This window comes from Notamacropus eugenii, chromosome 2 (genome assembly GCF_028372415.1).
Source record: "Notamacropus eugenii isolate mMacEug1 chromosome 2, mMacEug1.pri_v2, whole genome shotgun sequence".
Classification (NCBI taxonomy): Eukaryota; Metazoa; Chordata; class Mammalia; order Diprotodontia; family Macropodidae; genus Notamacropus; species Notamacropus eugenii.
The window spans coordinates 4,857,761-4,929,849 of NC_092873.1; the positions used below are offsets into that span (position 1 = coordinate 4,857,761).

The 72,089-nt window shown below is 38.6% G+C and overlaps 1 long non-coding RNA gene and 1 pseudogene across 1 annotated transcript; both read right to left on the bottom strand.

Annotated features, from left to right (window-relative positions):
- Positions 1–4,140: 4,140 nt before the first annotated feature.
- Positions 4,141–31,328, bottom strand: LOC140524283 (uncharacterized). The gene is made up of 4 exons (XR_011973636.1): positions 30,794–31,328; positions 9,784–9,869; positions 7,346–7,399; positions 4,141–4,275 (listed from the first exon to the last, which is right to left on the bottom strand). It is a non-coding gene; the product is annotated as an uncharacterized lncRNA (long non-coding RNA).
- Positions 31,329–47,319: 15,991 nt separating this feature from the next.
- On the bottom strand, positions 47,320–48,433 carry LOC140524281 (small ribosomal subunit protein mS40 pseudogene; annotated as a pseudogene).
- Positions 48,434–72,089: the final 23,656 nt, after the last annotated feature.

Sequence of the window (72,089 nt, forward strand, 5' to 3'; positions counted from 1 at the left end):
ACACATATTAATACTTAAGAGTCAAGTATTTGATAGCCATAAGGAGGAAGTCTGCTTGGTGTGAACTTTATTCAGATCATTAGCTAGGGCATATCAATTTAATATAATTTACTTCAGATCAAAAAATGTTTATTAAGCACTTGATATATGCTGCCTGGCAAAGCACAGGATACAAAGTTTATTATCGTTATCATTAGCCGCATCAATGAGCATTAAGTGCTTATCATGTGCTAGGAGTTGTACTAAATAGTGGGTAAACAGAGAAAGGTAAAATGTGTACTGGGCCTCAAGGTGCTAGTATTCTAATAAGACCCTGTGTTCCAGGTCTTTAGAATTGTCAGGAAAAAAATAATACTAATCCTATACTCTGCTTTTTTAGGCTTAGCTCTGCTGGAAACAATCTAATTTAATGAGAGAGACAGAGAGAGAGAGACAGAGAGACAGAGAGACAGAGACAGAGACAGAGACAGAGACAGAGAGAGGCAGAGACAGAGAGAGTTCAGGTAGCATAGTTCCACAAACTTCTGAGATGATTCTGCTCTGAGATTTTAGGTAATAGTTATAGGAATCCTAAGCATGGAAAAGCTACATTAAAACACAGTGTAGGTTGCTACTGAAGATGAATTGAGAGTTAGAATTCACTGTAGTCCTAGCTGGGTGATGAGTTGGGACTGCAGGGCAAAAAAAATCTTAATGGTTCTAACCTTTACTCAAATAAATTTTACTTCTGTGTCCACTCCTTAAGAACTTCTTTGAAAGAGAGGGCTTTTGAATCTATCAGCTGAAGTGAGGGAGACTTCTGGACAACTATACAGTGGCGCCAAGTCCCCTCCATTCTACTGGAGAGTTCAAAAGCTTTATCTCTGCTGAGGTGTCTCTTTTTCAGATCTATGAATTTTTCCAATTTGCCTTAGAGCCAAATAATATAACAAATTCTGACCTGTCTTAAACATCCAATTAAGAGTGACATATTTCACTTAAAATATGACCAAAATAACTACTTTTTGGTTATTTCCCATTATACAAAAACTTCTCTTTTAGGTGAGGCATGAGATAATTAAAATGCTAGTCAGCCTGCCTCTCTGATATGAGGGATAAAGCTTCCCTGATTTCTTCTTGTCTTTCTCTCCACCTTCCCAACCTGGCCAGAGTTAGAAGGTAGAAAGAGAGAGAATTTTACCAACAACTTTCCAAAACTTTTATGCTTTCCTTAAAATTGCATATACATTATTTCCTTGTATACCTTATCTGAAACTGCCTTTAGCAATATAAGATTAGTTTCTCTCTTTCTCCCATTATCCTCCCTGATGCTTCAGTCATCAGAGAGAAGGGACAAGGGGGAAGGAAAGAGAAAACATGGGAAAGAGATTAACACACAAACACACTCACACAGAACATAGAGACAGAATACATATACCGACAATAGGAAAGAATTCAAAAAACCGAGAAAAGATTGTCAGAAATCCTGTGCATAAATTAGACTTATGGCTTGATTTCTTTTACTTTGTTCCAAACATACTTTGTGAAATTCAAATTTCCACATTAAGTAATCTCCTTCAAGAGTGGTTTTATCTAGATTACACCAATCAGTGGGGCATAGGGCTGTCTGAGAAATGCTGTCTAGAAGAGACTGGATGTAAGGATTACTTGGTCCATAATTGATTGCCCCTTGTATTAATTCCTTTAAAAATTTAAAATCCAGAGGGGTGAATGCTCTTGCAACTCCTCCTGGGTTAATGGGATCTGGGGTTTCTGGAGGAGTATAGAATGGCAGCAGTTCTGTGGGAGCCAAGGGTTTCAGGGGTGCTGAGGCTTCCTCTGTCCAGGAATACATCTCTTCTCCCCCTTCCTCCTTCTCTGCATGCTCCTCTACCTGAGTGTTTCTGCCCTTAAAACATATCTGACCCATTGTTTACCTCTTATGAACAGAATCTTGCCTTTTGATTCTGTTAACGCAGTGAGCTCTCCCCTTAAGTCTGTAATTGCTGAGATTTTACTGTGCCTGCAAGAACCTTGGACAAAGTGAAATGCCCCTACAGGGGTTCTTCGAGGCTTCCCCTTATCTTAGTTGCCTTGTCACAACTCGGAGCTCCTTTCCAGGGGGCCACTATTGCTGAAAGACAAGTCCCTTTCCTGGATCATGTCTCTGCTTGGGCGCCAGATGTAGTGGACGGCCTGCGTCCCTACACAGCTTGGTGATGTGCTGAAGAAGAAAGACACGGGAGGCAGGAGAAGATAGACCAACTCCCTTTATTGATCTGATGGTCAGGGTATTTATAGACAGAAACTGCAAGCCTACGTGACATTCTGCTTGTCTCCTGCCCTAGTGACTTAATCAGTTTTATCTTAAAGACTGTGAGTCTAGAGGGCATCTATTTTACATATCCCTTGTTTTCTGTAATTCTCTTGTTTGTCTCGCGGAGACAGACAGCAACAACCGCGGGGCATGGAGAGCCATTCCAGATGATAATGAGCACAGTCTCAAAGAATAGTTTCCTGGAAGGTCTATTCTGGTCTTGTCAACTGCACTCCACCCTAGCCCTAAACAATTGAAGATGAATTGAGTAGCCAATTACTCTGGGCTCCTATCCCTACTCCTAGGGTAATCAAAGGGCCCTCTTTTCTTTTAAAGATACCTTCATTCTCAGTGCTTAGGGTGGGTCCCATTGCCAGTCAGCTTAGATGGGCAGATAAACCCGAGGTGCTCCAGACTAGAGTCAAGCTTGACTAATTTGATTAATTCATTTTCCTAAGAAAAGCTTTTTGGTATACAATTAATTACCCACCTTTCTTGTGGTCTCTTCCAAGGATTTTGAAAAGGGCTTTTTAGAACAGCACAATATTATTTAATATCTCTAGAAACATTCAAAAGAGGTTTTAAGTGCAATAATAGCTCATATTTTTAAGCACTCTTTCATCCTTCCAGGTTGCAACGATAAAGCTAGGAATCCTTTGGGAAAGAATACCATCTCCATCTTACATTTATGTGTTTTGGATGTAATGAAAACCAATGATGAAAGACAAGCCAAGAAACTACAAGAATTAATGGAAAATTCCCAATATGTTTTATAGGGATCTCATTTTATTTTCACAACAGTTATATATTTTATAAGTGAGGAAAGTGGGGCAGAGGGAAAGTTACTTTCACACAATTGCACAGTTAGAATTATTATCCCAACAATTATTTTTATATCTGAGCCACAATTTGAACTCAGGCCTTCCTGATTCCAAGTCTGGCTCTGTAGCTACTATATCTCCTAGATACCTCATAATACAACAGAACAGGGGCAGCTAAGTGGTGTAGTGGATGGAGTTTGAGGCCTGGAGCCAGGAAGACTCATCTGAGTGAATTCAAATCTTTCCTTAGATACTTCCTAGCTGTGCGAGCCCCAGCAAGTGACTTAGCCCTGTTTACCTCAATTTTCCCATCTGTCAGATAAATTGGAGAAGGAAATGACAAACCACTACTGTATCACTACCAAGAAAATCCCAAAATAGATTCAGGGAGAGTAGGACATGACTGACCAACAACAACAAAGTAACAGGAGACATGATCCACATATAGAAATAACTAATAAAATTGGAATATGGTAAGCACAGAGAAGAAATGAACATAGGCTATTTTGAGAAAGTCAAGGAAAAGAGATATTTAATTTTAAGAACTCCAATGCCCCAGGTCCTATCTTGGTCTTTGAAGACAGAGACAGATCCTTCTTCTCTGTAGAATGGGAGTGTCTATAGTTGCAGAATGATATTAATGTGGTCTGTATATAGCCCACAACACTTCTGAATGTGGCTTGAACCAAATTAAAATATAGTTTCTTTCTGATTTTAATTCATTCATATGTTAGTAAAACTGAATAAATAAAATATATATGTAAACAGAGGTGGTTTTCCGAGTCAATATGCAGCCTGCTGAGATCCTTATGTATATTTTAGTGGGCTCTATTACTGTTTGAATTTGACTCAACTGCTGTACACACTGCCAGCTTTGTTGATTTATTGGTAAGTTTGGCCTGTTTATTTTTCTTTGTTAAGAGGAAGGGTTTAATAGAGTTAGGGTACATAAGAAAATAGTTGTGATATAAGAGAAAAATCAAAAGAAGCATCAACAAAACTTTTAAAATTTAATTTGACTTTTCCATTTTAATTCTCTATTTTAATGCAAGAAAAAAATACTTCCAGGTTCATGATATCCTGATCCTGAGTGTTCCTTCTCCCAGTGCAAATTAATTATGTTCCTTCCAAGCTTCAGTAGATCCTCTTGATGAGTTGCTGCAGCCAAAAAGAAGAAGAAAAAAAAGAAAATCATTACCTATTGACCAACATCCTAGTACCATCTTCTTGCCAAGACTCAAGCTGCCTTGGGTCACCACTACTGCCATTGTACCCTCCCATTCCAGCATAAACTCCCATCTTGGAGCTGTGCGGATGGGTTAGAGGTCACTACATGTAGTCTGCCCCTGCCATGGGACCACAGCATCTTATTGAGGTGTGCATGGGTATTGTCCCACCCCCATCCTCCCTGGTCATCTTGCTTTCAGACAGGGAATGAGATCAATGCTATCATCACTTCTGGAATGGGCCTGTCATTCAATTAACCTCTCATTCCCACTCATCATCACACTGACCTTTCCCTTCCCTGACCACCATTATCGTATGTGTTATTCCTCTCTATTAGAAAGTAAAATCTTTGAGCATCAGGGCTCTTGTTGTATTTGTATCCCCAGGTTTTAGCACAATGTCTGGTGCATAGTACAATATGAACTTAAATATTGTTGTCATTCATTCATTCTCTCTTTCATTCATTCATTCTAATGATGAGACTCAGTGCAACAAAATTGGAATCACCAGAAAACTAAAGGGCCTGATGCTGCAGAGACAAAAAATTCAATACCTGAATCCTTTCCAGCTTTGCTCTAAGTATATTAGAAGATACAAAGGATATACTAAGTATCTAATTGTATTAGGTTGTGAAATCTATTTATGAGAAGGGAATGTACCTAGGATAACTGGTACTCACTACAACCCTCAACAAGTTAAGTATATCATGTAAAAATATGTGAAATGAGCCTGTATGGTTGAAGGACTACTTTTCCAATGGGTCCCTGAGCCTCTAGGGTGCACTTTTTGGAGTTCCCAGAGTGGAAATCCAGTAAGATAAATACCTGAATGTAGAAGATTTTGCCATGGGATCTAGAGAAAGAGAAATAAGAAATTGGGCTTTATGCAGCATCAGTTGGACACTTGGTCACAGGAATCATGATTTCGTCCTGAGCTGGAAATAGTACCTTTTTTTGTGGTGTAAATGGTGATTGTAAATCATCCTGCTGACCTTGCAGCTGAAAATCCTATATTCCACATGGAGGACAGTGTGATATAGTAGAAAGAACCCAGGAGTGCTAGAAAGGAGCTTGGTGGAAAGATCTTACTGGGCCTTTAGGGAAGAAAATGTGGCCAAGAAATTGCCATAATTCTTTTAAAAGGGAGTTTTACTGATATTTTTTAACTGCGCTATCACTTCCCAAGCACCAGAAAGACAAAACCACCACTGGTTCTAGTAGCACAGGCCATAATCTGCACCCATTGTCTGCCATCTCCCCACGGAATGGAGAGAAGTATGTCCCATACTAGAAGTCATAATCTGAATTCTAAAGCCTTTTAAAAAATTATTATTTACATTATATTGGCCATCCTGTAAATTGAGAATACCAATAATTAGTTACATCTCTGGAAAAGAAAGCTAGTCCCATTCAAATTCAAACTGTTTCTTCTGTGTTTGTAAGGGAATATGGCCAGGTGGAATGCTAGTAGAGGATGGTAAGAGGAGAATAAAATCTTGTTAGGGGCAGCTAGGTGGCACAGAGGAGAGAACTGAGCCTGGAGTCAGGAAGACTCATATTCTTGAATTCAAATCTGGCCTCAGACACTTAGTAGCTGTGTGATCCTGGGCAAGCCACTTAACCCTGTTAGCCTCAGTTTCCTCATCTGTAAAATGACCTGAAGAAGGAAATGTGAAACCACTCTATTATCTTTGCCAAGAAAACTCAAATAGGATTCACAAAGAATTGTGTTTTTCCTTCATTCTCAAAGAGGACCATGACATTAAGATGATGACATGACTTTCAGTTGACTTTGATTTGTGTGAGGGAGGTCTGTGCAAGGTCACCAACCTCACTTTCTTCTCCTGAGTCATCTGGGTCCAGCTGCATGATATTCTTCAGGATGACTGGAAATGGCCCAGGAGAATTAGGCACAATGGAAACAAGTGAGCAACAAAAATGCTTGATAGGATGTGTTCCTTGAAAATAATAATACCTGATACTTATAAAGTGGAGATTTTCAAAGTATGTTGTATCTATTTTCTCATTTAAGTCACACAACAGTCCTGTGAGATTGACACTAGTCATATCATTATCCCATCTTACAGATGAAAAAACTGAGGTGGAAGAGGTTAAGTGGCTTGCCCAGAGTCATACAGTTAATAAATTTGAGACAGAATATATATATATATATATATATATATATATATATATATATATATATATATATATATATATATATACATACATACGTACATATATATAGACACACACACACCTGCATATACATGTATATATAATTTTTAGTGAACTTAAACACTAAAAAGAAAACATTTCCATAGTCAGAACAAAGCAGAAAAAGAGGGTGCCACATGATGCCATGAATCTCCAATTCAAAAAGCTTGTTGTGAAGTCTATCATAAATTCTACATGTTACTTTTAAAATTATCTTGTCTACGCTTCTTTTTGAACTTCATTTGTTCTCTTCTCTGCACTTAAAAAGAATGTTTCAGTGGTTCTCTTTCTAAAAATGTCATTATTGCTGCCTCTCTGATGCTTCCCTCACCCACTGAAAACCTAGAGAAAGAAAGAAAAAACCAACCACTCAAGGCTGTAAGAAACAAGCAGTCAAACAAAAATAAACCCATACCATGGCCATGGTCAATATTGTTTGTCTCTTTTTATACCTTGTGTCCATCACTTTTTTGAGAGGAGGTGGGTAACATTTGACACCACATTTGAAACTTTTATTGCTATCTTGATTTTATATCACTTTCAAACATACCCATTCCTCCTCCCCACTCAGAGAGTCATTCCAAAAAGAGTAATGAAACATTTTTTAAAAAGAAGATTTTGCTTAAAGCAACAAAGCAAAACTAATCAACACTTTACCAAGCTTGGCAGAACAGCTAGGTCAAATTAGTGCAAATGAATGAGTCTCCTTAGGTTGGGGCATATATTCTCATTCTTATAATTGTTTCCATCCCAAAGAAAATATGCAGAAGGAATGTGAATAATTTTACCATTTCAGAGAGCTTCATTGTTCACACTGCTTTTCTACACCCAGTCTCTGAACTCTGTGAAGAAGGGAGGGAAGGAGGTCAGAAGAGAGTCACACTGAACACTCAAAAAAAAAATACTGATGTCTTTTGCTTTTACATCAAAGTCAATAAAATAATGATACAAAAATAATGATTACAATGGCCAAATGTGAAAGGGTGTATACCATCCTGTCCTATGATTTAGCACCTCTTTCACAGATTAATAATAATAAAAAATAAGACAAGGGAGAGAGAGAGAGAAGGGGAGAAGGAAGGAAGGAAAGAGGGAAGGAAGAAAGAACAATATCTAATATAGCTATTATATCACCTTAAAGTTGCAATGCACTTAGTCTCAAAATTTTTGATGTAATTTTAAGCTGCACTAGAAAAGAAAAGGAACCTTCTTAAATCCTTGAAGTGTTGTTGAGGAAGGCAGAGTGCTGTCCTTTGGCACAACCTCATTTGGAGCTTCTTGTTGCTTCAAATAAACACAATTGTTGTGTTTATTTAAACCTTAGCTTTAAAAGGTTTAATGTACTAGCTCATTTGATCCTTACAATAACTCTTTGGGATAGATGCTATCATTATCCTTATTTTACATATGAAGAAACTGAGGCCAGGACAAGTTAAATAATGTTCCCAGATGCCCACAGCCAGTGAGTGTGTGGGATCGAATTTTAGCTTCTTGACTTCAAGCCCAGCCCTTCATCCACTATTGCCTAGCTGGTCTCAAAATACCCATAAAGATGAAGATCAATAAAGATAAAGTCCCAAGTAGTTTGGGAGAGATGCCAGGAGACAGGAAGAAATCATAAATAAACAGCAAATGTTTCAGAGGTTATAAAATCACAGAGCATCATAACTGCGAGGGCACTTAGACCCTAGACTATTGGAACATGAAGAGACATTCAGAACACTGAGTCAAATATTAAAACCAAAAAGAAACTAAGAATGTCAAAGTTGGAGGAGAATTTTGATTGTGGGAAACAGAATGTCAGATTTATATGAGCTGTTGGAATATAGAATATAGAAAGGTAGAGGTTCAAGGAACCAAAAGCTTTAGAGGGTCTTAGAACACAGAACATAGACTTTCAATTGGAAAATCACAGAAATCAGAGGTGGAAGAGAACTTAAAACCAAGAACATTCGAATTTATAGGTACCTTGGAATACCTTCAACTTTCAAACTAGGAGGAAACTTAGAAAATGGAACAGAGAATTGCAGAGCTAGAAGCTGTCAGCATTGAACATAGACCATAGACAGTCATATCTAGAAAGTGCTCTTGAATATACAATATGGAACATAGAATACCATAAGTGGAAAGGTACTTAGGACCTAGAATGTTACAACTTTAAGGAATCTTAGAAGATAGGATATCAATTAGAATGGACCCCAGAACCTTGAATTCAGAATGTAAGATCTGGAAAGGCCATTAGAACATAGGACACAGAATATAGGAATAGAATCCCAAGAAAACCAGGCAGATAGTAAACTAAAATTACTTCTGATGAATTCAAGATGCTAGGATCAGATGAACTAAATCCTAAAGAATTGTAATGAAAGAGCTGGCTGATGGTATTGCTGAGTCACTGTGATTGATACTTGGAAGATTATGGAGAACAGGAAAGACTATGAAAAGCATAAAGGCAAATTTTGCTCTTATTTAAAAAGAAGTGTTGAAGAGAGGAAGACTATGGAATGTGAAACCTCTTGGCCCAGTGAGCTTACCTTCAGTGATTGACTATGTCCTGAAAAAAGTGTCATAAAAGGGATAACTAGCAAACATTTAGAAACAGAAGTAGTGATTCGTAACTATCAAATCCCTCCATCAAATCCCTCCATCAGCAACAAGTCATACCACACTAACTTCACTGCTTTTTTGGACAGGGTTACTAGACTGGTGGATCAGGGGATTGTTGATAATTATAACTCAACCCAGATTATAGAGAAGCATTTGACAAAGGTTCTCATACTACTCTGCTATACATCAATTAATTGGATGCAAAAGTGGTTAAATTATCATATCTTAAAAGTAGTCATTAAAGTTTCTCCTCCTCTTCCTCACCATCATCATCACTATCTTCTTCCTCCTTCTCCCTCTCTTCCTTCTGCTCCTGCTGCTATTGTATTACCCTGGAGCAGACCATCCTGGTGCCTTTTTTGTGAAGGAGCAGCTGAGGAGATCCCCCACTCCACCGACTCACCATGGCAGACATAAAGTCAAAGGAAGGAGTCAAGATCAAAAACAATGACCACATTAATTTGAAGGTGGCAGGGCAAGATGGTTCAGTAGTGCATTTTAAGATTAAGAGGCACACACCACAGTAGACTAATCAAAACCTATTGTGAACGACAGGATTCATCAATGAGGCAGACTAGATTCCGGTTTGATGGGCAACCAATCAATGAAACAGACATACCTGCATAGTTGGAAATGGAGGATAGAGATACAATTGATGTATTCCAGCAGCAGACAGGAGGCATTTACTAAAAAGAGAATCTACAGCTGTACTCCAGAACCATGTTCCCAAGGAAAAAAAATACATTCTCAATTAGAAAAACAAGATTTGGTTTATCCACATCCTGACTACTGCAGTACAGTTTTGTGCATAGATATAATGCATATTTTTTTTAAAAAAACTGAATGGCCAATGGCATGTTTTGATTAATATCAAATGGAAATGGGGAGGGGAAAAACAAACTGGTTCTGTGAAAAAAAATACTTTTTTCCATTAGTGACATGCTCATTCAACTTTCATCTTTTTATTCCAATAAGTTATTTTGCTCTCATTGCTTAATAACCACAACAACAAAAATGGATAATTTCAATGCTTTTCTTTTATCGTTGTAAAACCAAGGATGATTTTATAACTTTTTTTGTACATAGTTGTTACATGTAGGGCAATCTCTATCTCTCAATAGGGGTAAACTACTATAAAGAAATTGATCCTAGATAGTTTTCCCTTCAAGTCGAACATCTTGTTGTTTAAATAAACTTCTTGCTTAAAAAAAAGTTGTGATTAAAGTTTCAATGTCACTGGGAAAGAGGTTTCTAGTGGAATATTCCAGGGAACTTACTTTGGTCCTATGTTGTTTAACATTTTCTCAAAGGCTTGCATTAAAGAATAGATAGCATGCTTATCAAATTGACTGATAACACCAAATTAGAAGCAGCAACCAATATTGGTGACAATCAGGATAAGTTCTTGACAGATTAGAGGACTGGGTTGAATTTATTGCCTTCAAATCCAATTGGGATAGATGCAAAGCCTTAGATTTGTGTTCAAAAAAATCAGCTTTACAGTACAAAATGGAAAAGACAAGGCTAGACAACATATCAGCTGAAAAAAGTTATTGGGATTTAGTGGATTACAGGCACAATATAAATCAACAGTCTAATATGATTGTAAAAAATACTAATAAGAATTTAGATTGTATTAAAAGAGTGACAGTGTTCAAAAAGAGAGATGTGATACACAGGAATACTATGTCAAACTCTGGGCACCATAATGTAGTGTAGTATATTTTACTGTTCTCCCTGCATGATCTTGTCTCTTGAATTTTTCTTTTCCCTTTGCACAGTGGTTTCTAATGATCCTTAAACAAGAGAGGGTTGTTGCTCTCATCTCTTCAGTGGGTGTCTTTGGTGAGCTCTTGTTGTAATGGGACAGCAATCTTGTGATAGGATGAAAAGAGATGTGACCTTTATGATGCAGTGTCTATGGCTGATTTCTTGAGGGATAGAGAAATTAAATGACTAGCGTACAGTTGTTTGGTAGCTTTTCAGTCTTGTCTGACTGTTCCTGATCCCATTTGGGGTTTTCTTGGTAAAGATACTGGAATGATTTGCTGTTTACTCAGATGAGTGATGAATAAGGAGCTATTTACAACTCATTTTGCAGATGAGGAAACTGAGCCAAACAAGATTAAGTGACTTGTCCAGGGTCACAAAGCTAGTAAATACCTAAGGCTGGATTTGAACATAGGTCTTCCTGATTCCAGGTGCTGTGCTCTATCCACTGTATCACCCAGCTGATAACTACCAACAATCCTTCACTGAGTTTGATATAAAGTTACAAGGACAAGTGATACTGTTGCCATGTATCACTCCTTTTGAGGACTTTGTGCCAACAGAGGATTTAGAGACAAGGAAATGAAAGCCTTGGGTTTTCCCCAGAGCTTCCCATAATTTCTTCATGAAAAAAGAGGTTGACTTTTGTATTGATGATCTGATGTCACATGCAATTAACCCATATTCACAGTGGCCATTGATTGGTCATCTGAGAAGACAGGCCCCACAGAATCATAGAATTGGGCAGAACCTGGTGGCCATTTTCACTCAATTCTGGGTACTTTTTCTGTCTTAATTATGTCTGTCAGTGGTCTATGCACCTGGATGTACCCCATATTCAAAACATCAGAGTGAGCTTACACTTTGTCCTCTCTCTCTCCCTCTCAGACTCAACTGGCTACCAAGTCCTGTGGATTCCACTGGCCTCAGGCCCACAACATTTCTGGCTTCTGCCCCCCTCCTCTTTCTTGTTGTGACCATTAGACTAGTACAGTGCCTCATTATAACCTAGCTGGACTCAGTGTCCTAGTATAGTATGCTGCTACTCCCCATTTCCTCCCCCATCCACCCCCATTCATTCTTGATGCCGGAGTGATTTTCCCTCTGAAATACTAGCCATAATGCTTCTCTGCTCAGAAATCTTTGGTCATTTCTACTAAGGAGGTAGAATTCAACCTCCTTAGTCTGGTTTCTAGGTGCTCCAAAAGATGACTCTGCCCTCCCTTTACAGCTTTTGCTCAAATGACTGTCTTCCAAGCACTTGATACTCTGACCAAGGTGGTCTTTTCTCTCTCTACCTTTTAACATACCTTGCTCTCTCCTTCTTCCCTGACTTTGATCACTTTGACACTGTGCTGAATTCCTGAAATAACCTCCACCATTTTCTTTCTGGAGAGCTTACTCCATGCAAAGCACAGTTCTAGGCAATGGAGATACAAAGAAAACATTTAAAAAAGAACTATCCCTGACTTTATACAACACTCATTTTATTCTATGAGTGTGTGTGAGTGTGTGTATGAATGTGTGTGTTATATGATTGTATGTGAGTGTGTATATGTGCGTGAGTGTGTGTATGAGTGTGTATGTGTGTGAGGGTGTATAAGCGAGAGTGTGTCTATGTGACTATGTGTGAGTGTGTATGAATGTGTGAGTATGTATGTGAGTGTGTTTATAAGAGTGTGTGTGCGTGTGAGTGTGTATGTTTGAGAGTGTGTATAAGCGAGTGTGTGAGTGTGTTAGTATGTGTGTGTGTGTGTGTGTAGGACATACGTACATGAATAAGACCAGAACACAGATAACTAGGGAAGAAGAAAGCTTCATAAGGCAGGGAAAATCAGACAAAATTTCATGGGGGAGGTGACATTTGAGCTGAACCTTGAAAGCAGAGGAAGATCCAAAAAGGTGAAGAGGGCACATCACCCCTGTTTCAGCACATTGAGCCTCATAGGGAATGTGACCCAGAACACTCTCACAGATTTATAGTTAATCAGGACCTTAGAGACCATCTGGGCCAATTTCCTAATTTCATGAGGAAACTGAAGCTCAGACAGGTCAGTCCAATAGTTGCCCCTGGCCTTGCATGTCACAAGATGAGGGCCCAGGTACCAGATGGCCTTTTCCTTTTGTTTTTCTTTCCTGTTTGACAGAATGTGTGTGACTGGTGTCGTTTTCTGTAAGACTCCTCTTTGTCAAGCAGCCAGTAAAATGATCCTGCTTGATCCTGGCTTGGCCTTGGTCCCCAAGGGCAAGAGTGATCTTACAAGTACAAATTCAACCTAAGGTAATATTCAGTGCTTGCCAGGTCCTAAGGCCTGTCTGATGCCTATATGATGTCTGTATGATAAGACATCAGTCTGGGTAGGGATAAGGATGCCTGAGGTTTGTGAGCTCCAAGGTTTGTATAGTTGCTAAGAAGCTACCAGAATTAAACAAGGGGGTTGGACCCCCTGGATGACCTTGGCAGTCCTTTCAGATCTATGAAACTATAAAAGGAAACAAGCGTTTGTTAAGTGCTTAGTCTGTGCAAGGCAGGCAGCTAGGTGGTATAATGGAGAGAGTGCAGGGCCTGGAGTCAGAAAGACTCATCTTCCTGAGTTTAAATCCAGCCTCAGACGCTTACTGTGTGACCTTGGGCAAGTCACTTAACCCTGGTTACTTTAGTTCCTTATCTGTAAAGTGATCTGGAAAAGGAAATGGCAAACCACTCCAGGATCTTTGCAAGCAAACCTCAAATAGGGTAATGAATTAGATACTACTAATCAACTCAATAACAATAACAAATGTACTCCGTTCTGTGCTAAGAGCTTTACCAGTAATATCATCTCATTTGATCCTTACAACAACCCTGTAAGGTAGGTGTTATTATTATCTCCATTTTACATTTGAAAAAACTGAGTCCCACAGATGATAAGTGAGTTGCCAAGAGTCACATACCTCTGAGGTCAGATTGAAACTCCGTTTCCAGACTAATTATCCATTGTCACCTACCCAACTAATACTTCTTATTTTTATGTCTTATATATTTTATCTTACTCAGTCTACAAGTTTACAAGAGAACCATCATGATGTCATGGGTGGATAATCAGCCTTGGAGTCAGAAAGATTTGGGTTCTAGGCTTCTTCTAACCCAGAGGCTTTGTGACTCTGGGCTTAATCTCTTAGTACCCAAAACACTTAATGTCTCAGCATACCATTGTGATATTCCAGGGGTGGGGAACCTGTAGCCTTGAGGTCACAAGTGGCCTTTCAGGTCCTCTAGTGCACTTCCTTGATTGAAATCAGAACAAATCCCCTTAATAAAAGGACTTATTCTGTAAAGCTTAGACTCTGTCAAAAGGCCATACCCAAGGACCTAGAAGGCCACATGGGGCCTCAAGCCTACAGGTTCCCCACTCCTGTGTAGACTTTAGAGCCAGGAGATAGTTTAAAATTCAGCTAGTCTAATGCTATCATTTTATTTTTTTCCCTTTTTCATTAAAACATTAATTTTATTTTGAATCCCCACTTCTCTCCCTTCCCATAGTCTTCTACCACTCATTGAGAAGGCAAGAAAAGCAAATCCATTACAAATATATATAGTTACACAAATCAAATTTCCATATCAGCCACAGGAAAAAAAAAACGGAAGAGAAGAAAACATGCTTTAATCTGAACTCTGAGTGTGTCAGTTTTCTATCTAATATAATATATAAGAACAACTAGATGGAATGTTTCATCATGAGTCTTTTGAAGTTGTGGTTGGTCATTGTGTGAATCAAAGTTAATAAGTCTTTCAAAGTTGTTTACCCTCATAATATTGATGTTATCATATAATTCGTTCTCCTGATTCTGTTCCCTTCATTTTGCATCAATTACGAACTGATGTCCTTTCAGGTTTTTATGAAATTATCCTCCTTCACCACCATTTCTTACAATACAATAGTGTGACAAGAAAATTTCTGACTGCCTTCTTGCTGTCATTTTGCTAAGAAAACTCTACCCCAGGCTCTATTTTGAGTTTCCTGTCAACTGTTTGCTAGGAGCAAACTGCCGAAGTCTGGAAAAACTAGCTTGAGGAACGAATTTCAAGTTCCAGTTTTGACTAGTGAGTTCAACGAGCTTCCTGATGCTGGCATCCTTCTTTCCTCCTCTTTTCCATAAAATTTCATTATACTCTTGCTGCTCATGTATACATATACCACATAATGTCATTGAAATTAATGCTCTGGGATCAATGATTTTTGTATACGGTGAAGTTTATACACCAGGTATAATAAAACTACAGTACTACCCCATCATCGACAGCAGTACTTAGTGGAACCTCTGATAATTTTTATCTCAATATTTCATCACTGTCACACATCATAACGGATTTGTCCATCCCCATCCCCATCAGTTGATGGACATTCTTTCACTTTCCAATTCTTTGTCACCACAAAAAGAAGGTGTTATAAATCTGTTTGTTTGTGTGGGTCCTTTTTCCTTCATCTCTTTGGATTAGATAGATCTAGCAATGGTATCGCTGAATTTAAGAGTATATACAGGTTATACCTATCATCTTAAAGATCACTGAGGATAGCTGTTTTGCTGAGATCACACCGTTACTGAATATCAGAGCCAGGAATCTAAGCCAAGACTCTGATTCCAAACAAATTGTTCTTTTCAGGACCCCAAATAGGATTTCCCCACCAAGAACTCCGTTATATCTGTTACTCAACTGGAATACTTGGTTATTCAGTGTTTGCTAACTGATCTAAGGTCAATGCTCGAGTTAATGAGGGAAAGGCTATTTGCTTTCTGTGTTTGAAGAGCAGTTGGAGTAAATAGGTGCAGAAACCAAGAGCAATAAAATCACCAGACCCCCTCCATACTTCCATAGTCAGTCCTTCCTGGCCTTATTGGGGATGCTGGAGCTGGCCCCAAGGGATCAATGGCCCTCAGAAAATCTAAACTCAGCATGGTGGTGAGGCCATCCCTCTCTCCTCTGATTGCCCATGGGGATGTTCTACTTAGCCAGTTTCCTCATTTGTATTGCAGCTTGGGAGTTTGATACCAAGCTACATTGCTAAAAGTATGGAAATAAGTGTTTGGAGATAATATTTGTTTTACTTTTCTTTATTTAATTAGTTTTCTGGTTGTGCAAGACATCAGTACACTTTGAGGAAAAGGTTAGAAGGACAAGGGCAACTGATGATTTCCTAATCAGCCTGTTGAGAAATAGCATATGAAAGTCAAGACTAAACGAACCAGATTGACAAGGTCCAAGGCCTGATCAGGTGCAGGAGCTTCTCGTTTGAGGGCTTATTGTTTTAAAATCTTTTTTTTTAATACTGGTTCAGATTCATATAATAATGATAAAAATCTCATCCAATAAGCATTCCTCCATGTATCTGACATTTACAAATCTACTAAAGATACAGACAAAAAGTTAAACAATTCTGGGACTCATAAAACTTACATCCTTTTTAAAAAATTTATTTTATTTTCAGTTCACACAACAAAATAAGCATTTCCATGACATAGTACAATAAAAAGATGATTGTACACAAAACTGCAGATCTCCCACTTACAAATTCCTATTCCCTCCAAATATACAACCAAACTATCATATCAATTTCTTTTAATTTCTTTTTTCTTCCCTCAACCCACATCCCAACCTAGAGATGGCTACCATTAAACACAAATGGATATATATATACATATATATGTAAAATTATTTTATACATACTTCTATTTATCAGTTCTTTCTCTGATGTCTTTCTTCATATGTCTTTTATTTTTGATTTGCATATTGGTAACAGTAAAAATGACTTAGTCATTCGAAGCCATTCTTAAAAACAACATAATTTCATAATAACAATATATTCTCATAATCTTCTTTGAGTGTCTGGCACCTGGTCAGCTCTTAACATCTTTTTGTTTGATTGATTAATTATTATAGGATTTAGAGCTCAGAAGAGATCTTAGAGGACATCTAGTTCAATCCTCTCATTTTACATATTAGGAAACTGAGGCCCAGAGAGATAAAACGCCTTGAATTTCAAATCACTTCAGTAGTTGACAGTATTAATGTTATACAAAAGAGGCTGGATTTGAAACCAGGATCTTTGGACCAATATTCTTTCCACTGCACCATACAATGTCTGTTCTTGAAACAACTAAATAAGGCTAAGCTATCTGGAATCCTGACTATAGCTGTTCCATCCCATTCTCCTATATTAGTCAATGTCAGTCAGTCAGCAAGCATTTATTAAGTATCTACAATGCAAAGTCACTGTGTTCTGTACTATAGCCAAATGAAATACTTTCCATTCTTCATGCTTTATGACTGCTGAAAATTTATTCAGATCTAGTATCCTCATCTATAAAATGAGGGGTTTGGATTGGAAGACCTCTGAGTTCTATTATACCTCCAGATCTGTGATTGTACTGCTGCATTTGTAAGCTCTGGGGTTCATTATCCCAAGCCCAACTCACACTAGGGAATTTTTGTCCCCAGAGTCTTGCTATTTCTCTTCTCAGGTTTCTAGGGGTAATCTTTGGGGTTTGGGGATTTTTCTCTAACATTCTTCTCTAATATTTTTTCTCTAACATTTTAGCTCATTAACCCCAATCTGGTATATTCTTCTCCATATCAAACAACTAGCTCCCAATATCAATTTGCCCATTGGTAGCACCTCAATATCTCTGATAAACAAGCAACATCAAGTAGCTTTTACAAAGAATTATTTACATTGAAGATACATCAAGATCTGGAATACAGAAAATTCCAAAACTGGTAGCACACTCTCTTTACAGGCCTTACACCCACCTTATTGCAATAGCCTGCTGATGGATGCACCTGTCTCTAGCCTCTCCCCACTCCAATCCATCCTCCATTCAGATGCTAAAGTGATTTCTCTAAAACACAAGTCTGATCGTGTCCCCTACTCCTACTTGATAAACTCCAGTGGCTCCCTATCACCTCTAGGAGCAAATACAAAATGCTCTGTTTGCCATCTGAAGCCTTTCATAACCTAAACCCACTTCCTCCTACCTTCCCAGTCTTCTTACACCTTATTCTTTGACACATAATCTTTGATCAGTGACACTGGCTTTCGGACTGTTTTTACAAATGAGACAGTTTATGTATCAGCTCTGGGCATTCTCTCTGGCTGTCCCCCATGCCTGGAATGCCCTCCTTCCTCCACTCAGACTAAATGGTTTCCCTGGCTTGCTTTAAGTCTCAGCTAAAATCCCATCTTCTAGAGGAAGCCTTCCCTAACCCCTCTTAATTCCAGTGATTTCTTTCTGTTAATTATTTCCTATTATATGTATGCATATATTGGTAATATTTAATATAAATTTTGGACTTTAATAAAGGCCAGAGTTTGAATTAAGAAGAGTCTGGACCTAATAGTCTCTTTTGTTATCTTAAGTGAACTCAGAGAATGCCTTTTGGTGTCCAGAAGCAAATAGGGCTGACTTAGTAACTTCCTTAGGAGACCCTTTTCCTGGCATCTTAGTGATAAGGAAAATCACAGATGTCCTGGGTTGTAATTTCAAATGAAACTTTGTTAAAGGTAATTTTTCCTGTGTCAACAGCATACCTGTCATCAGAGTAGTGGGATTTTCTCCTTATCTTATGTCACAGAGACATATGCTACAGAGAGGAAATTCCCACATCTTGAAATAATAAATCCCAATTGACACTACTTTGTTAATTGTCTTGTCTTACTAAATTTATGATTTGTTCAATGAAGAGAGTGCCTTTCTCATGGTAAAATGTATATAAACCAGAAGATTTCTGTACTGGGTAGTCAGAATATTTTTCTGACTCCATAGTGTATTATGTTACTGTTTTCTTTAAAGGGAATTAATTAATTAAATCCTAAAATGTATGCATTTAGCCTGTTGTCTTTTCTTTAACTAAGTTTTCAGGTCAACAATATGCATGTATATGTGTATATATCTATATATCTTGCTTTATACATATATTTGTTTGCATGTCATCTCCTCCATTAGATCCTAAGCTTCTTCTGGGTAGGAACCGCCTTTTGCCTCTTTTTGTATCCCCAACAATTAGCAATGTTTCTGGGGCACTTTACACAAAAGAGACTTAAAATGTTTATCGGTTGATTGATTGGTCCCTGGGAAGAGTGAACTCAAGTGTAAAGTGTCCATTAGAAAAGATGAACTTCAATAAATTGACTTCTATGTGTGGCTTAGCTGATGGACAAGTCCTTTCCTTGTTTGCAGGACATAATGATGAATGAACTAGTAAATTCATTAGTAGACTGACTTGGTTGTTCTAGCTACTGACAGACTTTCCTATGGACTCCAGTTGCTGGATCTCTGTTTTTTTTTTTTTTTTTTTTTTTTGAAGTCTACAAGGTTATAATCTGGTTTGATATTCTTATTCACTTAAGAATAAACTGGGAAGAAAGATAATAAAGGCAGAAGGAACAAGAGGTACCATACATTCATTTGTGATCACATGCCAACCCAGCAAACAGTGTCTGTTACTCCTCCTTGGCTTGAGGCTTACACTGCTTCTTTCTCTTCACTGAGCAGCTATCAGGGAAGGATGGATGGCACAATCATTTATTAAGTACCTACTATGTGACAGGCTCCATGCTGAGCATTTTTATTTCATTGGATCATTATAACAACACTGAGATGTCAGCACTATTATTATAGCCATTTAATTGTTAAGAGAATTGAAGCAAGCAAAGGTTAAAGACTTGTCCAAGGTTATATAGCTAGCAAATGTTTGAGATCAGAGTTGAACTAAAGCATTCCTCATTCCAGGCTTAGTTCTCTATGTACTGTCACTACCCAGCTACTTCTAGCCAGGGGAAAAGAGAGGTTTTTTATGTTTGTACTTTTTAAATTCTTGCTCAGTTCTCCCTTAGCTAGCTATTAAAAGGCTTTTCATTACTTGGTAGAAAGCCAACAGGAAACTGTCTATATATCTGGACTGCATAGAGTGGAGGGAGGCATCATGTGTCCTTATGCATTTTGAAGTAGAAACCAATATTAAATAGACCATTTTGCCCAAGGTCTATGAATTGGGCTTTCATTGACCAATCATTCCCTTCCTCTTTTCCCACTTTTCCCCTTCCTCTCAGTTAGTCAGATCCCTATGATAACTATCTCTGAATATTTGAATGAGTTCCAATATGCAGAGAAGATGAGACTTGTTCTGCTTAGTCTCAAAAGACAGAAGTAAGAGAAATGGAGTGGAAGGAAAGTGCAGAGGGGCCAATTGAAACTTTTTAAAAGTTATATTTGGGGCAGAGCCAAGATGGTGGAGTAGAATGATGGACCTGTAGAAACTTCCTCCCCCTGTAGCCCATAATACCTGTAAAAAATGACTCTAAACAAATTCTAGACCATCAGAAGCCACAAAACGACAGAGTGAGAGAGATTTCCAGCCCAGGGCAACCTGGAAGGCTGACAAGAAAGGTCCATTGCACCAGGCACAGAGTGGAGCACAGCCCAGCATGGGGTATCACGTGGCTGATCTGGATCTCAGCCCTAAGTGGTACTCCTGGGGTGAGGAGGAGCTCTGACTGGCCTGGTGGAGCTGGTGGAGGCTCTGGGGAGGGAATTCTACTCACAGATATTGGGCAGAAAAGAGTGCTTGTGGCTGCTCCCAGACCAGAGCACAGGCCAGGAGAGTAGTAAACTTCTCTCCTTTGATTGTGTCATCTTGAAGGAACAGAGAACTTACAGGTCCCCAGAGTATATCCTCTTCTTGACAAAGGACTCAAAAGTCAAGTAACTGGCTGGGAAAATGCCCAAAAAAGGGGAAAAATTAAGACTATAGAAGGCTACTTTCTTGGTGAACATGAATTTTCTTCCATCCTTTCAGTTGAGGAAGAACAATACCTTCAGAGGAAGTCAAGGCTTCCAAAACCTGCAAAATAAATATGTAATGGTCCCAGGCCATGGAAGAGCTCAAAAAGGATTTTGAAAGTCAAGTAAGAGAGGTGGAGGAAAAATTGGGAAGAAAAATGAGAACCTATGGAAGAAAATCATGAAAAGTGAGTCAACAGCTTGCTAAAGGAGACCCAAAAAAATGTTGAAGAAAATAACACCTTGAAAAATAGGCTAACTCAATTGGCAAAAGAGGTTCAAAAAGCCAATGAGGAGAAGAATGCTTTAAAAAGGAGAATTAACCAAATGGAAAAGGAGGTTCAAAAGAAGAAAATAGTTCTTTCAAAATTAGAATGAAACAGATGGAGGCTAATGACTTTATGAGAAACCAAGAAATCACAAAACAAAACCAAAAGAATGAAAAAATGATTTATGAATGTGCCACATCGCTCCTTTCTACAAACCTTGAAAGAATCTGGTTTAACAGAAAGAGCTGGTGCTTTGTTGTTGTTCAGTTTTTTTCAGTCATGTCTGACTCTTCATGACCCAATTTGAGGTTTCCTTGGCAAAGATACTGGAGTGGTTTGCTATTTCTTTCCTTAATGAGGAAACTGAGGCAAACAGGGTTAAGTGATTTGTTCAGGGTCATATAGCTAGTAAGCACCTGAGGCCAGATTTCTACTTTTCTTATTTGGCTTTTTAAATCTTTGTTGAGGTCTTCCAAGAATTCTCTTTGGGCCTGAGACTAAGTTTCACATTTTTCTTTGAGGCTTTGCATTTAGCTATTTTGACATTATTGTCCTTGTCTACATTTATGCATTAATGCTCCTTGTGTCCATAGTATATTTTTATAGTCACTTTTTTTTTTGTTCATTTTTCTGCCATTTTGTGATTTTGTTTTTTATGTAAAAGTTGGGATCTGTTCCTGGAGTGGAGATGACAGTCCCAAGTTACATTTTGTGGGGTTTGGGATCTTACTGCTGGCTTGCACCAGCCTTTAGGACCTAGTTATGGACTTGCACTGAAGGAGGGTCCCTGCTGGCTTGTACTGGTGATGGAGACTCCCTGCAGTCCTTCCTTAGGGAGTAGAATCTCCCTGCCAACCTGCTTCAGGAGTTGGATCTCATTGGTGGCCTGCACTGGGGAGAGGGGCTTGCTGGTGGACTCCACAAGCTATTGGCCACCCCCAGGGATGGGACTTCACTTTTGGTTTGTACTGGGCTCAGGGCTTCACTGCTTTCCATTTGGGGTGCAGCCTGCTTCTGACTTGCTCAACAACCATGATACCTTCCCACTTCAGTAAGATAGATTTTTCCTGATGACCACCTAAGTTATCCTGGACTGATAAAATGCTTCACACCTCCAAAATTTGTTCTGAGGCATTATTATAATGTTATTTGGAAGGGAATTTGGTGGGATTTGGGAGAATTCCTGCCTCACTCCACCATTTTGACACTGGGAGTCTCTTTGAGGCTAGATTTGAACTCATGAAGATAAATCTTCCTAACTCAGGCCCAGTATTCTATCCACTGCACCACCTAACTGACTCTCATGGAAAGAGACAATGAGGGAAGGTCCAAAATGTGAGCAAGCATGACTTCATCAACTTCTTTTCCATTTGGTTTTATAATTAGTAGGTCTGGATTAAATCCTGGCTTAGACAACTACTAACAATTACCAACAATGAACGATGTCCCAATTTTTCCACATCCTTTCCAACAGTTGTCATTTTCCTCCTTCAATCATTTTAGCCAATTTGACAGTTGTAAAATGGTATCTCCAGGTTGTTTGAATTTGGATTTCTCCAATCAATAATAATTTAGGCATTTTTTCACATGATTACAAATGGTTTTGTTATCTTCATTGGAAAATTTCATGTTCATATCCTTTGACCATCTGTCAATTGGAATATGACTCATGTTCCTATAGATTTTATAGAGTTCTTTATATATTTGAGATATGAGACTTTTTTTCTGAGAAACCGTATATAATTTCTCCCTAATGTTTTGCTTTCCTTCTGAGCTTGGTTACATTGGTTTTATTTTTACAAAACCTTTTTTTTAAAATTTAATGTAATTGAAAATATACATTTTACACCTAACTTTTTCTCTTGTCTATGCATAAATTGTTTGCCTATCCATGAGTCTGAAAAATAGTATGTTTCACTTGCTTCTAATTTTCTTGTAACATCTCTTTCTATCTAGGTCATGTATCCATTTTGACCTTATCTTCATAAGTGATATAAGATATTGGTCAGTTTCTGCTACACTGATTTCCAGTTTTCCCAACATTTTTGACAAATGATGATTTCTTATCCCCAAATCTTAAGTCGTTATACTTGTCAAATACAAGGTTATTATATATTTTTTTGCTTCTATACATTGTATGTCTCCTCTCTTTCACTGATTTATCTTTCTGTTTCTTAGCCAGTACCAGACAGTTTTTATAATCACTTCCTTATAATATAATTTAAGATCTGGTACTACTAAGCTAAATTCCTTTACATTTTTCATCACTTCCCTTGATATTCTTGGCTTTTTGTTCTTCCAAATGAATTTTGTTATTTTTTTCTAACTCAGTAATATACTTTTGGTAATTTAATTGGGATATATAAATTACCTTTGGTAAAAGTCATTTTTATTATACTGCCTTGCCTACCCATGAATAATCCTTTGAACCAGCAATATCATTACTAGAGTTATATCCCAAAGAGAACATCAAAAAGGGGAAGTACCTATATGCACAACAATATTGATAGCAGTTCTTTTTTTGCAGCGACCAAAAATTGGAAATTGAAGGCATGCCCATCTATTGGAGAATGGGTAAACAATCTGGGGTATATGAATATGATGTAATACTACTGTGCAATAAGACATGATGAGCAAGAAGATCTCAGAAAAGTGTGGAAAGTATGAGCTGAGGTAAAGTGAAATGAACAGAACCAGGAAAACACTGTATAACCTAACAGCAATATTGTGTGATAATCAATTAGGAGTGACTTATCTGTTCTCAGAAGCACAATAATACTAGACTTATGGTGGACTTATGATGGAAAATGTTATCCATATCCAGAGAAAAAAACTGATGGATTCTGAATGCAGATTGAAGCATATTATTTTTACTTTCTTTATTTTTTTTCCTTTTTGTTTGTTTCTTCTTTCACAGCATGACTAGTCTGGAAATGTGTTTTACATGATTGCACATATATAACCTATATCAAGTCATTTACCATTTTGGGAAGAAGGAGGAGAGGGAGGAAGAAAATTTTTGAACTTAAAATTTAGCAAAAATGAATATTGAAAGTGTACTTGGGAAAACAAAACCTCAAGGATATCAAGGGGATTGATGGGAAAAAAAATGGGAAAGAAGGTGGTCTAGCCCTACCAGATCTCAAATTGTATTATAAAGTGGTAATAATCAAAACAATCTGTTACTGGCTATGAAATAGAGTAGTAATCAGAGGAATAGATTAGGTACAAATTACATAATAGTAAATTACCACAGCAGTCAATTATATGATAAATCCAAAGATCTAAGCTTTTGGAACAAAAACTATTTGCCAAAAACTGGGAAAGCTGGAAAACCAGAAACTAGGTATAGACCAACATCTCATATTGTATAGCAAGATAAAATCAAAATTGGTACATGATTTACACATAAAGGTAATGCCGTAAGCAAATTAAGGAAACTTGGAACAGTTTATCTGTCAGACTTATGGATAAGAGAAGAATTTAGAACCAAAATCCATAGAAAGCATTATGAGATGTAAAATAGGATTTAATTATTTAAATTAAAAAGTTTTTTTGCACAAACAAAATTAATGCAACCAAATTATAAGGAAAGTAAAAAACTGGGGGGAAATTTGCAACAAGTATCTCTAACAAAGAACTCATTTCTCAAATATATAGAACTGAGTCAAATTTATAAAAATACAAATCATTCTCCAGTTGACAAATGGTCAAAGGATATCGGCAGGAAGTTTCCAGACAAAGAAATCAAAGCTATTTATAGTCATGTGAAAAAATCTCTAAAGCACTATTGATTAGAGAAATACAAATCAAAACAATTCCAAGGTACCACTTCACACTTATCAGCTTAGCTAATATAGCAAAAAAAAAAAAAAAAAAGAGAGAGAGAGGAAAATGTTGGACGTTGGAGGGGATGCAGAAAAATTGAGACACTAATGCACTATTGACAGAGTTGTAAACTGATCCAACCATTTCACAGAACACTTTGGATACTATTTAATCCAGCAATACTACTGCTAAGTCTATGTCCCAAAGACATTGAAAAAAGGGAAAGTGATCTATTTGTACAATAAACAAACCACAGCAGCTCTTTCTGTGGTGCCTAAGAATTGAAAATCAAAAGGATACCCATCAATTGGAGTATGGCTAAACAAGCTATGGCATATGATTGAAACAGAATATTATTGTGCTATAAGAAATGACAAGCTGGGTGATTTCAGAAAAATCTGGGAAGACTTACATGAACTGGTGTTTAGTGAAATGAACAGAACCAGGAAAACATTGTCCACAGTAACAGCAATATTGTTTGATGAAGAACTTTGAATGACTTGGTTATTCTTAGCAATACAATGATCCAAGACAATCCCAAAGGACTAAAGAGGAAGCCTATTCTCTGACTCCAGAGAAAGAACTGACATTTTTTGAATGCAGACTAAAGCATACAATTTTTCTATTTCTTTTTTATTCAAGACTTCTTGTACAAAAGGACTAATATGGAAATGCTTTACATTACTGCACATGTATAACCAATATCTGATTGCTTACTATTTCAGCAGGGGGAGTAGGGAGAGAAGGAGAAAGAGAGAGAATCTGAAACTCAACATTTTAAATAAAAAGTGCACAGCAGAGAACAAAAGAAAACCTACAAGAAAGCAAAGAAAGACGGGCAGCTTCAAAAACAATGTGTAGTTTTTATTACATAGGTTTTCTTGAAATGGAATTTTATCTTCTTATATTGGATCCTCTCATATTCTACTGTGTACATGGCAATGTTTTTTTTTCTTTTCTTATTTTGTATTTAAGTATAAAATAAATTTTAAAAGCTTACCCAAAAATAATGTTAAATATTATCTTTATATAATTGGAAAAATAAAATACTATTTAAAATTTTTAGGATGCAGTTAATAGGCATAGATTTGGTCACAAAAAGGGAGGAAGAGTTGTATCCCAGGCCTTGGACTCAGGTTACAGTTTTAATCATTTGATATACAAAGAAATTTAATTGCCAAAGGATAGAAGCACTAATAATAAGGGAGAAACATTCAAGAATAACCCAAGGACATGAGGATAGGGATTCTAGCAGCCATGACAACAACGTGAATCCACAGGCAAACCGTTGCATGTATGTATGCTTCTTGGCAGTCCTCAAATTTCTTCCTCAACTGATCATGATTTTATTGTTTTTTTTTTTCAAGTTTTGTGAGTTTATTTTGTACTTTGCTATTTTTACTGAAGGTATAGTTTTATTTTTTATTTTTTTTTTATTTAGCTTTTAACATTCATTTTCACAAAATTTTGGGTTTCAAATTTTTCCCCTTTTCTCCCCTCCCCCCCCAAACGCCAAGCATTCTAATTGCCCCTATGACCAATCTGCTCTCTCTTCTATCATCCCTCTCTGCCCTTGTCTCTGTCTTCTCTTTTGTCCTGTAGGGCCAGATAGCTTTCTATACCCCTTTACCTGTATTTCTTATTTCCTAGTGGTAAGAACATTACAGCTGATCCTAACACTTTGAGTTCCAACTTCTTTAGCTCCCTCCCTCTCCACCCCTTCCCTTTGGAAGGCAAGCAATTCAATATAGGCCAAATCTGTGTAGTTTTGCAAATGACTTCCATAATAGTTGTGTTGTATAGGACTAACTATATTTCCCTCCATCCTATCCTGTCCCCCATTACTTCTATTCTCTTTTGATCCTATCCCTCCCCATGAGTGTTGACCTCAAATTGCACTCTCCTCCCCATGCCCTCCCTTCTATCATCCCCCCCCACTCTGCTTATCCCCTTATCCTCCACTTTCCTGTATTGTAAGATAGGTTTTCATACCAAAATGAGCAGGCATTTTATTCTTTCCTTTAGTGGAATGTGATGAGAGTAGACTTCATGTTTTTCTCTCACCTCCCCTCTTTATCCCTCCACTAATGAGTCTTTTGCTTGCCTCTTTTATGAGAGATAATTTGCCCCATTCAATTCTCCCCTTCTCCTCCCAATATCTTTCTCTCTCACTGCTTGATTTCATTTTTTTTTTTAAGATATGATCCCATCCTCTTCAATTCACTCTGTGCACTCTGTCTCTATGTGTGTGTGCGTGTGTGCATGTGTGTGTGTGTGTAATCCCACCCAGTACCCAGATACTGAAATGTTTCAAGAGTTACAAATATTGTCTTTCCATGTAGGAATGTAAACAGTTCAACTTTAGTAAGTCCCTTGTGACTTCTCTTTGCTGTTCACCTTTTCATGGTTCTCTTCATTCTTGTGTTTGGAAGTCAAATTTTCTTTTCAGCTCTGGTTTTTTCATCAAGAATGCTTGAAAATCCTCTATTTCATTGAAAGACCAATTTTTCCCCTGAAGTATTATACTCAGTTTTGCTGGGTAGGTGATTCTTGGTTTTAGTCCTAGTTCCTTTGACTTCTGGAATATCCTATTCCATGCCCTTCGATCCCTTAATGTAGAAGCTGCTAGATCTTGTGTTATCCTGATTGTATTTCCACAATACTTGAATTGTTTCTTTCTAGCTGCTTGCAATATTTTCTCTTTCACCTGGGAGTTCTGGAATTTGGCCACAATGTTCCTAGGAGTTTCTCTTTTTGGATCTCTTTCAGGCGGTGTTCTGCGGATTCCTTGAATATTTATTTTGCCTTCTGGTTCTAGAATCTCAGGACAGTTTTCATTGATAATTTCATGAAAGATGATGTCTAGGCTCTTTTTCTGATCATGGCTTTCAGGTAGGCCCATAATTTTTAAATTGTCTCTCCTGGCTCTATTTTCCAGGTCAGTTGTTTTTCCAATGAGATATTTCACATTATCTTCCATTTTTTCATTCTTTTGGTTTTGTTTTGTGATTTCTTGGTTTCTCATAAAGTCATTAGCCTCCATCTGTTCCATTCTAATTTTGAAAGAACTATTTTCTTCAGTGAGCTTTTGAATCTCCTTTTCCATTTGGCTAATTCTGCTTTTGAAAGCATTCTTCTCCTCATTGGCTTTTTGAACCTCTTTTGCCAATTGAGTTAGGCTAGTTTTCAAGGTGTTATTTTCTTCAACATTTTTTTGGGTCTCCTTTAGCAGGGAGCTGATTTGCTGTTCATGCTTTGACTTCATGTCTCTCATTTCTCTTCCCAGCTTTTCCTCCACCTCTCTAACTTGATTTTCAAAATTCTTTTTGAGCTCTTCCATGGCCTGTGCCCATTGAGTGGGCTGGGACACAGAAGCCTTGATTTCTGTGTCTTTGCCTGATGGTAAGCATTGCTCTTCCTCATCAGAAAGGAAGGGAGGAAATGCCTGTTCACCAAGAAAGTAACCTTCTATAGTCTTATTTCTTTTCCCTTTTCTGGGCATTTTCCCAGCCAGTGACTTGACCTCTGAATATTTTCCTCACACCCACCTCACCTCCTGATCCTCCCAGCCAGTGTTTGGGGTCTGAGATTCAAATGCTGCTTCCAGCCTCAGGGCTTTGGCGGGGGCAGGGCTGCTATTCAGTGTGAGATTAAATTCAGATGCTCAGGTGAGGGCAGGGCTGCCTCTCAGGCTCAGTTCCCTCAGGGAGTTTATGCACAGACCTTCAACAATGGATCCAGGCTCCTGCCTGCTTGGAGAGCCCTGGTCTGCCGCTGCCCCTCAGCTTCTGTCTCCCGAGGGGGCCCGAGCCATGGGGGCACCCCACTCCCCCCTCGACCCACCAAAGGGACTCTCTCACAGACCCCCGTCACCTGTGGGTGGAGGTACTTGTGCGGCCGCTGGAGATCCCGTCCCTGAAGCCCGCTCGGATCTGTTCCTCTCGGTGCCGTGGCCACGGCAGGGCTGTACTCAGCTCCAGTCCCGGCGCCCAGTCCGCAGTACGAAGGACCTTTTACGAGAGGTTTGCAGGTCTCTCCGGAACAGAAATCTCCCTCGCTCCAATGTTCTGTGGCCTCTGGGTGCAGAATTCGCCGTGAGTTACTTCTTTGTAGTTGTTCTATGGGTTGTGGGTTCGGAGCTATGTGTATGTGCGTCTTTCTACTACGCCATCTTCGAAAAGTGAATCCATGATTTTATTGTTTAAAAGGAAAATACAAATATGTTATGTACAACTGGCTATTCCTTTTAAAGGTGCAATGAAGTTAACTTGTAAAATTTTAAAAAAAGAAAATAAAATACATATTTTAAAAATTATTTAAAAATAATAAAATAAATCATTATTGAGTAGAGAAGTGCAAATTAAAACTACATTGAGATATATCATTTTACACCCATCAACTTGGCTAATATGATTAAAGGGAAAAGCAACAAATGTTGGAGTGAATGTGAAAAAATGGGGACACTGTTCATTGTTGGTGAAATTGTGAATTGATCCAACCATTTTAGAAACCTATCTGGTATTATACTCAAACAATTATAAAGCTGTATACCATTTAACTCAGCAATATCACTACCAGGTTTGCTTCCCAAGATGATTAGAAATAAAGGAAAAGAACCTTTATGTTCTAAAACATTTATAGCAGCTCTCTTAGTAGTGGCAAAGAACTGGAAATTGAGGGGATGTCCATCAATTGGAGAATGGTGGAAGAAGCTGTGGTATATGATTGTGATGGAATAATGATATGATCAATGATCTTAGAAAAACTTAGATACACTAGCATCAGATAATGAAGATTAAAATCAGAACCAAGAGAACACCATATAGAATAATAGTAATATTGTTTTAAGAACAATTTTGAGCAAATAAGTCATTTTGAGTTTTATAAATAACCAAATTAGCTACAAATGACATATGAAGGAAGACACTATCTGCATCCAGGAGGAAAAAAAACCTGATAAATAAAAGCATGTGTAGAATGATTTTACCCATATATACATATTTGTATCTAATGGTATCTATCTTTAGGGTAGAGGGGAGGGGAAAAGGGAGAGAAAAAGAAATTTACATGGTTACTTTAGTATATGTTTAAAAGGAAGAGCAAGTTGTACACAACAGATTTGCTGTTTCCTGTGCAATAATATTTAAAATTATACTACATTATGTAAATGCGTGTTTTATTCCATAAATTGAAAATACAATAAATGAACTCAAAGAGTGACTAATTATTTGTTCCAAATTAAAATTCAAGGTGGCCAGTTCTCAAAAAACAACAACAAAAGCCTCTGTTACTTGACAAAAATATCAAAAGGTAAAAGCAGTGCTTTGGAGCCAGTCACTCACTACTAAAGCTACCCTGTTCCATTTTGTACTACACTATTTACAAAGGGGGCACTCATATTTCTTTGAACTCTTTTAAGAAAATCCTGCTTCTTTGTAATTTCTGCCAGTTCTGTCAATGGATTAAGTTGCAGGTTGAGTTACTAGGCAAAAAAGGGCTATAATTGCTAGATTATTGCCATCACCAGTGACAGATTTTGCAACTTATGAGTAGAATATTATGTAGACCCAATCAATCAACAACCATTTATTAAGCATTTATTCTGTAAAAAGGATGGTGTTGAGCACTGGGAACAGTTCCTGGCCTCAAGTAGTTTACACTTTATTTGGGGCATTTAAGGAACATATATAACACTTACAAAAGTATACATTTCCAACTCCAGCTAATTACCTGGACTGCAGCAATAGTAGCAAACCTTCCCAACTAATGCTCTTATTAAGAGGTGTCCTTAGAATACTGCCCCTTGCATCATCATAGTTCACAGATGACACCTTCTGGGAAAAAGGGCACTGCTGTAGCAGAACCTGTGCTAGAAGCACCGCCCTTCCTCCTCATACAAGAATATTTCACAATAGGGCATGGATTGAGGGCATGGTTTCTTACCAGAGATATAAGGCAAGACTCCCTTGATTCAACATTGTGGATCCCAACAAGGGACGTAGGTCTCCATCCATTTAACGAGGATAAGATTCCCTCCTTCCAAACTGATTTTTTTTTCTTCTAGTAATGTTTCTAAAGTGGATAGGCATTGCATCACCTCTATATTTCCAATACGAATGGGTTTCATATTACCTCCAAAGAGGTGGAGTTTAGGGGAAGCATGTGGCTGAGCATAGGACCTATTTAAGACCTGAAGTAGTAGGTGAAATTTCTAGAATTTTGGCCCTTAGCCTTTCCTTCTGATGGTATCGTTCCTTCCATCTGCAAAACTTTCACAAAGTTGAAAATTCTGCTCCTTTGTACCCCCTTTCCTGGTGAGCAAAGAGAGGTTTCCCTCTAGACCTTCCTTACTTGCTAACCTGACTCTGCCAGTTGCTCCTCTCTTTTCCTTTCTTCTTCTAATTTCTCCTTTCATCTCTCGTCCTGACCTGTCCTGTTCTCTCTTCTCTTTCTTTTTCTTCCTCTCCATTTCATTCTCTTTGCTTTTCTTCTCTGTTTCCTTTTCTCTCCCTCTCTCTACCACTCGCTCTCTCTGACCTGCCCCCTCTCCCTCTAACTCTCTCCTCTTTGTGTTAGAAATTCAGAATATAACCATATCTCCACTTAACTCCAGAGAAGCTCCACAGGATTTGGGGCAGGTGATTGATATCCACTGCAATTCTCTTTGCAGAAATATTTGTGAACTTTCTATACTTAGACTTTATTTTTAAGGATTTTATTATGATTATATAGACACAGCTTCATTTTTGCATTTAGGGATGCTGGCCCATTTATGAGCAGCGGGGGCTATTCTCAGCTGCCTCACTGCCGATGATAAAAAGATATACTAATTTCATTACTGATATGCTTGCATGTTGCAGAAATAAAGATGTCCTTTTTGACTCAAGTATTTGTACTTCAATATATACAAAATGATCATGTTCATTGCTGAGATAAAAAAATCTTTATACATGATATTAAATACTTCTTTTCTTAGAACAAAACTGTATGGTTTTTGGTGGGTATGATTTTGTACGTATTGTAAGATAAAGGTAAAAAGATACATAGAGACCTGATTTATTGGTAGATGGGGAGTTCAGGCAGAACTCCAGGTGGTGGATATAGAGGGTGGCTTTTGGCCCAGTTCCTCCTATTATAATGAGATCATCAGAGCCTTATAAGTCTCCTGGTAGAACAATAGAAATCTGTCATATGGGTTATTGTTAGGATAATACGGGTTAATTATTTAAAGTATTTTACAAAACCCAACATTTTACTTACTTGGTAACTATTATTAATCTACCCATGTTTGATGACATATGAGGGAAAAATGGCTTCCCATTGAAATATGACATAAAATATCATAGAATGTAAGAGAATTAAAAATTCCAAATGAGTATGTCATACAACAAAGAGAAGTTGAAAGATGTATGAAAAAATAAATAAATCAGAACAAATATCATTTCAATATTTAAGTTCACTGCCAAAAACTCTAAATGGGACAAAGGGTCATGGTACATTCTTGGCAACAATACCAGGTACTGGAACTTCTGCAATCAAATGGTAAACCACATCAGGGAACTGAAAGACTAGGAAATCTATTAGTCTATAAAAGAGCAATATGCAGTGGTGGAAGTTGGTGCAAATGACACATTGCATTTCCTTGCTGCCTGTCAGACAATTGCTTGGATTATCAAATGAAGAGGAGTTCAAGGAATCAGACACCCCGAAAGTTCCCATCTGTGGTATATGTGTGGGCAGAGGTTGTCCAGGGATAATCAATGCAAAGGTGACCTTGGTCAGCATTCATAAATGAGACTGAATCTAAGGACATTGGTAGGTGATGCAGAATGCCGGCTGGGCTTACTCAAACTTCAGGCAATCTTTGATATTGTGGATTAAGGAGGAAATGTAACAGATTTAACAGAAGTTAAATATGGAAGCATCAAATATTCTAACTACCATTCATCCTTCGGAGATCTTAGGAGGATGGAACTCACTTTAATGGAAAAATCAGTTACCCCCTAGCTGTCCATTCATCTTGGTCTTTTCCTGTTGGCCAATGTGCCCTAAGTCAACTTCTTTTCCACAGACAAGATGAGAGACCAAACATTTAAAGGTGGCAGCCATTCACAGTAGGAGTGGAAATCTTCAGCTAGTGAACATTTGTAAAACATCTAATGTGTACCAGTCACTGTGCTGGAGGGACTGTGCTAAGTTCTGGAGGGTCTGAAGACTTAACTTCCCTAGCTTCTTTGTTAGTAAAATGAGGCAGTTAAACAAGTGGCCCCTTGAGGTCCCATCCACCTTTTAAACAGGATCCTGTAACTAGGTCTACAAAAGAGTTAAATATCTCCAAAGTCACTTTGCCTGACAGTAGACAACTGTGGAGATCAGACCGGTTCAAAGGGAACCTGGCCTCCCCATAGGGAAGGACAAAGTTCTGAAGCTGAATTGAGCTTTGGAATTTTCTCAACCCAGGAACAGATTGGGTTGTTGTGGACTATGAGTTGGAGAGTCAGGTTCCCAATTCTGTGAGAAACACAGAAGAGGCAAAGGACAGATGGGAAGAAAAATGGGGTTAGTGCTCCATCAGGAGCCCTAATGTTTTTATCCCCCAGTGGGATGCAACAGGACAACAGTGACTAGAATGTGAGATCATTGTTGGGGATCTTTTTCCTGAACAAGAACAGATAGTTGAGGAAATCCCCCCTCCCTCTTTGTCTGAAATGATTAATGTTTAAATCTTGTGTTTATTTTAAGCTGTTTTTTTTTCTACTTTCAGCTTTGTTTTAAAACCAACTTTCTCTAGACAAATAAAACATTGATCTTGATTGTTATCGAGTGTATGCCTTTATTAACAAGTAGAAAAAGTAAATAAGGAGGCTGTAGTGACTACTCAGTGCAAAAAAATATACTTAGACCTGCAGTTAGCTATATCTCTATCCAGAGAATCAAGATCTTCATCTTTGCTTGGGGACTCAAAAATGTCATGATGACATTTTATTTTTAGCTTATGGTAAGAAGCTTCATAGAAAATAGGAGAAGGGAAGCCAGATGGACTGATGGTCAGTTTGCTCCTAGGTCAGGGGGTCTTAAGCTTTTTGTATTGAGGTTTCCTTCGGAAATCCAGTGAAAATTATGGAATCTTTTTCACAATCATGCTTTTAAATTTGCAAAATAAAAACAAATACAGGATTATAGAAGAAATCATTATATAGAAATGTTACCAAAATATATTTTTTAAAAGATCAAAGTCACAGTTCCCAAGTTAAGAACTCTCCAAGGCTGACATGAGCCAATTACTCTACTGAGAGTTGTCTGGTCAAATGAAGATCCCCTAGTAAGACATTAGCCTCCAATCCAAAATAAGAAGGTAAAGGAAGTAAGGGGAAAAAAACAAAAGGAATTTCCCTCAGAGGGGCCAGTGAGAGAAGACATATGTGGTCTATTTGGAGGGGTGAAGCTCAGATCCTGGTGCCCAAAACTGAACACCACACTCCAGATGAGGTTTGATAATGATGGAGGACAGCTCCCTTACCCCCATTACTGAAAGCTTTATCTCTATTGATGTTGCTAAGGTGCCATTACTTTTTGGGGCTGTCATATCACAATACTGATATACTGAGATTCCAGCACCCCAAAACTGGCAGGTTTCTTTTAGAACTACTGTTCTAAAATCATGTCTCCTCTTTCCTGTACTCAAAATGTTATTTTTGTCATTGCCTCACCTTCTTGGTCCTAGGTCCCCCCTTTTCTTTTGTTCTCTGTACTGTTGTGTTGTGAGAGGCAGAGGGAGAGGTTCATATAAAATTATTCCATTACATGAGGCCAAGGTACTACAGACTCTACACAGATTTCTTATAAAAGGTCTCTCAAAGGCAATGAAGGTGAGCTGGGAAGATAGTTATGAGAGACAAAAGGAGAAGTGAAGCATTACTGTGATTTCTTTGGGCTGCAGAGAATCTCAGTGTGGAAGCTGGATGAGGAGGTGGGAGGCCACCCAAGAAGAACTGTTTTGAACTGTGATTAGTTCACTATAGCTTTCTGAACCTCCATTTCTTAATTTGTAAAGTAGATATGCACAGAGTCTGTCTCCTAGAATCATTGTCATTATTCTCCTGGACTGTACAATGCAGAGAAAAAGAGAGACAGAGACACAGAGACAGACAGAAGCAAAGACATATAGAGACAGAGGCAATAAGAAGTCAAAAGTGAGACAGAGAGAGACAGAAAGAGAAAGAGAGAGAGAGGGAGGGAGAGAGGAGAGAGGAGAGAGAGAGAGAGAGAGAGAGAGAGAGAGAGAGAGAGAGAGAGAGAGAGAGAGAGAGAGAGAGAGAGAGAGAGAAAGAGAATTTATTAAACGCTTACTTTATGCCAATTACTGTGCTGGGAATTAAACTGTAACAAATAAAAAGGCAGCCCTACTCTCAGGGAGTTTCTATTGAAATGAGAGAAGACAATACATGAAAGATAGTTGATAGGAGAAGGTTGTACACTCATGAACATGAACTAGAAAAGAGTGGAGAATCAAAACTGGAGGCACAGGATGACTTGAGCACTTCCTGAAATGCTGATGGTGGGCAGGAACTCACCAATTAAAGGAAGGGCCTCGATGGTAGGGGCATCTTCAGGGTGAGATGATTCATCTCTCCCTACATTTCCTTAGTAAAGAATCTGGACAGAATGGGAAGGGTGAGATGGGAATATGGAGACAAAAAAGTAAGAGAGGATTGGACAATATCACTTTCTAGGATGCTGACAGAGCACCTTTGGAGTTAGTGTTGTGGCACTGAATGGTACTTCTACAACAATTCATGCTGGGAGGGTCCTACCCTTTTCTTCACCCCCATATCTCTTCCCACTTTAGGTTGTCTTACATTTCTAGACTCATCTGCTTTTGTCTTCTACTTTAGGTATATGGTCCCATTTTTCATATCAATCATGGAAACCCCTTCAATCTGGAGGTATTGGTGAACTCCTGGTCAGACTATCAGAATGTCATTACCTGGTCTCAGAAACAAGTAGGTCCAGTGAGCAATAAAGGGCCATTGGAAAAGGCCCATTAAGGCCAAGAGATTTCTATTACTAGAGACAGAAGCCTTCTTTCTGCGACCCAAGACTCCATAGAGTTGCCTCAGATTTGTAAGACAATTAGATCATCTTAGGAACTCATCTTCAGATTTGGGTTTTGATTGATTATGGTGTCTTTAACTGCCCCCTCTTACTTAATACACTTAAGTTTGCAACATTTCTCACTGCTGTCATTGGCTATTCATTTCTGTCACTCTCCCTAAGGGAGATACCTTCATCTCTTCTGTCCTGCCAACCAATACTCTAGGCCATGGAAAGAAAGAGAGTAAAAGAGAAATAGAATCATAGAGATCAGAGACAGAATGAGAAGACTGAAGAGAATGAAACAGAGACAGGCAGAGATACAGAGAAAAAGACATATCTCTTCCTCTACATTTTTAGGACTCATATATACTTGGAATACCTTGTGCATTCTAAGGAACCACTCATATGAAAATTAATACATTTTTGCATTCAGAATCTAGACAATTTTATGATATGTTTCCTTTACAAATCAGTGCAACTTTTCAAGGATTACTTTTGCTTGCTCAAAGGCTTCAATGTTGATCTTTATTTTTAGGGCTTAGCACAGGGCCTGGCTCACAGTTATATTAATGAAAACTCCTATGAGCTATATACATCCCTTGAATATTAGTTCCTTGACAACTCACCTACATCACATCATAGGAGCTCAGTCATGTCAAGGTTTTCTTACTTTATTTTCTTTTCAGTAGATGAACACAATAAGGCAAATCTCATTCCACAATAAAGGAAGATATTTAAAGGAAGCCAGATTTTAACAAAGCCAGATTTCTAACCCTAAAATGAGTTTATAAATGAGAAACTCTGTAAGGAGAGCATCATCTTTGGTGGTGATGAGAAAGGAAAAAGAACCCAAGTCTTGTGAAGAAATAACTCTTTGCCTTGCCTTTCAAACCCTTTCAGCAGTCCAGTAGGGAGAAGGAAAAAAGATTCTTTTTTTTATCTTTTCTTCCTACCCCACTTTGGCAGTGATATCCTGAAGTAGAGCAATTGCCCCTGTAAGAGACTTTGAAGCCAGCAGAAAGCAGTCTTAGGGAGCTCCAGTGAGTCACCAGCTCAGCAAAGATGCTGTTTCCAAGACAAGAAGCACAAGGACATGAAATGAGCAGAAAGAACACTGGGGTTAAAAGTCAGAAACAAATGTGCAATGTCTCCTCTGGGTCTGGGGGAGAGTCTGGTATTCAACCCACAGTGGAAGGGAACAGGTACTTCCAAGCTCGAAATGCTTCCCATGGATGTCTAATGATAGATTGCTTATATCTCCCAATAGAGGGCCAGCTGAACTAAGGGACAAAGAAAAGATCATTCCCAGAAATTTTTAAGCCAGTAAGAATTTGTTACCTGCTTGATACATGCCAGGTAGTGTGACAAATGCTGTTGAGTAGGGGCTTCACTCTTTTTTTTTAGTTTTAACCCATGGAGGGAGGGTTGTATTTGTGGAGAAGGATGAAGAGCCCCCAAAAAACTGAGTTGTTTAGAAGTCTTGAAATAAATGGCTTTCTCTACACTTTCCTCTGCTTTGCATTCTAAGGATTTGGATGGGGTCACTAAGTGGTACAATAGATAGAATGCTAGATATGGAGTCAGAAAAGCCTGAGTTTGAATCCTTCCACAATCACTTATTAAATGTATGGTTTTAGGTGCTTAACTTCTGCCTCAGTTTCTTCATGTATAAAATGGTGATCTTAATAGAACCCACCCTTCCCACCCTCAACTTTCATCTCCCATGCAGGAGATGGCGGATGACAAGGATTACTCTATAAACACTTACCACATCTTCTCCAAAAACCTTCAGAAGTTGCCAGAGATCCTAGGATCTCTTCATGTCATCAAATGAAGACAAAGTCTCATGATACAAGGTAACAAGTTCAAGGTGAAAGTAAAATGGTTTCATTTGAGCCTCACAACAACACAGTGAGGTAGGCACTCCTAGGACTATGAAGGAGAAGACTAAGGCTCAGACTGAGTGACTATGCCCAGGACTACAAAACTAATGAGCGTCAGATACATGATCTGAGGCTAAATCTTTCTGAGTCTAAGGCCAGTACTCCATATCCTGTTTCATGCTCCCATAATTCTTACTCTATATATTGTACCATGCTAGGTTTAGACACTACCAAAGTGAATACAGTGTGATGTGTGCTCTGAAGGAATTTACTACGTGGTTGAGAAGACAGAAGAGGTACATAATGTCTATTATATAAATGAGAGAATGATAAAGGGGATGGGGAATACAAGTATTATTATCGTCACTATTTTTGAGATAGGGAAATGAAGCTCAAAATGATGAAATGATCTAACCAAGGTCACACGACTGATGAGACAGAGCTGGGATTTGAACTTGAACCTATTGACTCTAAGTCTACCATCCTTTACATACATCACTTCTATATTGAGAGAAGGTTCAAATGTTCAGACAGCATTGGGTTGTAGGAAGAGCCCCAGACTCATAGCCAGGGTGTATGAGTTTTACTTCTGGTCCCATCTCTTCTTCACTGTGTGACTTCGGGATAATTCATTCATTCTCTGGAAAATGAGAGGTTTGATATGAATGATTTCTCAAGTCTCTTCTAATTCCAGCATTCCATTATACTACTATTCTTCTTGCTTAAGAGAGGCACTAACAAAGCTTTTTTTGGAAGCTGGAGAGATTTTTGTTTGCTTCTGACTGGACAAAAGAGTTGGCGATCATTGAATACTACCTGTGTCTGAGCTGTGCACTAAAGACTGAGTCAGTAATAGACACATTTCTGTAACCAATTTTGTCCCTTAGCTCCCATGTGCCTTTGCTTAGAGGTGGGAAAAGTCAGGTAGATATTGGGAAACAGTGACTAATCCAATGTGCTGAACAGGATAGATGGTAATGTGGTCTGGATGATCAAACCATTCACAGACATGATAGTACTGGAAGAGATCTTAGACTTCATCTAGTTCAAATTCATAATTCAATGAGAAAAATCAATAAGATGGTTAGCACAGTGACAGGCACAAAGTAGGTGCTTAATAAATATGTGTTCCCTTCCCCTACTCTTATTTTGGTTATGAGGAACCTGACAACCAGAGAGGGAAAGGAAGAGTCAATGTCCTTTCATATGAAGTCCCATTTTTTCCCCACTCATTTCTTTCAGTAAAGAGGCAGTACCATCTAGTGCAGAGGGTACCAGATGTGAAGTCAGGAAGACCTAAGCTCAAATCCTGCCTCAGACACTTGCTAAGTAATTTAGCTTCTCTCATCCCCAGTTTCCTTACCTGCAAAACTATAGACTTTGAAATCTCTTTCCGACTTCAATCTCTGAGCTACTGTGGGAGCTCTCTGGCATAGATAGTAATAGTATATACAAAGTAGATAGACTTGGAGTCAGGAAGACTTGAGTTTGAATCCTGCTTCACATACTTACTAGATTGGTCACAGTTTCTCCCTGTGTAAAATTAAGGGGTTCACTTAATAGCATCTAAACTCTGTTCCAACTTTAAATCTATGATCCTATGAGTCTCTGCTGAGGTAGTTAAGCCATAAATCTACTGTCCCTCTTTCTCCAGGTTGCTTAGGGTTTAAATGAAAAGATAAGAGGTGTTATGGCTTCCAAGGTAATATAGGTGGATTGCTCCAAGAGGTTTCTCTACTTAACAGATGTTGCTCTTAAGTCTAGCACCTCCAACACAAACAAGCTGACAAGGTCACATGAAGTAGCCAGTTCAGAGAATGTGAAGTTCAGAAGGTAGGAAAATATCATTATCAATTAACATTGAACAAGCATTCAGTAAGCACCTGCTATGTGACCAGCTCTGTTCCAAGAGCTGAATACGTAAATGTAATGTGAATCCGTGTCTATGTTCATGGAGTTTACACTCTATATGGGAAATAACAGATTTCCCATATAGATGTCAAATTCATGCATGTGTATGTATGTATGTATTTGTAAACACACACACAAAATCCAAGAACATTGGGTAGTAATGACACATATTCTAGCATAAGGGAACACAGGAGAATCAGGAAAAGTGTCATATAGAAAATCATTCTTTAACCGAATATTGAAGGGAACTAGTGGTTGAAAGACACAAAGGTGACCAGAGACTGTGTTCCAGACAAGGGAAACACCAAGGCAAAGACACAGAGATAAGAAAGGGAGGGACATGTAGGCAGAACAGTAAGAAGTGAGGGTTTTCTTCAGGGTAGAGTGCATCATGGAGAAAAGTGTATAATACAACTGAAAGAAGAGATTAGGGCAAGGTTGTAAAGAAATTAAGGAGCTAATATTAGTTCCTAGGAGGAATAGGGAGCTAGTGGTATTTCCTGAGGTGGGAAGTCATATGGTGAAGACTACATTTTATGAAAATCTCTTTCATAGTTGTGCTGATATTGGAGTAGACTAAGAAGACAATTGAGGCAGGGGGACCAAATAGGAATCTACCGCAGTAGTCTTAGGTGAGAAGTGAGGAGAGTTTACATCAGTGTCATATAAAGAGATCAGATGAAGAAAATCAGAAGGCTTATTTTCTAATATGATCCTTGTGATCTCCATTGAGAGATGCCAGGAAGTAGCTACCTATGATTCTCTAGTGATTTGGTCTTCAGATGCTACATGAGAGTAAAAATGATAGCTAGGACTGAGAGGTCACTTTAATGCTTGCAGAGTGACTTGCACATGTTGCAACAACTCTAGAAACTAAGTGCTATTATTACTGAGGAAATTGAGGAAGTCAGTGATGAAGTTACTTGCCCAGGTTTACATAGCTAGTAAGTGACTGAATTTAGATTTGAACTCAAATCTTCTTGACTCCAGGCCCAGTGCTCTATCCACTGAGCCACACACAGGAAAACATGCTTCAGAATAAAACATGGCATATGTATCAATATTGGAATAAGAAAAGCAGAGTTCTATGCGCACAATATAAAGCAAGTCACTTCTGATTAAAGAGTTTGACACCCCATGGTTGTAACAGTATAATTTATTTCTTTCAGTAAATATTATTTATGCCCATTGTTTCATTTAGGAACAGCTAGTGGATAGAGTGCCAGACCTGGAATCAGAAAGACTCATCTTCCTGAGTGCCCTCTGACTCTGAAAAATATATAAATACTCGGAGATGAGGTTTTGCTTTGGAGGCTTACTCTTTGGAAGAAGGTTCCTGTACCAGATTAGTGTGTGTGTGTGTGTGTGTGTGTGTGTGTGTGTGTGTGCGTGTTTGAAGACCATGCCATCAGAGAAATAATGACATGCCTTGCACTTGACTTTGTTTTGAGTGAAGGAGGGCTGTGCAGGTCAACAGCCTCACTTCTCCCCCAGAGCCATGTGAATCAAAATTCTAGGGTCTGAAACAAGCACCAAAAGAGATTCAAGACTCTCTGTGAGGGAAATACTGACTTTTTTCGTCACCTCCATGGGAAAGTAAATTGGCCCAACAAATGGACAATAAAATAAGTCAGACTCTGATATGTTTAGGGGAGGACATCAGCTTCGCATTCTGATGGTTTGATACTAAAGGATTAAGACTCTCCTTGGACTAGTAACAGAATAGTAGCACTTGTAATGCCTGCCAGAGACCGCACCTGTGAGTGGTTAAAATCTTTACTCAAGATAGATAATAATAGGGGAAAACCAGGCTACATCTTACTCTACATTGTCTACATGTTTATAATTGAATAAGTTAGAACATTTAAAATGAAAGTTTCCCTGGGCTGTATATCATATACAACCATGTCTTAGTTAACTACAGAACTGCATTCACTATGCTGAAAACCTTCAGATTTCTGAGCTAGGAAATATAGGATTCTAGATATGGAAGGAACCATAGAAATCATTCTGTCCAATCCCCTTATTTTACAGAGGAAACAGGCCCCAAGAGAGGAAATGACTTATCCACAGTACCTAAATTAAAAAGTGAAACCATGATTGAAATCTAAGTCTTCTAACTATAAAAGGAGAGGGGGGGGGGGCAGACTTTCTTCACTATAAGATACCATTTCATACCATTTCAACATTTAAAGCATTCTTTGTCTTTTGAAAAATCATAGTAGAAAAAAATTCCATTCTGTGGCACACAGCCACTCTTATGTAAAGACACATATAATGAATTCTTTTAATTAAGTACAGAAGGATGTTTGTCCTTCCCTATGCAAACTTGTGGTTTGGTCTTTGAATAAATCATGAACTATATCATCAAAGTTGATCCCATTTTTACCTTGACTGCCAGGACATTCACAACTAAATTCAGTATTCGATGACAGTAATTAACTCCTCCCATTTTTGTAATAAATATTTATCTGCTTATTTTAATTGATCATATTCTATTTATATTACCAGGTGTAATTGTTTAATTGTGTAGTTCATCTTTGCTTAGAGACATTATAATACCTCCTCTTATATTTAGTATTATTATGAGCCACTTCAAAGCCTTAACTCTACAACTTTTTACTACTAATTGTATCAAATAATGTGTTCTAGAATGCATATAAGAGGTATTCATGTGATATTGAAATTTAAAGGATAAGTAATTTTATTTTGAGTTTCAAGAACAAATCATAATCACCACTTAGTAGTTTGATCACTTTCCTTTGAACATATGGAAAAATAAAATATATAAATATTTCACATTTGGAGGGATTTGCTTCTTATTTTTATTATGTTATTACATATACCAGGTATAGACCAATATTTCACACTGTATACCAAGACTAGGTCAAAATGATTACAGGATTTACACATAAATGATGATATGATAAGCAAATTAATAGGGCATGCAATAGTTTATCCATCAGATTTATCTAAAAGGAAAGGATTTGGGATGAAAGAAGATATAGAGAGCATTATGAGATGGAAAATAAATAAATTAAATTATATAAAATTTAAAAGTTTTTCCACAAACAAAATAAATGCAATCAAAATTATAAAAAAGCAGAAAACTGGTGAAATTTTTTGGCAGTAAACAACTCTGATAAAGGCCCCATTTTTCAAATATATAGAGAACTGAGACAAATTTGTAAAAACACAAGTCATTCCCCAGTTGATAGATGTTCAAATGAAATAAACAGGCAATTTTCAGACAAAGAAAACATACTTATCTATAGTCACATAAAATGCTCTAAATCACTATTGATTAGAGAAATGCAAATTAAAACAACTCTGAGATACCCTCTCATACCTATCAACTTGATTAATATGACAAAAAAAGAAAATGTTGGATGGGAAGTGGAAAAACTGGACACTAATGCATTGTTGGTGGAGTTGCAAACTGATCCAACCATTCTGGAGAGAAAATTGGAACTATGGACAAATACCACTGCTAGATCTATATCCCAAATACATCCAAAAAAGAGAAAAAATGACATATTTGTACAAAAAATATTTTTAGAAACTATGTTTTTTTGTGGTGGCTAAGAATTGGAAATCAAAGGGATGCCCATCAATTGAGAAATGGCTAAACAATCTGTTCTTTATGATTGGAATGGAATATTATTGAGCTATAAGAAATGACAAGCAGGATAATTTTAGAAAAACCATGGAAAGGCTAACATGAACTGATTTATATTGAAATGAATAGAACCAGGAGGATGATGTATGCAGTACCAGCAAATACTTGACAAAATACTGAATGGCAAAAACAATGCTTTGTAGCCTACTCTCTACTAGGACTACTCTGTTCCATTTTGTACTGCACTATTTACAAAGGAGGTATTAAATGTTGTCAAGCAAAGCTTATTTCCTTGTAATTTTTGCCAGGTTCCATCAATGAATTTAATTTCAGGATGAATTACCAGACAAAAGGAAGGGCTATAATTGCCAGAAAATTGCCATTACCAGTAACGGATTTGGCAACATGTAAGTAGAGCATTATGAAGATTCAATCAATCAAATATCATTTATTAATCATTTTCTGTACCAGAAAAGGTGTTAAGCACTGGGAATATAAGCATAAACAATGAAACAAACTCTATTCACAAGAACCTTACATTCCAATGTAAATAAGAGATTCTGTAGAAAGTATATAAAGACTGTTTTATATGCTTTCTATGACTACTAATCAGAAGTCATAAGAGCCCACCAAGATAATTCTCATCATGTCAGTAAGTAGAATGCCAGATTTGGTGCAAAAGATTTGATTGGTCCTGAGTGGCAGAAGCCTCATCTGAGTAATTTTAGACTCACAACAGGAAGGTCCAAAATGCCATTCTACTTAATTCAGTAGACACTTATTGTGAGCCTACTATGTACCATGTACTAGAATGGGGGGGGGGGGGGGGGGAGGAAGGGATACAGTGATATAAGGAAAATAGTTCCTGACCTCAAGTAGGTTGCAGTATATATATCACAAAAGGATGCACTTCCACCTCCAGCTAATTACCTGAACAGCAACAACAGTAGCAAGCCTTCCTAACTAATGCACTTAGTAAGAGGTGTCCTAAGAATACTGCCACTTGCATCATCATAGTTCACAGATAGCACATCAGGAAATAAGGCCACTGCTATAGAAGAACCTGTCCTTGACCCAATGCCCTTCCTCCCCATCCTAGAATATTTCACAACAAAGTATGGATTAAAGAAGTGGCTTCCTACCAGTGATATAAGACAAGACTCACTTAATTCAACATTGTGCATCCTGACAAGGAAGATAGATCCCCATCCATTTAATAAGGATCAGATTCCCTTCCTTTCAAATTGATATTTTTCCTCTAGGAAAGTTTCCAAAGTGGATAGGCATTGAATCATCTCTACATTTCCAATATGAATAGTTTCTTAATTACTCCGAAGAGGTGGAGCTTAGAGAAAGCATGTGGATGAGCATAGGTCCTATTTAAGACCTGAAGCAATAGGTATAGCTTCTAGAATTTTGGCCTTAGCCTTTCCTTCTGATGATATTATTCCTTCCATCTGAAAAAGTTTCACAAGCTTGAAGACTCTGTCCCTTTGTTCCCCATCTCCTGGTGAGCAAAGAGAGGTCTCCCTCTAGACCTTCCTTACATACTGTCCTGAATCTGCCTGTTTCTCCTCCCTTCTCCCTTCCTCTTCTAGTCTCTTCTTTCATCTCTTGTCCTGACCTATCCTGTCCTCTCTTCTTCTGTCTTCTCCTATTTTCTTTTCCTTCCTCTCCACTTCATTTTCTTTTTCTTCTCTCTTTCCTTTTCTCTCCCTCTCACTACCCTTCACTCTCTGACCTACCCCTCCTCTCTCTCTATCTCCTTCGTCTTTGGGTTAGGAATTCACAAGATGCCTCATCTTGACTCCAGACAAGCCCAATAGGATCTGGGACAGGTATTGATTGCCATCCACTATAATTCTCTTTGTAGAAATATTTTTTTGGATTTTTTTATGCTTAGGTTTTATTCTTAAGGATTCTATTTTGATTGTACAGCTAGAGCTTCATTTTTGCATTTGGGGATGTTGGTCCATTTATGGACAGCAAGGGCTGTGCTCAGCAGCCCTCGCTGCTGCTGATAAAAAACTATATTAATTTCATTATTGGCATCCTTACAGTTTGTTGCATTAAAGATTTTTATGTTGGCTCAAGAGTTTGTAGTTCAGCATAGAAAACATGGCTTTGTTCATATTACTGAGCTAAAAAAAGGTCTTTATAAAATATATTAAATACTTATTTTTTCTAGAACAAAACTATATGTTTATTTAGTGGGTATGGTTTTGTAGGTGTTATAAGATAAAGATCAAAAGTTGTTTAGAGTCCTGATTTCCTGACAGATGGAGAGTCTAGACAGAATCCCAGCTAGTGGATATGGAGAGTAGGTTTTGATCCAGTTCCCAGTATTTTAAGTATTTAATTTAATTTTATTAATTAATTTAATTTAAGTATTATACCAGAACCTAAGAAGACCCTTGGTACCAATGGACTTATAATGTGTAGGTACAGTCATATCCACCAGAGAATCAGTGGGACTAACCACTGGCCAGGGAGGAGAGTTTCCCAGGTAATGACCCCTCAGTCATGATCCCTGATCAGGATAGAGATTTTGAAAGCAAACTATTCAGGGAAATATTTGACCTGTCAGGAACTAAGATATGTAAGTATACATGAGGACCACAAAAAGCAATCCTCTATTCAGAAGGTTTCAATGGCAACTGGTTAAATAGGTTGGGAACACAGTAAGAGTACAATATAGTTGAATGCAGCATGAATCATTTTTTACAAGAAGCAATATAATATACCAATGGATAATGCCAAAAGTTTTGAGGACAGTGAGGAATAGTGGCTAGAATATTATAGTTCAGCATTCTATTCACAAAGAGATGGATTCAAATCCTGCCTCAGAAATTGATTAGCTATATTACTCTCATAAAGTCACAACTTCTTTGAATCTCAGTTTTTTTTCTGTAAAATAAGAAAAAGTAATAGTTGTTATACTGGGTTATTGCTAGCTTATTAGTTAATTATATAAAGGACTTTGCATAACCTAAGGTTAATGACATTTAAGAGAAAACACTGAATGCCCATTGAACTGTGTCTTCAAATGTCATATAAAAGAGCTAGAAATTCCCAATGGGCATGTTACACAATGAAGGGAAGTTGAAAGATGTATGAAAAAAATAGTAAATCAGAACAAATATCATTTCAATAGTTAGGTTCACTGCCAAAAAATTCTAGATAGTACAGAGTTCTGGTACATTCTTGGCAACAATAACAAGTATTTGGAACATCTGATCAATCAAAGGGCAAACAACATCAGAGAACTGAAAGATTAGGAGATTTACTAGTCTATAAGAGAGCAATACGAAGTGTTGAAAGTCCTGCATAGATGACACATTTGCAATTCCTTGCTACCTGTGAGAGAATTACTTGGATTATCAGATGAAGAGCAGAGAACGAATGACACCCAAGTGTTCCCATCTGTGGTATGTGTCTGAGTAGAAATCTTCAGGGGATAGTCAATGTTAAGGTGACCTTAGTCAACATTTACAAATAAGACCGAATCTAAGGACACTGGTAGGCAATGCACAATGCCAGTTGGCTTTACCCAAACTGTATGTAATTTTTGCCTTTGGGAGTTAAAAAGGAAATTTAATAGATTTAAGAAAAGTTAGAGGCATTCAACTTCCTGCCTGCTGTTCACCCACTGAAGATGTCAGAGTAATGGAAATTCTACATACCAGAAAAATGAGTTAAACCCTAATTGTCCATGGATCCTAGACTTTGTCTTTTGGCCAACAGGCCCTAAGCTAACTTCTTCCCCACAGACGACATGGTAGGGATTCATAATAGAAGTGGAACTCTTCAGCTAGTGAACATTTATAAAGCATCTAATATGTACCAGGAACTGTGCCAAGACCTGGAGGAACTGTGCTAAGGGCAGTAAAGACTAAGGGCTTAATCTTTTTGACTTCCTCATTAGTAAAATGAGGGGGTTAAACTAGTTGACCCTTCCATCTTTTTTTTTTTTTTTTGATAATAAAAAAATTTTTATTATAAAAGGTTGACTTGACAAGTTAGGCACCCCCTAACCCTGCAACAAATATGGGGGAGTGGGGAGAAGCAGCATACAGGAAAATCCACCAAAAACACTAATTCAGATGTGCTTCATTTTACCTTCTCCCTGTTTTTTCTTTTCTTCTAGGTCAGAGCTTGCCATTATCCTACCCATCTCTAAAAAAGGGAGGGATAAGAATCAGTTCAGTTCAGGCATCAGGGCTTTCTAACATCCATCCTTAAGCTCTGGAGCATCAACAGAGTATATCCACCACTTCCTTTTTAGTGGACACTGGTAGATTCCTCTCCCTCAGTGAGAACATCAGTTTGAGGTGGAACTACAGGCATCATCTCTGGTGGGGGTCCACTCTCTTCCTTAAGGTGGCCTTGATGTAGACGACGAAGACGGGACAGCTCTCTTTCAGGTGGCTGCTGCCAATTATACCATGGATACCAAGAAGTACCTGCAGCCAGGGCAGGAGCCACTGGGGTACAGCCCACAGCCCCATGGGAATTGCTGAAATCAGTATCCCGTGGCTGTACCTGTGGGATGTGGTAACTGAGAAGACCGTGGTCTCTGGCCTTCAGGATAGCCGCTGTCAGCTTCTTATACTGCTTCATACAGACACCTGTGTATGGGGCATGGAAGATGACACCTGTGTGAGCACAGACAAACTGCTCCAAGAGCTTCACATTTCTAAAGTCCACATGGAGCTTCTGATCCCGGCAGATAGGGCAAGGATTCCCAGCAACTTTGTTCCCTCGAATGCATGTCTTACGGGTTCGCTGGAGTGGGATACCACCTTTGTGGTTTCGTCGATAATCAGCCCAGACTGGACGGGAGCCATATCGAGCCAGGTATTCTTCTGTCTCTAGATATTCCCAGGGAGCATCCTGATAGAGGGAGACAGGAATGGCAGATTCTTCCTCAGGTGGAGCTTTGGTGCAGAGAGCCCGGGGAGTAGCCTGCACCCAGTAGACCCCTCTGACAGGCGAGAGGCCCGCGAGCGGCCTAAGCAGAAGAGTTAGGAGAGAGGTTGCCATCTTGCCGTAGGCTAAGGGAGGAGAGGGGTCTGGAGCAAGCTGCACATCCACCTTTTTTTTTTACCATGAGCTTGTAACCAGGTCTAGAATTGAGTTAAGTTTCTCTAAAGTTACTTTGCTTAACATTCTATAACTCATGATCAGACAGATCCAAAATGAACAGTATTCAGAACCTGGGATCCCCATAGGCAAGAGCAAAGTTCTGAAGCCAAATAGAGTCATGAGATTTGTAAGTCCAGGAAGAGACTGCACTAAGAGTTAGAGAGCCAAGTTCCCAATTCTATGAGAGACACAGAGGAGGCAAAGGACAGATGGATGTATAGATGATCAGAAGACAAAGGGAAAGGAGAACAGGGTTGAGAATACCTTTGCTCCACTAGATCTCCTAACGCTTTTTATTCACTAGTGGGATGCAACAGGACAACAGTGACTAGAATGTAAGATCATTGTTGGTGATATTTTTCCTGACCAAGAATAGGCATCTAAGGAAAACCTCTCTTCCTATCTCCATTTTTGTCTGAAATGACTAGTGTTTAAATCTTAACTTCATCAAGCTGTTCATTTGCTATTTTCAATGTATTTTTAAAGCCAGCTTTTTCTAGAAAAATATAAGTTTGATCTTGATTGTTATTGGGCGTAGTTTTTAATGACAAGCATAGAGAGTAAATGAGGAGATAATTCTGAGTACAATTAAAGCAATGAATTATAATTAAAACTGCAGGTATCCATATCTATATCCAGAGAACCAAGATGCTATATTGGCTTGGTAACTCAAAGGTGTTATGATGAGATTTTATTATTAGTCTATGTTATAAAGCTTCTTAAAAGATCAGACAAGGGAAGCTACACGGATTGAAGGTCAGTCTGCTTCTATGCCAGGTCATCTTAACTGTTTTGTATCAAGGATTCCTTTGGTCATCTGATGAAACCTATGGAATCTCTCACAATCATGTTTTTAAATACACAAAATGAAAAGAAACACATGATTTCAAAGAAACAGTTACATTGAAGTTACCAGTATATATTTTTAAGAGTAAACTCACAGATCCCAAGTTAAGAACACCTGAGTTTAACATGAATCAATTATGGTACTGAGATTTGGCTGGTCAGATGAGGATCCCTTAGTAAAACCTTAGTCCCTAACCCAAAAGAAGAGGGGACAGGATGTAAAAGAAAGGACCAAAGGGAAGCTCCCTCAGCCAGCCCAGTGTGGGGAGACATATGTGGTCTATTGGAAGGGATGAAGTCTTCTTCAGACAAAATACTACAGGAACGTTTGTTGGTTACAATGGTAAGAAAGGCAGCAAGTGTGGAGATACCTCCTTTTTTCTTCACATCCCCATGGAGAAACCAAGTGTGATGAAGGGATGCTTCTCCCTCCCCTTACTTTAACACCTATGATGAATGGTCATCTTGAATCTGTGTAAAGGCATCCCAAGATGGGAAACACATCACCTCCAAAGGCAGGACCTACAATTTGTACCAGTTGAATAGTTTGGACATTTTTTTCTGACATCAAGTGTAAATTTATCTCTTTGTAATTTTTATCCATTACTCTTGACTGTCTGGGGTCAACCAGAGCAAATCTTATCCCTCCTTCACATGATAATCCTTCCTGAAAACATCTATACTGCCTCCCCTTCCCCACTCTCTTCTCTTCTCCAGGTTAAGTTTCTCCAGTTCTTTCAATTATTCTTCAGATGACCTGGACTCAGGGCCCTTCTCCATGCTGGCTGCCCTCCTCTGGCCACTGACCAGTTTGTCAGCTCAAATCCTGGTGCCCAGAACTGAACTTAACACTACAGATGAGGTCTGATTAGTAGAGAGGATGATGTGATGATCTTTTACATACACGTTCGTGCACCCACCACACACACACACACACACACACACACACACACACATATTCCTGGAAGATTTATCTCTATTAATGTAGCCAACTTGCCATTACCTTTTGGACTGCCACATAATAATGCTGACATACTGAGATTCCAAACTCCCAGGTGTCATTCAGAACTCCTGCTATCTAATCATGACTCCTTTATCCTTTACTTATAAAGTTGATTTTTTCTTTGCCTCACCTTCTTGGTCCTAGGTGCTTTGTTTTCTTCTGTTCTCTATGCAGTTGTATTCTGAGAGGCAGAGGAATGGTTTATATAAGACGGTTCAATTACATGAGGTCAAGATACTGCAGATATTGCAATATCTGACCAAAAGCATCCTGGAAGCAATGAAGGTGAGGTGGGAAGATAGCCATGGGAGACACCAGGAGAAGAGAAGTATTACTTAATAAAAGGATGTGTTCTATGAAGTTTGGATTCAGTCAAAGGGCCACACATGAGGACCTAGATGTCTTATGTAGCCTCGAGAGCACATGTTCCCCACTCCTGCTAGTCTACACCATTGAAAGATTGACAGAGACACACAGAAAGACAGACAGAAACAGAGACATACAGAGAAACAGACTCAGAACCAGGAGAGAAAGGGGGGAGGGAATGAGGGAGGGGGAAGACAGAGAGAGAGAAAGAGAGAGAGAGAGAGAGAGAGAGAGAGAGAGAGGAGAGAGAGAGGGAAACTCTTCTAGGAATTGAGATATAGGGCAAAATGACAGGGCATTCACATTCTAATAGAAGAAGACAATGCATGAAACGTAGTTGCTGGGAGAAGGTTGTACTCACATGAACATGCGCTAAAAAAGACTAGAGATTCAGAACTGGAGCCACAAAATGGCTTAAGCACTTCCTGAAATGGTGGGTCTGGGCAGGAATTCACTAATTGGAGGAGAGGGCCTCATGGGCATGGGCATCTCCAGGGTGAGATGATTCTTCTCTCCCTACATTTCCTTAGTAAAGAATCCGTACAGAATGGGAAGAGATGCGATGGGAATGTAGAGACAGAAAAGGAAGAGAGGATTGGACAAATATCACTTTCTAGGATGCTGACAGAGCACCTTTGGGGTTAGTGTTGTGGCACTGGATGGCACTCCTAGAACAGGTCATGCTGGGAGGGCCCTGCCCTTTATTTCATCCCCATATCCCTTCTCCATTTCAGGTTCTTGCCTTATCTTTCTGGACTCATCTGCTTTTGCCTTCTACATTAGGTATATGGCTCCATTTTTCACATCAATCATGGAAACCCCTTCAACCTGGAGGTACCTGTAGACTCCTGGTCAGACTATCAGACTGTCATTACCCAGACTTAGAAACAGGTCCAATGAGTACTAAAGTATTAGAAAGGGGCCATTAATGCCAAGAGATTTCTATTACTAGAGACAGAAACCTTCCTTCTGCCACCCAAGACTCCACAGAGTTGCCGCAGATTTGTAAGAGAACTAGATCACCTTAAAAGCTCATCTTCGGATGTTTGCTTGATTATAGTGGTTTCACTCTCTCCTCATGTAGGTAACATACCTACACTCACAAAATTTCATACTACTGTGTCATTGGCTCTTCATTTCTGTCACTCTCCCTAAGGGAGGTATTCTCATCTCTTCTTTCCTGTCAAGCAATATTCTAGGCCCTGAAAAGAAAGAGAAACAGAGACATAGAGATCAGAGAAAGAGTGAGAGAGATGAAGAGACTGAGACAGAGACAGGCAGAGACACAAGTCTTCCTCTATATTTTCATGAGTATGCATACTTGGAATATCCTATGCATTCTAAGGAACCACTCATATGAAAGTTAATACTTTTTTGTGTTCAGACTATAGATAATTTTCTGATGTGTTCCATTTACAAATCAGTCGAATTTTTTAAGGATTGCATTTGTTTGCTCAAAGGCTTAAATATTTTTAGTAGTGCCTAGCACAGTGGCTGGCATATACTAACTATTTTGATATGTTTATTGATTGATTGATGATCCCTTTTACGAGAATGAAAGCTCCTATGAGCAATAATAAGCTTTTCACTGGTACCGTGAATACAGTTACCTTGGCAACTCACCAACTTCACACTGTAGCACCACCATCTTAAGTCTGTTTACGTTATTTTCTTTTGTATAGCTTAAGGTAATAAGGGAAGACTCATTCCACAGTAAAGGAAGACGTTTAGCTCTTTTATAAAGCCAGTTTTTTAGCCCTGAAGTGAGTTCATAAAGGAGAAGCTCTGTAAGGAGAGCATCATCCTTGTTGGTTGATGAGGATAAAAAAGAACTCAAGCCTTGTGAGGTAATAACTCTTAGCCTTGTCCTTTAAACCTTTCTGTAGTCCAGCAGAGGGAAGGGAAAAGATTCTTTTTTTCTCTCTTCCTCCTACCCTACTTTGGCAGTGATGTTCTGAAGTAGAGCAATTGCCCCTGTCAGAGACTTGAAGCCAGCAGAAAGAGTCTTAGGGAGCTCCAGTGAGTCACCCGTTCAGCAAAGATGCTGTTCCCTGGGCCAGAAGCACAAGAACATGATATGAACAGAAATAATACTGGCATCCAAAGTCAGAAACAAAGGTACAATGTCTCTTCTGAGTCCTGGGGAGAGCCAGACATTTAGCAACCTGATATTCAGCTCACAGTGGAAGGGAACGGGCACTTCCAAGCTAGAAATGCTTTTCATGGAAATATAATGGCAGATTGTCTCTATTCAACCAACCACACTAAGGAACGAATAAAGGTTCATTCCCAGAAACTTTTCAGTCAGCAAGAATTTATCACATGCTTAATATATACCAGGCAGTGAGCTAAATGCTGTCCAGTATGGGTTCATTTTGCTTTTTCTTCAGACTTTGCCCATTGGGTTGGGGTTGTAATTTGTTGAGAAGAATGAAGAGCAGAGAAAACAGCAGAAATATTTAGAAATCTTGAAATAAATGGCTTCTTCTACACATCCCTTTGCTTTTCATCCTAGGAACTTGGATGGGGCAGCTAAGTGGTACAATGGACAGAGAGCTAGACATGGAGTCAGAAATGCCTAAGTTCAGATCCAGCCACAGTCACCTGTCAGATGTATGACTTTAGGTGTTTAACTTATGCCTCAGTTTCTCCAAGTATAAAAAGAAGAACCTACTATTTCTCTTCTCAGTTTTCATCTCCTATGAAGCAGATGATAGATGACAAGAATTACTACACAAACTCTTACCACATCTTCTCCAAGGACCTTCAGAAGTTTCTGAGACCCTAGGATATGATAATATTATCAACTGGAGACAAAGCCTTACAATCCAAGATAACAGGTTCAAGGTGAAAGGGAAATGGTTTCATCTGAGCCTCACAACAACACAGTGAGGCAGGAACTCCAAGGATTTTGAAGGAAAAAACTTAGGGTCAGAATAAATGACTTTGCCCAGAATTATACAACTAGTGAGTTTCAGAAGCATGGTTTGAGGCAAAAGTTTTCTGAGTCCAAGGCCAGTGCTCCATACCCTGTTTCATGCTCCCATTATATTTATATATTGTACCATGTTAGGTTTGGACACTACTGAAGTGAATCAAGTATGATATGTGCTCTGAAGGAATTTACAATATGGTGCAGCTAGCAAAAGAGATAGAAACATAATGTCTATTATATAAATGAGAGCATAATAAGAGAGATGGGGAATGCAAGTATTATTACTATCACTATTTTTTAGGTAGGCAAATGAGTCTCAGGGAGATGAAATGACCTGGTCAAGGCCACATGGCTGATAAGAGAGTGCATTGGTTTCACACATATCACTTCTATCTTGGGAGAAGGTCCTGATAGGCACATGACATTGGGTTCCTACATTCCTACAGGAAGAGCCCCAGATTCAGAGTAAGGATATATGATTTGTCAACCTGGCACCATTTCTTTCCCACTTTATGACTTTGGGATATGAGGGGATTGACATGGATGATCTCTCAGTTCTCTTCCAGTCCCAGCATTCCATTATGCTACTATTCTCCTTGCTTAGGAGAGGTACAAACAAAGTTTGGTGGGAAACTGCAGATAGATTTCTCTTTGTTCAAAATTAGGAGAAATGATTGGTGACCATTGAATACTACCTGAACCTGATCTGAGCTCTAAAGACTGAGCCAACAGATGGAAGTGTAGGTAATGGACACATTTCTGAAACCAGTTTTGTCCTTCGTATCCTTTGTAACTTTGCTCAGTCAGAAGTGAGAAAAATCAGGCAGAAGCTGGGGGACAGTGACTAATACAGTTTGCTGGACAGAAAATAGGTAATATAGCCACAATGATTAAACAATTCACAGAGATTTCAGAGTTGGAAAAGATTTATAATAATTAAATGAGAAAAATCAATCAAATGGTTAGCACAGTGCCAGATACAAAGTAAGTGCGTAATAATACTTGTTCCCTTCCCCTGCTCTTATTTTACATATGAGGAAACTGAGAACCAGACAGGGAAAGGCAGAGGGTCAATGTCCTTTGATATGGAGTCCCCTTTGCATTCCCTCAGTGAGGAGGCAGTACCATCTAGTGGACAGAGTACTGTATGCAAAGTCAGGAAGACCTAGGCTCAAATTCTGCTCAGACACTTGCTAAGTCAATTAACTTCTGCCATCCTTAGTTTCCTTGTATTCAAAACTATAGACTTTGAAATCTCTTTTAACTCTGAATCCCTGAGCCACTGAGGGAGCTCTCTGGCATAGTAGATAGATTTAGAGTCAGGAAGATTGAGGTTGAATTCTGCCTCATCTTAGCAAGTTGCTTAGCCTCTATGGGCTTCAGTTTCTCCCTGTGTAAAATGAGGAGTTTCACTAAATGGTCTCTAAAGTCTACTCTATCTTTAAATTTATGTTTCTTTGATTCTCTGCTGAGGTAGTTAAGCTATACATACACTGTCTTCCTCTTTCTAGGTTGTCAAAAGGGTTTAAACGAAAGATGTTGTGGCTTCCAAACTTTCAGTAAGCACCTACCATGTGACCAGCTCTGTTCTAAGAGATGAACATAAAAATATAAAGTGAAACAGTACCTTTGCTCAAGGAACTTAGATTCTATAGAGGAGATAACATCCATATGCATATCAAACACTTGCCTGTGTACGTACATATGTATGTATGTATGTATGTGTGTATGTATGTATGTATGTTGGATGGTTGGTTGGTTGATTAATGTTTTTCATTTTCTTTTTTTTATTATTTATTTTTAACACAGTTTATAACAGATAAAGCAATTCCAACTTTTGGTCAGGTGATACTCCTTTTTAAAGCATTTACAATATGGACCACAAAAAAAATTTTTTTTTTAAACATTAACCAAGGCACAAATAATATTTACATTGCTAACTTCACAAGCTCTTGACCTAATTGTCTCCACAGTATTACTAAGAATTAAAGAACCCTAACTTATTGTTTTTGGTCTAAGTCCTATGCCTAATAGCTTAATTTTAGACAACCTCAGATGTTGCCCTACCCATAATCTATAATTGAATAGATCTGGTATTAAGCTTACAAACTTTTTGACTACAGGAAATTGCCACTAAGAATAGGGACATTGCAGGAATACATTATCTCCCCAACTTCATGTCAATTCCAGGCAGGATTAGATTGTCCACTTGCATTCAGTCAGGCTTAAAGTCTGCCATGTGTCAGTGGGGAAATGGAGCCAGGAGAATCCCACCTCAGCCCATGCTGAACAGCTGCTCTCCCACCCTTCCCTTGAGTTCATACCTATGCAGTTCATACCAGTGTCTCATCAGCTTACTGGCATCATGTATTGGAGGCTCAGATCGCCTTTCTTGCTACCCAAACCTGGAGTCAGACTAAGAAGAATAGTCACTTAATAGTCCCATAGTATCTAAAAATGGCAAGTTCCAATTACCAGGTTTCAAATATGATTGTAGTTTCACTTTGGCTAAGGAACATCTTTTGAGGCAAGACTTAAGTGGCTTACATGCCTTTCTATACGTGTTCTAGTTCCTGATTAAATGGCAATCATAAAATCAAATTTACCATTAAAACCTTGACTTTTCCATCAATGCCAAATTTTACCCCAGGTTACCTTCTTCTAGGAAATTTAGACTGAAATTCTTTTCTCCAAACTAAAGATGTCATTGAGTCTCAGTAATTAATTCAGTCTATTTTTTTAATACTAATTGCTTTTACCTTACTTTGTAACATGTCCAATTTTTCTCCCCATCATTCCCCTCCCCCAGCTTCCTAATACCGTGCATTCTCATTACTCCTTCCCTCAACATACCCTCCTCTCCATCACACCCCACCCTTCTCCTATCCCCATCTTCTTTCTGTTCTTGCAGGACAAGATAAATTTCCATACCCCTATCCCTGTAGTTCTTATTTCCCAATTATATGCAATAAAAATTCTCAACATTCATTTCTAATACTTTTGAATTCCAACTTCTCTCTCTCCCCCCCCAGCCCTACTGAGAAGACAAGCAATTCAATACAGACTAAATATGTGTTGTTTTGCAAAAGACTTCCATAGTAATCATGTTGTGTACTACTAACTATTTTGCCCTCTGACCTACCCTATACCCCCTTATTCCCTTCTCCCATTTGCCCTCCCTTCTAACATTTTCCCTCACTCCACTTGTCTGCTCCTTTCCTACTTTCCTGTGGTGTATATAAATTTTCATATCAAATTTAGTGAGTGTGTTATTCCCTCCTTCAGCCACACATGGGGAGAGTAGCTTTATTTTTCCCCCTCTCCCCTTCTCCCTTATCTCCTCCATTGAATAAGACTTTTCTTATCTCTTTTATGAGTTATAGCCTGCCCCATTCCATTAGTCCCTTTCTCTTCCCAGAATTTTTCTCATTCACTCCTTAATTTTTATTTTATTTTATTTGTGTGTGTTTGTGTGGATATCATCTCTTCTGATATAACACACCCTGTACTTTCTACCTATGTGTATGTGTGTGTGTATGTATAATCTCTCCAACTAACCGAAGACTGAGAAAAGATTCAAGAGTTAAAAATATTTTCTTTTCATGTAGTAATGTAAACAGTTCAGCTTTAGAGAGTCTTTTATGATTTTTCTTTTCTGTTTACCTTTTCATGCTTCTCTTGATTCTTGTCTTGGGAAGCCAAATTTTTAAATACAGATCTGGTCTTTTCCTCAACATGAAATCTTGAAATTTGACTATATCACTGAATGACCATTTTTTCCCTTGAAGTATTATATTCAGAATTGCTGGGTAGGTGATTCTTGGCTTCAATCCCAGTTCCTTTGGCTTCTGAAATATCCCACACCAAGCCCTTCAATCCTTTAATGTTGAGGCTGCCAGATCCTGTGTTATCCTGATTGTATTTCCACAGTACTTGAATTGTTTCTTTCTAACTGCTTGCAGTATTTTCTCCTTCATCTGGGAACTCTGAAATTTGGCCACAATATTCCTAGGAGTTTCTCTGTTCAGGTTTCTTTCAGGAGGTGACCAATGAATTCTTTCAATATCCATTTTGCCCTCTGATTCTAGAACATCAGGGCAGTTTTCCTTGATAATTTCATGGAAGATAATGTCTAGACTCCTTTTTTGATCATGGCTTTCAAGTTTTTAAATTATTTCTCCTCGATCTATTTTCCAGATCAGTTGTTTTTCCAATGAGTTGTTTCACCTTACCTTCTATTTTTTCAAATTTTTGGTTTTGTGTACTAACTTCTTGGTTTAACTCATAGTCATTCATTTCCCTGAACTCAATTCTCTCTTTCAGAGAATTATTTTGTTTAGTGAGCTTTTGAAACTTCTTCTCCATTTGGCTAATTTTACTTTTTAAAACCTCCTTCTCCTCTTTGGCTTTTTGGACCTCTTTTTCCAATTGAGTTAGCCTCTTTTTAAAGCTGTTATTTTCCTCAGCATTTTTTGATTCTCCTTTAGTAAGCTGCTAACTTGTTTTTTAAGGTCTTCTATTGTGTGAGTCCCTTTTAAGCCCCCTTTGGAGGCAGAGGCCTTGACTTCCTCAGACAGCATACCTTGTTCTTCCTCATCTGAAAGGATGGGGGGAGACAACTGCTCCCCAAGAAAGTAACCTTCTATGGTCTTATTTTTTTCCCCTTTTTTGGGCATTTTCCCAGCCAGTTACTTGACTTCTGATTTTCCTCTGCACAATCACCTCACCTCCAGTTCCGCCCAGACAATGTTTAGGGGCTGAAATTCAAATGTGCTGCTCCCAAGTCTTAGGGGTTTTCGGTGGGGTCGGGGTTGCTATTCAGTGTGAGATTAAGTTCAGCTGCTCAGGTGGAGGCAGGTGCCACCACACAGGGCTCAGTTCCCTCAGGGGATTTGAGATGAGACCTTCAACAATGGATGGGGGCTACTGCCTGCTTTGGGAGCCCCTGTCTGCTGCTGCCTCTGCTGCCTCCTGAGGGGGCCTGAGTTATGGGGACACCCCACTCCCCTCTCAGCCAAAAAGACCCTCTCACTGACCTTTGGCGTCTGTGGGTTGAGGGACCTGCGCTGTCACTGGGGATTCTGTCCCTGAAGCCTGCTTGGATCTGCTCCCCTCTGTGCCACATGGCCAAGGCAGGGCTGGGCTCTGCTCCACATCTGGTGTGCAACAGACTTTTCCCGTCGGTTTTTCAGGTCTCTCTGGAATAGAAATCTCCTCCATTCCGTTGTTCTGTGGCTTCTGCTGCTCTAGAATTTGTTGAGAGTTGTTCTTTCCAGGTATTTTATGGGCTGTGGGGTAAGAGGCAAACGTATGTGTATCTTTCTACTCCGCCATCTTGGCTCCCTGTTCTTCATTTTTGAAAAGGACAAAAATGACATCACCCTGATAAGGTGAAGTTTCAGTGTGTCCAACTGTGGCTGATCAGACTAATATGAGCTCGAAATGTTCTACCACAGTTTGGGCACAGATAGTCCGTGTGAATATTTGGGGTGAGTTTTCCAAATTTGTGCATCCTACATTTACTTTGTGTTGTCTTACTTCTGCTTTGCTCATAGAGTACAGCACCCTTTCTGATGTGGGCACCGTGCTGAGTGGTCTTGTCCTAGTGCCTCCCATGTTGCACAGTCAAATCCTAAGTTCTTGAGTGAAGCCTTGAGAGTGTCCTTGTATAGCTTCTTCTGATCACCATGTGATTGCCAGCCCCATGTGAGTTCTCCATAAAATAGTCCTTTTGGCAAGCACACATTTTGCATTTGAACAACGTGGTCAGCCCATCAGAATTGTACTCTCTAAAGCATAGTTTGAATGCTTGGCAGTTCAGCTCAAGCAAGGAATTCAGTGTCTGGTACCTTATCCTTCCAGGTGATCCTCAGAATCTTCCTAAGACTATTCAAATGGAAGTGATTCAGTTTCTTGGCAAGGTGCTAGTAGACTGTCCATGTTTCACAGGCATAGAACAATGAGGTCAACACAATGGCTCTGTAGACCTTCAGTTTGATAGTCAGTCTAATACCTCTTTTCTCCCAAACTTTTCTTTGGAACCTTTCAAACCTGAGCTAGCTTTGGCATTGCGTGTATCAACCTCATTGTCAGTGTGTACATCCCTGGAAAGTACACTACCAAGGTAAGTGAACTTCTCCACAGCATTCAAAACTTCTCCATTTGTTGTAACTGATGGTTCCATGTGTGGATGGTGTGGTGGTGGTTAATGGAGCACCTATGTTTCCTTAATGTTAACTATTAGGTCAAAATTAGCACAGGTAGCAGAGAATTGATCCATACTTTGTTGCTTCTCAGCTTCTGAGGCTGCATTGAGTGTACAATCATCAGCAAACAGAAAGTAAAGCACCAACACTCCCTTCACTTTGGTCTTGGCTTGTAGCTGACCTTGGTGCCATGTTCATCCTCACTGAGAGCATTGACAACATTGCTGAGAACATCATGCTATAAAGCATGGGAAGAATCACACAGCCTTGTTTCACTCCATTGGTAACTGGGAAGGCACGAGAGCCTTGTCCACTATCCTGAACCCGGGCAAACATGCCATCATGAAATTGATGTACAATATTGATTAACTTCTCTGAGCAACCAAATTTGGACATAATTTTCCATAAGTCTTCATGACTAACAGTGTCAAAGGCCTTGGTCAGATCTACAAACATTGTGTCTAGACCTCTGTTCTGGTCATGGCATTTCTACTGGAGTTGTCAGGCAGCAAACACCATATTGATGATTCCTCTGCCCTTTCTGAAGTCACACTGGCTCTCAGGTATATGACCATCTTCCAGGTGAAGGAACAACCTGTTAAGGAGGAGCCTGGCAAGAATTTTGCCAGCAATGAGTAAGAGAGAGACCCGCCCCCGCCCCCCCCCCCCCCCATGATTGTCATAAGACAATATTCCCTTTACCTTTATAGAGATGGACAATGGAGGCATCCTTGAACTCCTGGAGGATAACTTCCTCTTGCCATATAACCTGGAAAATCTCATTCAGCTTTTGTATGAGCAATAGACCCCCTACCTTGTAAATTGCAGCTGGAATAGAACCAGCACCAAGTACTTTGCCACATGAAAGGAGCTTAATGGTAATCAAAACCTCTTCTTCAGTTGGAAGTTCAGCTAAGGAAGAATTGACTTCAACCTGAAGTAAATGGTCAATGGCCTCAGCATTGATTAATGATAGTCTGTTGAGAACACTATGGAAGTGTTCAGCCTATCTCTCTAGAATCATGACCTTATCATTAATCAATGTGGCTCCATCAGCACTGAGTAGCTGTGATGCACCACAGGTTTTTGGTCCATAAATAGCTTTCAGGAATCGTAAAAGCACTTTGGATTGTTACTATCAGCACAAAATTGAATTTCATCTGCATTCATATTGAGCCAGGAATCCTACATCTCTCTAAGCTTTGCTTGAACTTTGCTTTTGATGGAGTTAAATGCTACGTTCTGAGAGGTGAATGGACAATCCTGCTGGTAAGTCCTGTGGAGTTCTCATTTTTCATTTAGCAGCTTCTAAATTTCTCCCTCATTTTCATCAGACCAGTCTTGGTGTTTGTGAGTGTTCTGACCCAAATGAGCAAATACAGTGCTGTACACCAAATCTCTGAAAGCTGACCACTCCTTTTCTGCTCCACTGTTACGAACTGTGTGTTAGCTCAACTTTCCCTCCAAGTTAGCAACAAGGTGTTCATGCTCAGAGAAAAGCTGTAATTTGTTGACATTAATTCTTCTGGTAGTCATTTTGCCTTCAAGGTGGTGCTTTTGATGAATGAGAATATTTAGCTGTTATCAGAATTTAACAGGATTCTATTTCCCCTCTGGAGTTACTGGCAGTGAACATGAATATCAGGATGTATTTCTAAAATCCTCACCACTGTTTCCAAAGGTCTCTAAACTTCCTTCTCTTGTTTGATATACTCATTTAAAACACTCATTTTTTCACATTCTATGACATTTAAAGTCACAGTCCAATGGGAAGCTGTTATTTTTCTCATATGTCATCAAATATGGTTCAGATTAATAATAGATACCAATAATATAAAACCTTTAAAGTTTACAAAACACTTTAAAAATATTAAATCATATGATTCTAACACTAACTCAATATGACAGACTGCTATTATTCATATTTTACAGAAGAAAAACTGAGATTGTGAGATGTTGTGAGTTGCTTAGGGTAATACAGTTTACCAGTTTCTGAGGTATGGTTTCAACCCAGATCTTCCTGACTAGAGTGCTGAACTACAGTAATATAGCCACTGTCAACCAACACTTGCAGCATCATTCCTTGATGTATTGCAATGCTTCTATGGAAAAATGATTCTTTCTCTTTTGACGTATATTGTACTCTTAGAAGTATCCCAAGTCTATTTAGTAGGGTGCCATTAAAGCTTACTGAATGGGGGACCACTTTGGAGGTAGTGACACAGATTTACATTTCTTGGTTCCTAACAGGCCAAATAATTCTCTGAGTACCTTGCTCTTAAAATCTCTACCTTGATCAATAATGATGGTTCAGGAGTCATCCCATGAGAAATTGTGCTCCCACAATACTATAACCAGTGATTGATCCCACTGATTCTGTCCTGGATATGACTGTGTATATTAAAAGTCTGTTGCTCACAGGAGGTTGCTCAGGCTCTGAAGACCCCCTTACAGTACTTCCAATTGGGCCAAACCCCCTCTGTTTCCCTTTGCTGGGATTCTGCCTGGACTACCTCTCTGCCATGAAGCAGAAACTTTTACTTTCTTTCAGCTTTTCTCTTACAACATATGCAAACCATACCCATGAATTAACTACACGTTTGCCCTATAGAAAGAAGTATTTAATGTAGTCTGTAAGGACTTTTTTTAGCTCAATAATGAACATGGCTGTGTTCTATATATTGAACCACAAGGACTTGACCCAACAAGAAATCTTTAGCTTAGTAACACGCAAGTATATAAATAATGACATTCATGTGGTTTTATCATTAGCAGTGAGACCTGCTGAGAACAGACCCTGCTCCCAATACATTGTCCACCATCCTCCATTGTAAAAATGAGGCTTTCTCCGTAATATCATAATCTTTTTTAAAAAATTCAAAGTAGAGAAAGTTCCAAAATATTTTTACAAAGAAGTTTACAGTGGGTGGCAATAAAGACTTGTTTAAATCCTGTAGGGGGGTCTGGAATCAAGGTGACATGTGGTCATCTTCCAAACTCCTCACAGAATCATCTTGGTGGTCTCTCATGACTTCTTATTGGTAGGCTTCAGTAAGCCTACATGATGGTCTTTATATACCTTGTATGGAATCTCTTACTTATATTAAAATGTAACATCCTTGTGAGTAAAATTGTTTCATTCTGTAGGCTTGTCTCCCCACTACTCAACACCATTCCTACTACAAAGTAAATGCTTAATAAATGGTTATTGATTGATTGAGTCTACATAAAGCTCTACTCATAAGTTTTAAAAACTGGACACAGGTGATTTGACAAGGGGCCTCCTCCTTTTCCATGACAAAAATCTAATAATATTAGCTGTATCTTGAACATATTTACCCAGACAGCCACTGATGAAGATACCAAAAATAAATAAATCAGTTTTTCTAGTTACCTAGCTGAATGGTTGAAAAAATGCCAGATCTGGAGTCAAAAAAACTAGATTCACATTCTGGCTTTGCTATGTAATGAGTATATGACTTTGGATAGGTTACTTTACTTTTCTGGATCTCAATTTCCTTATTTGTAAACAAACAAACAAATAAATAAAGAAGTAAAATAAATAAAGGAATTAATGAATAAATAAATAAAATCATAAGCATCAGGAAAAGTTAGCAAATTTTTATTAGAGTACATAATGTCTACCATAGACACCTCCACTGACAATGATAAAAGATAATATCACAGATAATTTGATTTTAAGTTAGCTATGCTATCTCATTCAAACCAATTATTCTATTCAATTCACCATTTTTTTAAAAACAAAAGTGCTTATTATATGTAAGGCACAGTTGAGATATAGTAACAAAAAACACTTAGTCCTTACTGCCAAGAAACTTATCCTTATGAGAGAAAACATGTTCAGCAAACTTTAAAAAGGAAGTAGAAGGAAAGAGAGAGATAGCTAAGATAGAGAGGCAGAGAATATCTAGGAGAGACAGGGATGAGGGAAAATCCAAGACAGAATCCAGCACAATGAGCCTTGATTTCCTTAGTCAAGTGGGAAAGAAGATCCAGTGTTAGGGGAGTAGACCAAATGACAAAAGTGGAGAAGCTAAGAGAGGAATAAACAGGGGAGAGGATAAACTTTGAAACACTTGCTAGGGGCAGTGTGATACTGTCAAAAAGAAGAAAATAAAATAGTTACCTTATATTTTCTTATTTGATAAATTTATAGACAACACAGTGCACACAGTTGCTGAACTTTGCTTAAGCATCATGGGAATAGAAGTGGAGAAACTAGAGAACCTATTGGAGTTGGCAAGATATCAAATGACAAGAGGTTAAGGGATTTAAGGAAACTATGAACTGACCACATTCGGGGTCAAAGCTATGATAGGAAGAAAGTAAACACAAAGCAGGCTTGATAGCCTGTGAAATCAGGGGGAGATGAGGTTACAATGAGGATAAAGAATGGATTAAGGAGTAGCAAGACAAAGCGAAGGAGGAATGAGCAGGAAAGTGTGAGAGGTAAATGTTAGAATAGTAGATCAGAGAGTTGGCAGTTATGGGTTCTGAAAATGTAAGAGGATAGATTGTGAAAGAAAAAACTTGAGCATGAAGGGGAATTCATGGACAACTGTGGGTTCCAGAACCACAATGGCAGCTGAGAGCAAGGGAGTATAAGGACTCCAGAGGGATAGGGAAACCCTGGCTGGGCAGAGGAGATCTGTAGTAAGAGAGGAAGAATATTTGTTAATGCCTGGAAGATGACAATTGAATCACAGTTGAAAAAGAAAAAGATAGATTATCATATCCAAAGTAGGTACCATTTGATTAAGCCTGCTTTCCTCTGTTCTCCCTCCAAACACCAAGAAGCAAAGGGTGGAGGTAGCAGGCAAACTCACCCAGATATTTACACTGGGAGATGCTTAACTTTCAAGTCATTCGGATCACTTGTCCACCTCCTTTGTCTCATCTCAAAATGGGAGGGGATGGCACATGTCCAGAAGTTATTTTTCACATGAGACATGCTATCAGATCCTGCTTATGGTTGGTGTCTGAGTCTCCGGTCCTAGAAATGGCTTCTGACAGCCAAAAGCCTGGTGTCTGCATTCTTGATGGTTCTGGATATTTGGAGGTGTGTGGTATTTTTTCTCAGGTGGTTTGGGAAGGAACTCAGACTATAGTAAGTGGAGAGAAAACCTTAACATTTAGTCTTGAGACAGGTTTCACCCACACAAGTCTGGTAGTGAAGGGACGAATAAAAGTTATGATTCTTCTAGGTCCATCTACCAGAAGAACTCGATGGTTAAAAGGGTTTGTAGTGAAGGTATAGTTGTTTTCTCATACACAGAGCAGAGAAGATCCAGATTCCACTTATAGTAATAGGCTATGGGCTAGAAAGTCTGTAAACTGAGTATATTATAGAGGCTGAGACTGCAAACTCCCCTTCTCTAACACTCTTTGACTGAAAGCACTGTGAAATAGTGATAAGGGTACTAGACTGAAAGTAAGGATATTCCAACTCTTCCCCTACTTCAGTGTGTGTTTTGAGCAATTTTAGAACTCACAACTTCATTCTGCTAATCTATATCCTTGCCACCAATGAACTCCTTAGGGAAAAAATCTCCAGGGTCAGATGAATTTGCAAGTGAAGTCTATCAAACATTCAAAGAGTAGTTAATTCCAATACTACTTAGACTATTTTGAAAAATTGGTGAAGGAGTCATATCAAATTCTTTTTAATGATACAAATATGGATCTGATAACTAAACAAGGAAGAGCGAAGGTGAACAATGAAAATTATAGACCAATTTCTCTAATGAATAAACATGTAAAAATTTTAAATAAGGTGTTGCCAAAGGAATACAGCAACTTATCACGAGACTAATATATTATGATCAGGTAGGATTTATACCAGGAATACAGGGCTGTTACAATATTAGGAAAACTATCATCATTATTGATCATATCAACAGTAAAACTAACAAAACCATATGATTATCTCAATAGATGCGGGAAAAGCTTTTGACAAAATGCAACACACATTCCTATTGAAAACACTGGAGAGCATAGGAATAAATGGAGCCTTCCTTAAAATAATAACCAATATCCACCTAAAACCATCAGTATTCATTATATGCAATGGGGATAATCTGGATGTATTTCCAATAACAGCAGGGATGAAATAAGGATGTCCATTATCACCACTATTATTCAATATGGTACTGGAAATGTTAATTTTAGCAATAAGAGAAGAAAAAGTAATTGAAAGAATTAGAATAGGCAGAAAAGAAACTAAGTTATCACTCTTTACAGATGATATGATAATATACTTAAAGAATCCTAGAGAATCAAGTAAAAAAACCACTTGAAATAATAAACAACTTCAGGAGTTGTAGGTTACAAAATAAACCCACATAAATCGTCTCCATTTCTATATATTACTAACGAAGCCCAACAGCAAGAGACAGAAAGAGAAATTCCATTTAAAGGTATGGCAGACACTATGAAATATCTGGGAGTCTACCTGCCAAAACAAATCCAGGGACCATATGAACACAACTGCAAAACACTTTTTGCACAAATGAAGTCAGATCTAAGTAAGTGGGAAAATATCAGTTCCTTGTGCGTAGGCTGCTCTAATATAAAAAAATGACAATTCTATCTAAATTAATTTACTTATTTAGTGCCATACCAATCAAACTACCAGAAAATTATTCTCTAGAGCCAGAAGAAATAATATCAAAATTCATATGGACTAACAAAAGGTTCAGAATATCAAGAGATTTAATTAAAAGAAATGCTAGGGAAGGTGGTCTAGACTTATCATTTCTCAAATTGTATTATAAAGCAGCAATCATCAAAACCACTTGGTACTGGTTAAGAAATATAAGGATATGAGGGGTGGAGCCAAAATGGCGGAGTAGAAAGACGCACATACACATAGCTCCGAACCCACAACCCATAGAACATCTGTAAATAGCAACTCACTGCGAATTCTGCAGGACCAGAGGCCACAGAACATTGGAGCGAAGGAGATTTCTGTTCTGGAGGGACCTGCAAGCCTCTCTCAAAAGGTCCTTTGTGCCGCGGACTGGGAGCCAAGTACAGCCCTGCTGCGGCCGTGGCACCGAGATGAGCAGATCTCAGCAGGCTTCAGGGACAGAATCTCCAGCGGCCACGCGGGTCCCTCCACCCACAGGTGATGGGGGTCAGTGAGAGGGTTTCTTTGGTGGGTCGAGAGGGGAGTGGGGTGCCCCCAAAACTCATGCCCCCTCAGGAGGCAGAAGCGGAGGTGGGAGAAGACAGGGGCTCCCAAAGCAGGCAGGAGCCTGAATCCATTGTTGAAGGTCTCTGCATAAACCCCCTGAGGGAACTGAGCCCAAGAGGTGGCCCTGCCCCCACCTGAGCACCTGAACTTAATCTCACACTGACTAGCAGCCCTGCCCGCGCCAAAAGCCCTAAGGCTGGGAAGCAGCATTTGAATCTCAGACCCCAAGCGCTGGCTGGGAGGATCTGGAGGCAAAGTGGGTGTGAAGAGAATATTCAGAAGTCAAGTCACTGGCTGGGAAAATGCCCAGAAAAGGGAAAAAAAATACGACTATAGAAGGTTACTTTCTTGGTGAACAGGCATTTCCTCCCTTCCTTTCTGATGAGGAAGAACAATGCTTACCATCAGGCAAAGACACAGAAGTCAAGGCTTCTATATTCCAGCCCACTCAATGCGCTCAGGCCATGGAAGAGCTCAAAAAGGATTTTGAAAATCAAGTTAGAGAGATGAAGGAAAAACTGGGAAGAGAATTGAGTGACATGTAAGCAAAGCATGAAAAACAAGTAAACACCCTGCTAAAGGAGACCAAAAAAAAATTCTGAAGAAAATAACACCTTGAAAAATAGGCTACCTCAATTGGCAAAAGAGGTTCAAAAAGCCAATGAGGAGAAAAATGCTTTCAAAAGCAGAATTAGCCAAATGGAAAAGGAGATTCAAAAGCTCACTGAAGAAAATAGTTCTTTCAAAATTAGAATGGAACAGATGGAGGCTAATGCCTTGATGAAAAACCAAGAAATCACAAAAGAAGACCAAAAGAATGAAAAAATGGAAGACAATGTGAAATATCTCACTAGAAAAACAACTGACCTGGAAAATAGATCCAGGAGAGACAATTTAAAAATTATGGGCCTACCTGAAAGCCATGATCAAAAAAAGAGCCTAGACATCATCTTTCATGAAATTATCAAGGAAAACTTCCCTGAGATTCTAGAACCAGAGGGAAAAATAAATATTCAAGGAATCCACCAATCACCTCCTGAAAGAGATCCAAAAAGAGAAACTCCTAGGAATATTGTGGCCAAATTCCAGAGTTCCCAGGTCAAGGAGAAAATGTTGAAAGCAGCTAGAAAGAAACAATTCAACTATTGTGGAAATACAATCAGGATAACACAAGATCTAGCAGCTTCTACATTCAGGGATCGAAGGTCATGGAATATGATATTCCAGAAGTCAAAGGAACTAGGAGTAAAACCAAGAATCACCTACCCAGCAAAACTGAGTATACTGCTTCAGGGGAAAAATTGGTCTTTCAATGAAATAGAGGACTTTCAAGCCTTCTTGATGAAAAGACCAGAGCTGAAAAGAAAATTTGACTTTCAAACACAAGAATGAAGAGAAGCATGAAAAGGTGAACAGCAAAGAGAAGTCATAAGGAACCTACTAAAGTTGAACTGTTTACATTCCTACATGGAAAGACAATATTTGTAACTCTTCAAACTTTTCAGTATCTGGGTACTGGGTGGGATTACACACACACACATGCACACACGCACACACACATAGAGACAGAGTGCACAGAGTGAATTGAAGAGGATGGGATCACATCTTTAAAAAATGAAATTAAGGAGTGAGAGAGAAATATATTGGGAGGAGAAAGGGAGAAATGGAATGGGGCAAATTATCTCTCATAAAAGAGGCAAGCAAAAGACTTATTAGTGGAAGGATAAAGAGAGGAGGTGAGAGAAAAACATGAAGCTTACTCTCATCGCATTCCACTAAAGGAAGGAATAAAATGCACACTCATTTTGGTATGAAAACCTATCTTACAGTACAGGAAAGTGGGGGATAAGGGAATAAGCAGGGTGGGGGGGATGATGGAAGGGAGGACATGGGGAGGAGGGAGCAATTTGAGGTCAACACATGGGGAGGGACAGGATCAAAAGAGAATAGAAGTAATGGGGGACAGGATAGGATGGAGGGAAATATAGTTAGTCTTATACAACACAACTATTATGGAAGTCATTTGCAAAACTACACAGATTTGGCCTATATTGAATTGCTTGCCCTCCAAAGGGAAGGGGTGGGGAGGGAGGGAGGTAAAGAAGTTGGAACTCAAAGTGTTAGGAATAACTGTCGAGTAATGTTCTTGCCACTAGGAAATAAGAAATACAGGTAAAGGGTTATAGAAAGTTATCTGGCCCTACAGGACAAAAGAGAAGACAGAGACAAGGGCAGAGAGGGATGATAGAAGAGAGAGCAGATTGGTCATAGGGGCAATTAGAATGCTTGGTGTTTGGGGGAGAGGGGACAAAAGGGGAGAAAATTTGGAACCCAAAATTTTGTTAAAATGAATGTTAAAAGTTAAATAATTAAACAAATTAAAAAAAATACAATACAAAAAAAAAGAAGAAATATAAGGATATACCAATGGAATAAGTTAGGTATTCAAGACACAGTAGTCAATGAATATAACAGTCTACTGTTTGATACATCCAAGGATCCCAGCTTCTAGGATAAGAACTCACTGTCTGACAAAAACTGCTGGGAAAACTGGGTAACAGTGTGGTGGAAACTGGTGATAGACCAATGCCTGACACTGTACGCAAGAATAAAGTCCAAATGGATACATGGTCTAGTTATAAACATTGAGACTATAAACAAATTAAAGGAGCAAAGAATAATGTATATGTCAGACTTATGGAGAATGGAGAAATTTATGACCAAAATTTTATGAAGTGCAACATGGATAATTTTGATTACATTAAATTGAAAATTTTTTGCACAAGCCCAATGCAACCAAGATTAGGAGGGAAGCAGAAAACTGGGAAAGAATTTTTGCAATTAGTGTCTGTGCTAAAGGCCTCATTTCCAACATATATAGAGAATTGAGTCAAATGTACAAGAATACAAGTCATTCCCCAATTAATAAATGGTCAAGGGATATGAATAGGCAGTTTTCAGAGGAAAAAATTAAAGCTATCTATAGCCATACAAAAAAAAAATGCTCTAGATCACTATTGATTAGAGAAATGCAAATCAAAAGAATTCTGACATACCATATTACACCTATCACATTGGCTAATGTGATAAAACAGAAAGATGATAAATGTTGGAAAAGATGTGGCAGAGTTGGAACACTAATTCATTGTTGATGGAGCTGTGAGCTCATCCAACCATTCTGGAGAGCAATTTGGAACTATGAACAAAGGGCTACAAAAATGTGCATACCTTTTGACCCAGACGTTTTGCTTCTAGGACTGTATCTCAAAGAGACGTAAAAAGGGGAAAAGGTCCCATATGTACAAAAATGTTTACAGTAGCTCTTTTTGTGGTGGCCAAGAACTGGAAATCAAGAAAATGCCATCAATTTGAGAATGACTGAACAAGTTGTGGTATATGATGTAATGGAAGACTGTTGTGCTATAAGAAATGATGAACAGGAGGACTTCAGAGAGGCCTGAAGGACTTATATGAACTGATGGTGAGTGAAATGAATAGAACCAGGAGAAAATTATACACAATAATAGCCACAATGGGCAAGGACATCTCTGGTAGACCAAGCTCTTCACAGCAATGTAAGGACCTAAAACATTCCCAAAGGAATCTTGAGACAAAATGCCATGCACATCCAGAAAAAGAACTATCAAATTGAAAGGCAGAATGAAGCTGTCTATTTTCTCTTATGTTATATTTGCTTTTTCTAGTGGTTTCTCCCATTTATTTTTGTGCTTATATGTAACATGACTAATGTGAAAATGTGTTTAATAAGAATGTATATGTAGAAGTCATTGATGGCATGCTGTCTCGGGGAGGGAAGGTGGAAGGAGAGGGAGAAAGTCTAACACCTATGGAAGTGATTGTAGAAGACTGAAAACAAATAAATTAATTAAAAAATAATCTATATTCTCATCTAGAAGAACCCAGTGCACATACCTCCCTAGTACTTCCCTTAAAACACATACAATATAATGACACTCAGTGACAGAGGAAAAGTCCTACCATACTTCAACTCCACCATTCTACTCTTATTCTGCTGGGGCTCTGCATAATCAATCACTGACAAGTCCTGTCAATTCCACCAATGAGTTGATGATTCTACCATCCAATAGATGAAACAACATTTGTTAAGAACCTCATATATGATAAGCAATGTGACCTAACACTGAATATAAAAACAAAAAATGAAAATATTCATATACCCAAGAATCTTGCAAGTAAACACTAAATTTAAACGAAGATGATCATGACGTAGTTTTGGAGGGAGGAAGACCTAGTAGCTAGGGGATTTGGTAAAGCCTTATGCAGGGGGTTAAGCTAAACTGGAGTTTGTGCTGAGCTTTAGAGGAAACCAGGGATTCTAAGAGGAGGAAGTAAGGAGCAAGACCATGCTGGGGGTGAGGGGTGGACAGTGGAAAGCATCAGAGGGTACAGCATCATCTGTGAGGAACAGAAAGCACAACATTTTGACTGGATCATAAAATGTATAACTGGGTCCTGAATGTGTACTATATCTTTAAAGTTAAATACAATCATAGGTTCATAGATCTAGAACAGGAACATATCTCTGAGGGCATCTAGTCTAACACTAATTTGGGTTTTCTCATTTGTTTGGGTTTTTTGGTTTCTTTCTTTGTTTATTACTGTTGAGGGAACTGGGGTCTAGAGAAGTTAAATTACTTTCCCAAGGTAATACAAATAATAAGTATTAGGATTCCATATGAATGAAGGTCATGTGACAACAGAGCCAGTGTTCTCTTCACTGTACCATGCAGATAATTGACAGCCAGATTGTGAAGGACTTTAAATGATAAAGAGGGTTTGTGTTTGATCCTAAAGGGATTGATTGGGAATTCACTAGTTTTTTGATCAAATGAGTGACATGTGCTTTAGGAACATCACTTTGGCAACTGTCTTGTGGAAGGTTTGGAGAAAAGAAAAGTCAGATGTAGCAAACGATTATTGCAAACATGAAGGAAACATATGATGAGGTCCTGTACTAGTGTGGTTATGAT